This window comes from Hyaena hyaena, unplaced genomic scaffold, assembly GCF_003009895.1.
Source record: "Hyaena hyaena isolate Hyena2069 unplaced genomic scaffold, ASM300989v1 scaffold_664, whole genome shotgun sequence".
NCBI classification, from domain to species: domain Eukaryota; kingdom Metazoa; phylum Chordata; class Mammalia; order Carnivora; family Hyaenidae; genus Hyaena; species Hyaena hyaena.
In genome coordinates this window covers 421,664-493,752 of record NW_024081298.1, presented here as the reverse complement: position 1 = coordinate 493,752, position 72,089 = coordinate 421,664, and the positions used below count along the sequence as shown (strand labels likewise).

Genomic DNA, 72,089 nt, shown 5'->3' with positions numbered 1-72,089 from the left:
AGGGTGTGCAGAGGGGAGGGGCAGAGAGAGAGAGGGAGAGAGAGAGAGAGGGAGGGAGGGAGAGAGGTAAGGAGGTAGAGGATCTGAAGCAGGCTCTGCACTGATACCAGTGAGCCCAATGTACGGCCCAAACCCATGAACCCATTGGACATTGGAGCTGAAGTGGGATGCTTAACCGACTGAGCCACACAGGCACCCCAGACAAAGCCTTACTTTTACAAAGAAATAACTGATAAAGCACTGGAGTGCTATATACAGTATGGGCTATTCCTGTTGACTCTCCAGAGATGTAAGATTAAGACCTGACATTCTTCTGTAAGGCATTTTCAGTTATAATTTAGAGATCTAGACAGAATTGGCTAGTTGATAACTAGAGTCTCACTTCTTGCCCCATGCTTTCAATATATAGAAATAATGAAATGGGGAAAATTCATCCACTTGCTCTGTAGACTAGCCTACAAAGTATATTTATCTATAAAAGAATGAACACCGTATTCTTTGCAAAAGAATTCAAGCATTCTTTTGCAGAATACTTAATCCTTCCAGGGAAAGGATATAGTATATAACATTCCTGCTCAGAATTTTAATGAAAATCTTTATTATAATTTAGTGTACTATTGGCTTCCATTTTTGTAATTTTTTAAGAAAATGTCCGTTTCCACATATCCATTAAATATCTGATTCATTTTCTTGGCTCAAGGTAATGCCTTATACCTATATCACCAGCAAACCAGTGTCTGCACTGGACAAATATAAGACTAAGTGTGATCAAGCTATTAAGTATTTTTAATTCCCTTTTACTATTCTTTGGATATAGTGTATTTCTGAGGAGGCAGAGGCAGAGTACCTTGATATTATAGAGCTTCGTAGAGCAAGCATATGTACTTGGATTATACATCATAACTGGCAGAGATCCCGCTATACAGAACCTTGCAACAACATCTCAATTTTCTTGCTCTAGTGAATGTCATAATTAGCATGTGTACAGTGTGAGTTATGGAGAAGAGTAAAAAACCTTAAATCTTTATAGCATTTTGATTTTCTGTCTTCCTTCTTCATAATCAGTTCTTGATTAAGAGGGAGAATTAACACCCAGTAGGACGTCAGAATTTCTTGGCTTTAATGCTCTGCATATCTTTTCTTTGTCTCTAGGGCAGACAAGGACTGATTTATGGATTCTACCATTCTGAAACAGAACAAAGTATCTGAAATCTGAAATCTGAAACAATACCTACTGTTTTCTACAAGCCAATTACATCTTGTTTACATATGAAACATAAGGCAAACCTAGAAAGAAAACAAGTAAATTGATGTCATTTTTTCATATTGTGTTATTAGGTTTTACTTTAATCTTCCTTTTATAAGACAGTCATTCCCATGTCCTTGTCCTCTGGTATCTATTCTGTTAGCTACTGGCAATTTGTCATTTCCCTCCCAGCAAATTTCCTTAGGTGAAGATGATAGTGACTCCTAACCAAATAGAGCATTTTCCTCTTGGTATTTTTACACACTCTCTCTCTTTTTTATTTTTTTAAATGTTTCTTTTTTTTTTTTTTCCACACAAATCATCAGCATTTATTTCTTGGGTCCTAGGTGCCACTTATGTTGGTAGAAAGGGCAAAGAGTTGGTCAGTTTTGAGCACAAAACCCCTTCCCTAGAAATGGGTCCGGGAGGCTCCAGGAGGGGCCTTGGAGCTGCACAGATGGTCAGTTTAGCTTAGAGTGCCTCCCCCACCCTCCCAAAAAAAGTCAGCTCCCTTCTCTCTGCTGAAAAGAGGTTTAAAGTTTTTAAAAAGTTTAAAAGTGTTTAAAAAAAGGGTTATGAAGGTCTTGACTCCAAAGGTTGGGCTTGGAGGAGGCTGGGCAGAGCTGGGCTGTGGTTGCCGCCCAGACCACCTACGGAGGCTCATTCCTGGGGGTGCAGCTCACCCAGGTGCCCACTGAATAAATAATGCCCCGCAGCTACAGGGTTGTGTGAGAGTGCCCGGGCACGGTGAGGAGGTGCTGGGCGAGTGGAGGGTGCGGGGGGGCAGAGGAGGGGTAAGATTTTCCCAGGGCAGGGGCCACGGCGGCCTCCGGGGGTGCCGCTTCACTCTGGCTTGGCTTGCCTGGTACAGGGGCTCAGAGAAGAGGCTGCCAGGCCAATGCCGGGGGTCCCTGTCAAGGTGGGGACAGCAGGTCTCTCTTCCTCCCTTCATGGGCAAAGTCAGACTCAAGACGAGGTGGTCCCATCGCTGCTCTCGGGCGGCTTGCTGGCTTCCTTGTCTGGGGTGCCCGCCTCTGTCTGTCCTTCTGCCCCCTGGAGCGTCAGCGCGCCCATGTCTCCAGCCAGCTTCCTCACGCTCACAGCCTCCGAGTCCCCCTGGATGTCAGGGACCGCGTTCCGACCTCCGGTCCTGTCACAGGAGATGAAGTCCGAGTAGGAGGACTCGACCTCCATCACGCCTGTCGCATCGCTCTTCAGGCCTGTTTTAGTTTCTTTTTCCTACTTGCATCTCTTCAGATTTTCCACTGTTGACTAATCAGTGTGGAAATTCTGCAGTCCCGCCGCCTCGTTGAGCCCCGGCCCTAAATGTTTCTTTTTGAGAGAGAGAGAGAGAAAGAGAGCATGAGCAGGGGAGGGGCAGAAAGGAGGGGGACAGAGGATCCCAAGTGGGTTCCACGCTGTCAGCACAGAGCCCCACTTGGAGCTTGAGCCCACAAACCATGAGATAACAACCATGACCTGAGTCGAAGTCGGATGCTCCACTGACTGAGCCACCCAGGTGCCCCACAATCTCTCCCTTAAAAATAGTCTGGGGTGGGGGCACCTGGGTGGCTCAGTCGAATAAGCGTCTGACTTCAGCTCAGGTCATGATCTCATGGTTCCTGGGTTCAAGCCCTGCGTCGGGCTCTGTGCTGACAGCTGGCTCAGAGCCTGGAGCCTGCTTCAGATTCTGTGTCTCCCTCTCTCTCTGACTCTCACCTGCTCACACTGTGTCTCTCTATCTCTCTCAGAAATAAATAAAACATTAAAAAAAAAATAGTCTGGGGCGCCTGGGTGGCTCAGTCAGTTGAGTGTTGGACTTTGGCTCAGGTCATGATCCTATGGCTCCTGGGTTCATGCCCCTCATCAGGCTCTGTGCTGACAGCTCAGAGCCTCGAGCCTGCGTTGGATTCTTTATTTCACTTTCTCTCTGCCCCTCCCCTGCTTGCACTCTGTCTCTGTCTCTCAAAAATGAATAAATGTTTAAAAAATAGTTGTATTGACATATGTTTCATATTCCGAAAAATTCATCCATTTAAAGTGTACAGTTCAGAGGTTTTTAGTATATTCACAGAATTGTGCAACCATTACCACAATCTAATTTTAGAACATTTTCAATATCCCCCAAAGAACCCCTAGTACCCATTAGCGGTCATTCCCCATTTCTGCCTCTTCACCCTATCCCATCCCCAAGAAACCACTAATCTATTTTTTTGTCCCTACGGATTTACCTGTTCTGTACCTTTCACATAAATGGAATCATATTGTATGCATTTTTTAGTGACTGACTTCTCTACCTAGCATACTGTTTTCAAGCTTCATCCATATTGTAGCATGTATCAGTACTTCATTCCTTTTTATTGCCCAATAATATTTCATTATGTAAATATATTAAATTTTATTTATCCATCAATTAGTTGATGAACATGTGGGTTGCTTCCACTTTTTGGCCATTGTAAATACTACTACTGTGAACATCAGCATAAAACTTTTTGAATAGATATATGTTTTAATCTGTTTTTTTTTAAGGATGAGGAAAACCAGACTGAGTGCTAGAACCTAAGATTTCAGGTTTTTTAAAAAAATATTTTTATTTATTTCTAGGAGAGAGAGAGAGAGAGACAGCGTGAGCAGGGGAGGGTCAGAGAGAGAGGGAGATACAGACTCTGAAATAGGCTCCAGGCTCTGAGCTGGCAGTCAGCACAGAGCCCGACGCGGGGCTCNAGAGGGAGATACAGACTCTGAAATAGGCTCCAGGCTCTGAGCTGGCAGTCAGCACAGAGCCCGACGCGGGGCTCGAACCCACGAACCGCGAGATCATGACCTAAGCGAAAGTCGGACGCCCAACTGACTAAGCCACCCAGTCACCCCAAGATCTCAGTTTCTAATAAAGCACTCTTTCCACTCACTATGTGCCAGTAATTTTAGAAATACAAGTTATTTTATGAAACTCCAGTGTCACACCTTGCTTGCATTTCTGGGCTTGGTTTGCATCCAAAATGTAGAAACCTATTTTGGATTTTTTCTTAAAATATTTTAAACATCTTTATCTGCCCGTGTATCTCTTCATATTCCAAACAGCAGATAAACACTGATGCCATCCTTCTAGTGAGTCTCTGAGATCTCTTGCCTATAATAGAATTCTCTTAAATAACAAATAATTGGAAGGAATTATGGTGAAGAGTTCTCGTGGATGAGCCACCGCTGTCACGGGTCTTAGAATGCTGGAGAAGTAAATGCTGTGCAGACTGACGTGGCCGTGATACATCAGCATAGTGGAAACAGTGTTAAGTTACAAGCGAGTGTCTAAATGAGCTGTGCTCACAAGTGTGCTGCATGGCTTCAAGGACAGAAACCGCATACAGCCCGCGGGCAGCAGCCCCCCAGACAGCCAGCCCTCTGGAAGCCAAACCACAGTAGCCGGTGAAGAGTATTTTCACTTCTGCCCTTTGGAATCTGTTGGGAAACCTCCCCTGTTTCCTAGTTCTAGCCCTGCAGTCAGCTTCATATCAGCCTTTAGATTGCTCTTTTGCATAGACCCAGATGTTGGTTGATTGTTAGACCCATAGAATATGAGCATCAAAAGGCACCATAGAAATGACCTCCATCAACTCTCTCTTTCACTCATCAATATTTTGAAGGTGAGAAAAATTGGAGCTGCCAGGATTAAATAACCCATTATTCTGAGACTCCTAATCCCAATCCAGGCTTATCCTAACCGAAGAGAGTCCCCAAACCTGGGAACTGTGGCTGATTACATGACATGATATTTGTTCCTTGGTGGTCTGAACAATTTTATTTGTCTTTGGTTTAGACTCCTGAAGTAGGAATCTCAAATGTGGCTTAGGAACCCTGAATCTCTCTGTTCTTATTCCTGAGGGGTTTCATGTCCTAAACTACTAATTTCAGTACATTATCTCCATGGGTTTTATGTCTAATTCTCCCATGGGGCGGGGAGAAGTGCTTCTGGTTCCTTCCTTGGCTTGATCCTGTGTCATTTGCCTCCAAATGTTTTTTTCCCACCTGACTCAGGTGTGGGCAGTCAAGTCCTGTAAAGTGGATCCAGGGAATAGTAGGTAAATATCAATGGAAAGAACACAAATATTTGGCACAATTAGAGGAAAATTTGAGGAAAGCTCATATTTTCAGGAAGAACTCAAAGTGCCCACTTCTATAAAGCAATGCCCTTTCCTCATCCCTCCATCTATATCAGGAGCACAAAATAAGCACCTAGTAAATGCTTCAATGTATTTTCATATTATCTCCTCCCTTGCCAATATCATCACATTCATTGCTTTCTTGATTTCGTGACTGTATGATTTCTTTCTACGAACAATGCTCCTCTTTAAAACCAAATTCTTTTTCTCATTTTTTTAATGCAAATCTTGCTTTCATTTAAGACTCACCGCAAGTAACTGGCCCTTCTGCAAAAAGCTTTCTCTTCCAAGCACCTCTCGTTAATAACATTGTACACATTTCTATTCCTGAAACATTTCACACTTTTAAATCACAAGCTCTACTAAATATTGCTTAATTATCTCCAGACATTTTAAATATTGTATGCACTTGGTTTCTTCCAGGACAACGGACTGCCATGGGCAAAACCTATGCTTTTTATATCTATTAAATTTTCATGATAGTACTGGGCACACAAGCAGGAGTTAGTAAATGCCAAATACTTTCATTGAAATCTAATTCATAACTTGGACTTCAAGATTAATTGTAGTTACATCCACTTTATATGGGAGCACACGAATTTTCTTTATCAGTTACCCTGCAAGATGAAGATCAAGAAGAAAATACATGCAAGGCAGTATTGATTGGTGAGTGTTAGGCTCTGACCATGTGCCAGCTACAGTGTGGGGTACTGGGGATGCAAAGATGAATAAGGTATGGCCTTGATCTCAAGAAGTATATAGTCCCATAGGGAGATAAATATGTAAGCAGATAGATTCAATAATGAAAAATAGGAATATTCTAGGCACAGAACAGCATAAACCAAGATGTGGAGAAAAAGCTGAGCATAGTGTGTGTGTGTGTGTGTTTGTGTGTGTGTGTGTGTGTGTGTGTGTGTAAGATTGTTAGCAGCTTAGAGGAGAAAGTGGGCCAAATGGAGCCAATTGAAAGTTTAACAATAAACTGAAATAATATAGCAGTGCTGCCTAACAGAATTTTCAGCAATGGTGGAAATAGTCTCTATCTGTGCTGTCCAATATGGCAGCCACTAGCCACATGTGGCTATTGAGCATTGAAATGTGGTTGTGTGACTGAGGAACTATATTTTAATTTTAATTTAATTTTATTTTTTAAATGTTTTTTAAAATTTATTTCTGAGAGAGAGAGAGAGAGAGAGAGAGAGAGAGACAGCGTGAACAGGGGAGGGTCAGAGAGAAAGGGAGATACAGAATCCAAAACAGGCTCAGGCTCTGAGCTGGCTGTTAGCACAGAGCTCGACACGGGGCTTAAACCCACGAACCGTGAGATCATGACCTGAGCCGAAGTTGGACGCTCAGCCGACTGAGCCACCCAGGTGCCCCATCATTTTCTTTTTAATTAATTTAAATTTAAATAGTCACATGCAGCTAGTGGTTACTATATTGCACAGCCCAGGTCTAGATAGCCAAACTAGATGCAATGGAATTTCCTGGGTTATATGGAGAATTTTATCATTTATTCCATCCAGGAGATGATAAAGATGTGCTGTGGTGAATGGCTTTGACTTTTCACATTTCCTTTTGGAGCTTCAATTTCTTCATCAATAAATGACAGTAATGATGTACTTCTCATGGGCTTTGGGGAGGATTAAATGAAATATATGTGATAATGCTATATAATCTTAATATGTATGAAATGCTTTCTAAAGTATTTCAAGTTCTTAAACAGTGATTTTCATCGGGGGCATTTGGCAAATCTATGGATGCTTTTCCCTTTCAGATTGGTTAGGGAGCAATATGCTTACATTAATGGGCAGGGCCCAGGGAGGTGACATGTCCCATAATACATGGAATATTTGTGCAAAAACTAAAAATTTCAGGACGCCTGGGTGGCTCAGTCGGTTAAGTGTCTGACTTCGGCTCCGGGCATGATCTCACAGTTAGTGGGTTCGAGCCCCGCGTCAGGCTCTGTGCTTACAGCTAAGAGCCTGGAACTTGCTTTGGATTCTGTGTTTCCCTCTCTCTCTGATCCTCTACCGTGTACACTCTGTCTGTCTCTTAAAAATAAATAAACACTAATTTTTTTTAAAAAAGTAAAAATTTCAATTCTCCCAATAAACATTTATGTACATGAAAAATCTACTTATCATTGAGCCCATAATTCACTGTTTTGTATATAAACACAAAGCATTTTTATATGGTTTCAATAAAACCTGATTTATCTAAGAAGGTAACTTCCATTGCAAACTAAGGAAAGGGGCAGAGTTTGTTTCATTCAAGAGTTATTGGCTATTTCTGAAAATCAACACACAACTGTCATTGTCATGAATAATATTTGAAACTCTCTAATCCGCCTGTATTTGCAGTGATAAATTAGCATTTATTATGATGCTAGATATAGGTATGCCTGATTATTTCATTGTCTTCAGTGTAGATAGTCCCAGTGCATTTACATATAGTATTATATATTATATCCTTATAAATAATTTTCTTTTTATTTATCCTTTGTGTTATAGTTCAAGCTCTGTATTGATTTTGGGGGGAAATTATGTAGGTGGGTAGATTACATTACCTGTGAATATAATTTCAGAGTAGTAAAAAAGCCATTACCAAATATTTGTTATAAAAAGGTAACAGTAGTTTCAGTGGGGTTGAGAACCTTGTTTTAAACTAATGTGGTCCTCGTTCTCATTGTTTTCTGTAATCTCTTATGCTGTCAGAAGACTGCACGTTCTCCGACACAAATTGTAACATCCGATAGTATGCTAATGCTCTCCTTCCTAAGGAGGGGCAACACCTCCGCGCTGGCAGGGAGAAGTACTTAGATAGCTGACCTAGACAGCCTCGGAGGGGCACAGATATCTAATATTCTGTCCAAATGTGGACAGTGGATTTGTGCTTTTTAGGAGAAATTCTTTGACCATGCTAAACATTTAAACAAAGCCTTGCTAATAGTCCGGAGAAAACTGAAGTGCAAAAATGGGTATCATAAAACTAGATAAACTAATTTATACAACGTACTCATTGTCAGTTTGGGGTTCCTTACAGGATTTCCACCTTCCTAGATCAAGTTTTGCCTCCAGTGATAGTGTTTATTTTTAACCTCTACCTTAAAAGCACCTTGGAGAGCTCAAAATCCACACACCAAAACAAGGGACACTGAGATAAATATTTTCTCTTTGCTTTTTAAAAATTTTTAAAAAGTATTTATTTATTTTCGAGAGAAATAGTGTGAGAGGGAAAGGGCAGGAGAGAGGGAGACACAGAATCTAAAGACAGGCTCCAGGCTCTGAGCCTAACACGGGGCTTGAACTCACAAACCATGAGATCATGACCTGAGTCAAAGTCAGATGCTTAACTGACTGAGCCATGTAGGTGCCCCATCATTTTCTTTTTTCTAATCATCTAAGGCTTGCCTTCAAGTATTTCCTTCCTTCTTTCTTTCTTCCTTCCTGCTCTTCCGCTAATAATTAAGATCAGGAAGGTGCATTTCCTTTGAGGAAACTTCACCCGTATATACACAGGGATTTACAATCACTATAAGATCACCTCTACAAGACAATCCTAGGGAAGAAAATGCACTAGACCCAGTATCTCTTCAAAAGTGCCAGTTTTCAATAAAAAAATTAGCTTATCCAAGGTCACAGCTAGGAGGTAGTAGGGCATAAACCAGAACTTGATTTCGTTGCTGAATTCCAAGCTGGTAATAGTACATTTATTTTAATAGACAGTATCACTCCTGCTTGGTAGCTATACTGTACTGATGTAAAATGGCTTTAGTACCACTTCAACTTGCTCATTACTCCATGATACCCAAAGTACCCCCAAGTAACGGGAGATTTTCTTGATGACCAAGGGGATACCTACATCCTTGGCAACTTTGCAGCGTAATATGACCAGGATGATTGGTTTATTTTGAAGCCTACTTGGCCTTTGACTGGCTTTTTAAAGCTACAATATGTACTATCCGCGAACCCAATTTATGAACAGGAAACAAATATATGAAGCTAAAGTGTGTGTATACTAAAAGAAAAATTAAAGTTAAAAATTAAACACCTAAAACTGCTCTTAAAATAAAGTCTATTAAAAGTAACTAAAATCAAAATTATTTTGAAACATAAATATTTGTCTTCTGTGTAAACTACTGCCTAATATTTTCAGGAATTAAATTTTTATTTGGATAATTTTAAAAAAGAATCCAAGAAGCTCCCAAACCCATTTTAATACTTTTCTTATCTAAGAAATGTGAATTGTGTTTTTTTTCCGGATGGGACACGCCAAGATTCACTTTCTATTTGCTTATCAATTTACAATATTCAGACTGCTTTAATATGCATTTTAAATGTTTTTCATTTGTCAGAGAGGCAGTTTAATATGGTGGATTATTAAAAGCATAGATTTTAAACCCCATCTTCCCCAATCAGTAGCTCTGTAATCTTAAGTGAGTTGCTTAACTTTTCTGGACTTTAATTTTCATCATCTTTATAATGGGGACAGTTATGGTACCTAATTCAGAGATTCAGAGTTGCTACTAAATTTATACTGTAAAGTACTAAGAACAGTAAACACTCAGCGTTAGCTATTCTATTATTATTATTATTGTATCATAAAATTCTAAGAACTAATGGCAAAGTGTCTGAGGATCTGAAGGGGTTAATGGTGAATGGAGGAATCGGGGCAAAAACCTTTCACGGGAGCACATTGATTACCTTTGCTGGATCCAGGTCTTCTGACACATGTTCAGGGTCCTTCACTGTCCAGAAGACTAAGTCTGAGAGATTTCAACGCTGAGCTGACCTGCTTCAATAAGTGAATAAAGCAGGTTATTAAAATGTGTTTAAGGATACAGTATTATATACTCAATATGATCTCAACCATCAAAACAAAATAGAGCATAAGGCCTGGAGAAAAGACAGCAGGCACATATGCCAAATATCAGAAGCATTTGCCCCTGAAGGTATGATTACCAGTCACGCTTTGTGTTTTTATAATTGTCTCTACTTTCCACGTGTTCTGTATTGAGCATAGTATTGTTTTTGGTAAACCTAGAAGAAAAGTAAAAAACTAAAATAATTCCAATAGAAGAGAAATAAAAATAGTAGTTTGTTTTATCACCATTGTGGCAAATAATGGACCGTAAAGAAGGGTAGGCGAGGAAGAACGATTTAAAATCTAAATGTTCATTTTAGAGAGCTTTTGCTGTTTGAAAAAGCGAGAACTGCCAGACCCACGCTTCATTTTATGAATTTGACGTCCGATAAAAACTAAGTAAATGTTAATCAACGAACGCTGCTGAGAAACAAAGGCGGACCGCCTCATTGAGATAATAAATCCAGCGCTTACAACCCTGGAGGCTGGTCTTCCCCACACAGAACGAAACGCTAAGTTTCTCCACAAGAGGGCGGTAGCTGCTCAGGATTTCTTTACAAGGGACTTCAGAAGGACCCAGACATTTGTCAACCAAGCAGCCACGCAAATGAAAGAACTTTTTCTCAACCAAGAACCAGGAGCCGCACGTGTGTGACACACTCACGCACCCCCAAGTCAGAGGCAACAACTTTAAGCAGCACATAAAGCATTAATTCACAGACTCGTTTAAAGTTACCTAAATTACGTTCGGCGGACGTTACTTCTACAGGTGTACGTTTCTCGTGGCTGTTCACACTAGACACTGTTTAATCTGCTGGACCACCTGGACCAGCACTTTATTCCGCAAGGAACTTGCAGGCATCTACAGACACTCCTGCAAGCTCACGATTTCCAGCCCGACGCCGTTGTCCAGAATATACTCCTAAGCAAAGGGGTTCCCTGGAGGCAAAAGGGTCCCTGCAGAAAATGCTGGAGGGGAGTGTGTGTGTGTGTGTGTGTGTGTGTGTGTGTGTTGCTAAAGTTCAAGACCAGTTTTCTCTCCAGTAGGTCTTTGGTGTTTTCTTGCATGTACTCTCTCATTGCTGCATCTGGGATTTGATGTTGCAGGCATTTCTGGTCTCTAGTGTTCTCCATCTTCTGGGACATTTCAGAACCTCCCTTCTGAGAACACGTATCCTCCCAGGGAGCTGAGTGCATGTTCTGCGATGGGGCCTCCTGCTGCCCCTCGGAAGATGCCTGAGGGATGTCCTGGCTCGGGATTCGAGGTCTTTTCGGTAGCGGATTCCAGGGCCATCCCCGTCGCTTGCTTCCCTCCCACATTTGTATTGGCCTCGTTGGGAGAGCGCGGACGGAAGGGCCCTACAGCGCTCTCGGCCCCTTCCTACTCCAACGTTCCCCAAACCATTTTCTTAATTGCTGGTCAGCAGAGGCAGCCGAGGGTCCAGGCCCCCCTCACGGCGTTTGCAGGGGGCAAAGAGGACAGACGTGCCCTCCCTGGCCCGCTGCTCTCCTTCTCTGAGACCGACTCGGTGCCACCTTGTGAACATTCTTCTCTCTGTGTGTCTGTGCTTAGCCGCCGCTCGACCCCTCTTACAACACTAGCAGAAACCCAGCCAGCCCGGGGCTCAGCCCGGACAGGCCCCACTCGCTGGCCGCCGAAGTGGTCATTAAAGAAGTCATCTGGGCAGCTCAAGCAGACACATTTCAGAGAGGTGTTTGGCCTGAAACACACACGTAATTCCCTCCATACCCGCCACCCCTGCCCGTGTCCGCCGCCTTTTGCGAGTATAGAACAGGATCCTTAAGGCTACATTTGAGTATTCCGACTTGTGGCCTTAATATATTTGGGGAAGAAGAGTTACCACTCATTCTCGACTGCTGGACTTAAGAACATTTAGCTGAGATTTCATGTGCGTTCCTTCTGCGAATTACCCTGAATTTAGTGGCTGTTCCTTTAACTTAAAGCAGAAGTATCAAAATGCGCCAGGCGTTTCTGAGTCAAGGGTTGGGCCCAGGGTAGGATGGCCAAGCGGATCGCACCGGCCGCGTAGCTGTTGGAGCAGGCTAGCAACGGGAACTCGAAAACGGGTTCGTTTGATCCCCGGCTCAGGAAAGTCAAGCGAGGCTCGTCGCCTTCCCCTTCCCTACCGTTTCAACTCTTTTTGCAACCGCAGACTATGCCAACACTCTTTCATTTATTTTTCAATTAAAATGCAAATCGTTCGCTTTCAAACACAGCCCCCCGCTCCCCAAAATATATGTACTGTGCAGAGATGCGAGGGGGGCGACTACGTGTTACACGTTCGATTCCTAGCGTCTACTCCTAGCTGGACTCGGAAATGTCCGACTTTGCTAGGTCGTGGGCAGAAAGGCGTGCGGGTCTTGGGGGTTCCCCGGGGGAAAGGCCCTACTCTCTAGGGCGTTTGTAAGCTGCGTGGAAAACGGCCCGGAGCAGAAACTGGCCTCCCCGGGCAGCGTCGGGATCAGCCCTTCCAAGATTCAGCCCCGAAGGTGGGAATACTTCTGCAGCGGCAGGGCCACCTCTCCCCGTGAGTGACAGGAGCAGCCCACTCCCCTTGGAAGACGCCCCTCGCTCCCTCCACTCCCAGCTAGAGACAGACGGAGCAGATCGATGACAAACAGCACCCGCCTTCCTTCAGCGCAGCGCAGCGTGTGTCTGGAATACAAGCGGCCCCACGCGGGATTCAGGCACCCAGGGTTCACCCCCGGGGAGCGAGGTACACAGACCCCAGCATTTGTTTATTGTAACAGTGAAGATAAAATGCCGCTATTTTAACCTCAATGTGAATGATAAATAAAAGCAAATGGTGGAGACGCCTTGCACCCAGCTTTGCAACTATTTACCAAAGTCTGTTAAACCGGAGTTGGTTGGGTTGAGTTAAATTTCTCTCTCTCTCTCTCTCTCTCTCTGTGTGTGTGTGTGTGTGTGTGTGTGTGTGTGTGTTTTCTCTGTCTCTTTACCTCACCCCTCCCCATATCAGATACTACATGTAAAAAAGGAAAATATCCAATTCTTTCCCAGGTCACAATATTTACATGAAATAAAGGGGGGTCTCTTTTGGATATAGACATAATTGGAGATCACTAGCCTCCTCCTCCCCCCTCCATTCCTACCTAGTTCTTGAGAATGCGGTGTCCTGGGGGAATATGAGGAGATCGCTGGTGGCCCAGGAGTGAGGTGCAGGAAGGAGACTGCCTGCCACCGTCAATTGTGATCTCTCGAGACAAGAAAAAGTTTCGTTTGTAACGAAGCGAGAGGTGGAGGGGCCCCAGCAACTAGGCCACAGCGTGGGGCTCCCTGCTCCACCCGTGGTGTTCTTTTGGCCAAAACAGCAGGGCGCTGGGGTTTAGACCCACAGCCCGGTAGAACATCCTCGCAAGAAAATGCAGAGGGTCCCTGCAAGAACTCTCTTCTTGCCCGACTCAGCAAATCCATGTGGAGGATAGAATTCACCTTCTCGCAGGTCAGATTTTAAGGTCTGTGAAGTGATGGATTTAGCTCAGTCTCGAAGTTAATGAAGAAGGGTGGAGAGGAAAGAGGGGGATCAAATAAGACCAAAATTACTTTTATCTCAGAAAAGAATAATAAAAGTGGCAAAGGATAAACAAAAACATTTTTAAAAGACAACTCAAAAAAACAAAACAAAAGACCCAAAAAACAAAAAACTCAAGCTCAAGCCGCCACTCTTAAAAAAACAAAAGTGTTAGAAATGAAGGTTATCAAAATGGAATAAGCCTTCCTGGGTTTTGGTGCTTTCACCCATATGAGAGCTTTGGCACTCGTAGCCAAACTCCATCCATGGGACATGCCACTCAAATTTTATTCTTGAGCTATTTATTTCTATTTTCTAAGAATTAGGTTTGGACTTGATGATCTCATCCAGATTGCTCTAATGACCACCCCTAAATGATGTGTTGCTTCAACATCCTGAAATCTCGGAATATGCAAAGGTCTTCCTCCCTGGACACTTGTACAGCTCAACCCTGCCAGCAATTTCAAGATCATTTTACTAGGGGCCAGGGATGGAAGATAGAGAGGGAATAAAGGAAATCGCTCTCTAACTCCTAAATCTTAGACATCCCATCGCCACAGCCCAGAAGCTTGGACATCTCCATCTCTCAAAGCAACCCCTGGAGTTGAGGGCAAGGGGCTAGGGTTTCAGAGATGATTTCCAAAAACTTACAGTCCCCAGGGGGCACCTAGATACTTCGGTACATGGACCACAATTTTGGTGATTCTGCTTCCGTGTAAATTCAGAACAAATAACAATAATCAAAAGACGGAAAAGTTTAAAAAAAAAAAACGAAGTCACTCCTCTCAGGTCCAAACATCACATGAGAAACAAATACTCCTATTAAACTGATTCCGTTCTCTGTGTGTTGAGTAAACCTCTAAATTATAACATTGCGGAGGGACCTAGGAATGAAAAGAAAAGTAACCGAGAAAGAATAGAGAAGGAGAGAGGGAGGTGGCAAAAATGGGAGAGGACTATCCTTCGGCCTACTAGGGGATTAGGGACATCTATAGGCTTAAGGAGGGACAAATTAATTTACACAATTCTGGGAGAGCCCAGATGGCCTTTAATTAATCCCTTCAAAAGAAGGAGCTAGGCCAGGGCTGCGCCGGCTGCCCGCTCCATTAGCTCCATTTTACAAGGAACCAGACTGTTCGAGGTGAGGCGTCGCGAGCTCGTAGGGAAAAGGGGGGTGGGCAGGGTGACGCGGGCAGGCGAGGGGGGGGGGAGGCGAGGGAAGAATATGAACTGCTTTTCCATAAAAGGTCTGGGTTTTCATTATTCTCTTTAAAAAGTAATACCCTCTCCGTCTCCGCTCCCCCCGCCACTTTTCCATTTTATTTAACACAATTAATTGAGGCGTCCCCTGGCCCCAAGGCGGAACCGCACCACTCGCCAGGCCACGCCCCCTGGCCCCACCCACAGAGGGGACGGGGACCGGAGAAGGCGGGAACCAAGCGGGCGCGGCCCCACGACTCGCCCTCTTCAGCCAATCAGAGAGCGCGGCGCCCCGGAGTGGGCGCGCCCCAAAGGCGACCCGAGGCCCAGGGCTGCGCGCCATTGGAGACGGTGGTTACGCCCCTGGCCGCTCCTCGGCCCCGCCCCTCGCGGCCGCCTTCGTGTGACGTCCCTCAAAGTTCTCATTTTGGACCCCCTCTTCCCCCTCCTTTTTGTCCCCCAGCTGAAGAGGGCTAGGTAGTGATGCAAATGTTTTATTACCTTTGAGAGCTTCATCTGAACTGTCAGGCCCGAGGGAGAGAGGAGAGAGGAGGGAAGAGAGAGAGGGAGTGGAAGAGCCGGAGAGGGTCAGCTTGGTCAGAGGACGGGACTTAGAAGAACGAAGCCTGAAAAGCCGCGAAGAAATGCGAAAGAGGAGAGGCAAAGGCGGCGAGTGAGAAGACGAGAGGGTGCTGGGGGTGGGTGGGGCGGGGGTCGCCAGGCCCGTCTGCAGAAGTGGACAGACGCGCGGAGCCGTAACCGAGGCCGTCAGACTTTTCGCACTTAGTCTTTGCCTTTCTGGGGTTTGTTCCCCTCCCCCCTTTTCTTTCCAATATCGCAACTCTAGTGCCCGGTGGCCCAGAGGGGAAGGCGGGTTGGCGCGCCGAATCCGGGAGCGGCGGGGGTTGGTGGCACTGCCCTTTCTGGCGCACCGGCCCCGGGCAGAACCGGCGGAGGAAGCCCCGCGCAGAGGCGAGATCCTCCCGCGGGCTGGATGCGCTCTCTCCCGGGGCGCAGCGAGCGTCAAGTGCGAATCTGCTTCGCGGCGAAAGAGCAGAGCAGCCAAGGAAGATCGGAGGCGCGCGTCCGGAGGAACCTGGAGTCCTTTGAACCTCCCCAAAGAAAGCGAGCCAGTCCCCACACTCCAACATCAAAGCGGAGATTCGGTGACTCTTAACTTTGTTGCAAACTCTGGCGGCCGCCTGGGTTTTGTTTTGCTTATTTCTCTGGGGGAGAAGATGAGTAGTGCACGTTGAGAGGCAAGGAAAAGTGGGGAAGAGAAAAGAGACCAAGGCTGCATCCAGGACTCGAGGAGCGAAAGGACATCCAAACGCTCCCGGACGCCCCCTGATCTCGGCGAGCCACCGCCTCTTCAGTGGCGTGTTTGGACATTTCTGCTGCGCAGCTTCGAGAGCAACTCTCGGCGGCGGCGTTCGCGGCCCAGTTGGCAGGTCGCCTCCGGGAGCGCGGAGCGACTCCACGCTCGCGCCCTCGGCGCTTCTCGCTCTCCTGAGCCCCGCCGGGACGCCGGCCGGCGCCCTCGCTGTGTGGCCGCGGGCTCCGGCCTGGCCGTGGGATGTTAGCGGTGGGGGCGATGGAGGGCACCCGGCAGAGCGCGTTCCTGCTCAGCAGCCCGCCCCTGGCTGCCCTGCACAGCATGGCCGAAATGAAGACCCCGCTGTACCCCGCGGCGTACCCCCCGCTGCCCGCCGGGCCCCCCTCCTCCTCGTCGTCCTCGTCTTCCTCGTCGTCGCCCTCCCCGCCTTTGGGCGCCCACAACCCAGGCAGCCTGAAGCCCCCGACCGCGGGGGGGCTCTCGTCCCTGGGCAGCCCCCCACAGCAGCTCTCAGCCGCCACCCCACACGGCATCAACGACATCCTGAGCCGGCCCTCCATGCCCGTGGCCTCAGGGGCCGCCCTGCCCTCCGCCTCGCCCTCGGGTTCCTCCTCCTCCTCTTCCTCGTCCACCTCCGCTTCTTCCGCTTCGGCGGCTGCCGCGGCCGCCGCGGCTGCCGCGGCCGCCGCCTCGTCCCCCGCGGGGCTGCTGGCGGGCCTGCCCCGCTTCAGCAGCCTGAGTCCACCGCCGCCACCGCCCGGGCTCTACTTCAGCCCCAGCGCCGCGGCCGTGGCCGCCGTGGGTCGGTACCCCAAGCCGCTGGCGGAGCTGCCCGGCCGGACACCCATCTTTTGGCCAGGAGTTATGCAGAGCCCGCCCTGGAGGGACGCGCGCCTGGCCTGCACCCCGCGTGAGTACGATCGCCTGAGTCCAGCTGTGCGTGTTCTGCCGGCTCTCGGGTCAGGGCCCCTAGTGTGCATGCGGATCGGTGCACCCTCTTGGCTCCCCAGTAGTTTGGCAGCCCCAGAGTCGCACGATTTAGGCTGGGTCAGGGCATTCGTTGAGGGATTCTGGCTTTCCTGAGCTCGTGGGGTTGCATCAAGCGCCCCCCTCTCTCCAAGTGTTGGGCAGGCCTCGCGGAGCGGGTGTGCATGCGTCCGTGTTGCAAACGACGTGGTGCTGGGCGTGTGTGTCATCCGAGGCCCCGGCTACTCTGGAACAGCCTGACGGGAAACTCAAGCCGGGCCTGTGCTAAAGAGGTGGGAAGGGCAGGAGAGGCCACTGCGCCCCCGCCTGCACCCCTGCTTCTCAGGCTCCTGCCTGTCGGCCAGGGCCCCACTCCACCTTCGCCTGCCTAACTACCTTTGAGAATCTGCGGGGAACCACAGCGGCAAGCCCTCCAAAACCCTGAGCAGAGCGCATGTATTTGCTGTACGTCTCGGCCCCGGGTGTCCCCACCTAACCTCTTTGCCTTCGAGGAGCCCTCCCCGCCCCCCCCCCTTTCCAGTACACTCCGGCCGGGTGAGCCTATTGAAGACAGGCCCGCGGCAGGAGCAGGAGCCAGTGCCGTCCATGCGGGACACTCCCCTCCGCTGGGCCCTAGCTTCTCACCTGCCTCGGTCCCCCGGGTGGGGGGGGGTGAATGGGGGGGGGGACGGGTAGCAAAGGACTGGGACACCTTGGGCCTGAGCATATTGAGAGGTATCGTGGCCCTCAACATCCTAACACGAAAATGAACCAGAGGAAGAACGAAGTGGCGAGAGAAGGACTGGGGAATACTCACATTCCACCGAGCCCTTGCTTGAAACCTACTGAGTAGCTCGCAGTCTAATTATCTGGGTAGTTGGCCCCCGCCACGGAGGCTCCATGTCTTCCAGGCGGAGTTCGAGGCCCTGCCCAGGTCTTTTTCTTGCTCTGTTCTTTGCTCTTGACCGACTTCCCCAAGTTTCCATTAAGTCTCCAGACCTCTTTTGGTGTAGCTGAAGGGCGGTAACTAAGAGAAGTTGCGGGAGCCAGCGGAGGCTCCCTTGGGAAGCCTGGGGGCTGAGGGCGGCCCGGGAGGGCAAGGGTGTCGGGGAGACGCTATTGTATTCGTTTTGATGGCCAAGGAGGGACCGCCAACAAAGGCGGTACCCCCTCCCCCTCGGCCGCAGCCGCGTTAGTTAGACTTGGGGGCGATTTAGCTCTCTTGTGTGCAAAAAACAAGGCTCTCTTTGTTGTGCGGACACAGGTTAGGAAAGCGTTCAAGGAAAACAAAACAAAACAAAACTAGCCATCGTCATGCAAAGTCCCCGGGCCAAGCGAGCACCAAATGGAGTGGGAGGCGAGAGGGGCTTTTTCCCTGCATTCTCAATTTACTGGGACCTGGAGAATCGGGGCCGGCAAACTTCAGCAATGCGCTCCCTCGGTGTTTGACGTCGGTGTGCGGTAGAAGGTTATTTACTGCTGTTCCAAACACATCAGGCTTTTAAAAACAGGTGGGCGTAAGAAGGCAAAGAGATCCGCGCGGTGGGGTTGGAAGCGCCAGGCACTTCTGATCTCTGCCGCAGAATAAGCTTTCCCCCAAACATTGTTTTTTGAATTCGTTTCTTTCAGTGGAACCGCTTGTAACCGATTGTTTTTCCCCTTGCCTTGCTTATCTGTTCTTGCAGATCAAGGATCCATTTTGTTGGACAAAGACGGAAAGAGAAAACACACGAGACCCACGTTTTCGGGCCAGCAGATCTTCGCCTTGGAGAAGACTTTCGAACAAACGAAGTACTTGGCGGGGCCCGAGAGGGCTCGCTTGGCCTATTCGCTGGGGATGACGGAGAGTCAGGTCAAGGTGAGTGGACCTTGCAAACCTTTAGGGATGGCCTCCCAATCCCCAGCGCGCCCACACACTCGCGCACACACACGCACACACCTCTAGCAAACAGCGGTCGGGGGTGCGGATCCGAGGAGCCTGGGGAGAAGACGAAATGAGCGAAAGGGGTGGGAGTTGGGCTTACAAAGGCCCTGGGGTCTCTAGGCGAGCAAACTGTTGATGAACAAAAGGAATCAAGCCCCCGCCTTTGAAATTAGGTTAATCTAGATAGCAGCATGTGCTGGGGGAACTCGCCATTATTAGAGAATAAAAGCATTACCGAAATATCAGCCCTGAGAATACATCAGGCCAGTTAGATAGCTTCTATTTATTCTATTTGTAAGGATATTCAGGCTTTTGTTTGTCAATTCAGGCTCCTCTAGTTATGATTTACTACTGTATTAACTAGCAGGTTAAAAAAAAAATATCCACAGGATCCAGCCACTTCACAAGGATGATCTGCTTTTAGTTTAGCTGAAGACCATAACTTTGGAATAGCAATTTTCCAAACGAATTGACATTATGACTGTATTATGAAAGAATTCTAAGGTTATCAACAATAGTAAGATATATTGTTGTTTGTGACATTTTATAATTAAAATGTCACTTATCTTGTAATTGCATTATACAGTATATTTCCAGGGAATCAAATCTGAGAAATCTTTCCCTGAAAAATAAAAGGATGAGCCAGCTAGGTAAATTAAATCTAGTGGTTTCCTATATTTCCTGTATTCCCTTTTGTTTCTCTTCTTCAGTTTATTATAGTTGGGTTTTTTTGGGAGTGGGGAAGAGAGTGTCTGTTTTCATTAGTAATATTGTTGCTCCTTAGATTAAGTAGGAATAACTGTTAGCCACCTCTGCTGGTTAGAGTGTATTTCCCCCGGGGGCAAGCATCATAAAATGCATTTCAGGAGTGATTTTGTATGTGACCATTAGAATACCATCACAGTTAAAATTATTTTTGCAGTGGTGGGTACACAGCCTACCACAGTAAGCTGGAAGTCTTCATTTGTCACCGTAAATATGTCTGTGTGCCTGGAAGTGAATTATTATAGCTGTATAAGGAAAATAAAAATCGCTTTCTTCACAATTCTGATTTTCTAGATAAAATACATAACGGATGAGAAAATGGATGAGACGCATAAAGAGCAGATAATGTTTGGGAAATTGGTTGCTTATGGCTGATGCCTTAGGTTAAAATATGTATATCAAATATGGTGTCAAACATTGTGAATAGGCTTAAAATATTTGTTATGTACAATAAATGTCCTGGAGAGGAACAAATTAAAATAGTATTTGAAAGACTAGGCATGCTAACAGTGGGAAGTAAGGTAATTGGCAAAATTTCACTTTTAAGAAATAACTAATGAAAATTCTAGCTTGGTTTTATGAAAGATATTAAGTCAGAGACAGAGGCACACACAAACTTCTGTGATGATTTTGCCTAACCTATTCAGTATTATCATGCACTTATATGGGTTATTATTAGTGATTAGAGGTTTCGGTTTTAGCAAATCTTTTTTTCTTTTTTTTTTTAACTTTACGTGGTACATCACAAGTGTAAATGGGGAGGGGAGCGTTTACCTGCCATGTTTGTGTGGATTTAGGCTTGAGATACGTGAAAGAGACAAATATCCAAAAGTGAAAAGGGGAACAGATGTAATGAGGGTGAATGGTCTGCTTTCTCCCAGAAATCACACTAACCAGCCAGTACACTTCAGGTTGTTTGAAAGCCTTAATCTAAGAAAGTAAAGAGCAAATAAAATCACAGCCATGATAAGGCAAACTTAGGAAGGTGAGAAGTTTTCGCGCTCAGACCAGAAAGTAGGAAAGCGGACTCATTTTTAGGGAAACTCATTTTAAGTTTCCAAGTTTTTTCTCTTCTGAGAGAGAGCTCACTGACAACTTGAGTTCTCTCGTGTTACTATCGCTATGGCAACGGCAGGCCGCGGGTCGCGGCCTGATCCCCGGGGGAGCTGGGGCGGTGGAGACGGACTTTGGCGGCCCCAACGAGGGAGGTCTCTGAGGGAGGTGGGCGGCCGTCCGGGGCCCGCCGCAGGGGCCGCCAGGGGGTCGTGCGGGAAGCGGCGTGTGCCGGGAGCGGCCCGCCTTCGGTTCCTTTCGGCCCTGCCTCCCCTCTCCTCCCCTTTCTCGGCCCTCAGGTCTGGTTCCAGAACCGCCGGACCAAGTGGAGGAAGAAGCACGCGGCCGAGATGGCCACGGCCAAGAAGAAGCAGGATTCGGAGACCGAGCGGCTGAAGGGGGCCTCGGAGAACGAGGAGGAGGACGACGACTACAACAAGCCCCTGGACCCCAACTCGGACGACGAGAAGATCACGCAGCTGCTGAAGAAGCACAAGTCCGGCGGCGGCGGCGGCGGCCTCCTGCTGCACGCGTCCGAGACCGAGAGCGCGTCCTGAGCGCCCGCCGCCCCCCGCGCCTGCCCGGCCTCGGGCCGCCGCCCCGGGGCCCGCGCGCGCCCCGCCTGCCCGCCCCTCGCGGCCCCGAGGACGCGGCCCCGCCTGCCCGGGCCCTTTGCTATTTTCTGAGATGTACAGATCTATTTTTTTAACCTACGAGTTGAGGGGGGCCGGGGGGAGAGAGACACTCGCGGGCGGATGAGAAGGCAGAGAAGTCGCGAAATGCACTGCGTAGATAAGCACCCGAAACCCGCTGCCGAGCCCCCCTCCCCGCTCCGCTCGGGGCCCTAGACCCGAGCCCACGGCGGGAGCGGCCGCGGGGCCCCGCACCGCCCCCTCGCGCCCGAGCCCCCGGGGCGGCGGGGGGGGGGGGCGCTCAGAGGTGTTGTTCGAGGTTCCACACCCACCGCGGGGACCGCAGAGCCACGCGGGCGGCGGCCGCCCCCGATGGGCCCCCCACAAAGTGCTGTGCGACTAAAGCAACCTGTTGAAGGCTCTTTGTAAATAAATCGTGAGTCACACTGACTAGAAGTACTTTATTGTGAATATTTAAAATGTAAAATGCCTTTTTGAATTTGGTATAAAAAGACGCTTCCTTCACCCTTACCCCCTTTAAGAGCTACTCAAACCACACGTTTCCCTTTTATTTTGAACTCAATTTGAGAAGCGTAGAGAAGAATGTTCTCCCCGCCCCCCCACCTCCCCACCCCACCGCACCCCACCCCACCCCACCCCCATCTCCTCTCGCTCCTCTCCCGGGTTTGGATTTGTTCAATCTCACTTTTCCCTTTGTCCCTTCCTGCTCGCCCCTGACCACCCCCTGGCTCCGCGCCCCGCTCCCGCCTCCCGGACTTGACGCCGAAGACGTGGAACCAGGCAAGGCCTCAGACCTGTCTCTCCGTTCCTCTCTGAAATTGCACAGTCGTTTGTTGCTATTTATTAGTGATTTAAAGAAAGTATTGGGGAGGGAGGGGCTACAATAGCTTGTATTTAATTTAATTCCTTTCTGATAAAAATGCGTGTTAAAGTAGATGGTGGGGATTGTTACAACTGCTCTGGGTCAGAAACATAAAAGTCCACTTAGTTGCTGTAATTGAATTTGAAGTGTTTTGTATCATAAGAATACTATAGACTATGTATATTGTTTTCTTTTTTAAGCTAATAATGGTGATATATTAGCATCTTTAACCTTTATTAATTTATATAAGGAATTCGGTTTGTAAAGAGAAGAGAACCCCCTTTGCAAGACCAGTTAAATGTAATGCACTTTCTGTTTCAAAGGATAAATCAAATTAAAAAACAGTTTGAAGACGTCTGTTGCCTTGAATGGAAGGGTACAGATCATCTGATCTCACCACAGATCTCAAAAGTCAGGACCACAAAATTGTTATATTGGTTTCTTGGGTAAAATAGCTGCTATTTATTTATTTATTTATTTATGAGTGGGGTCACATCTCTCATTCTCTTGGATTAGGAAGATTAAAGAAATGCAGCCCCACTCGTATGGCTTCTTGAAGAGACTTGTCTAACAGGCTGCTTCTGATGTCTGTGTTGTCTAATTTTTTTCTGATCGCTTTTTCCTTCTGGAGTGAGTCCCTGGAGGGTTTTAGGAAGGGCCTCATTTCCATATATCCAAGATAGCTTCTTAGTGGAGCCCTGGCTGTCTTAACTGAGAGGAGGCAGGGAAGCTTGCTGGTGCAAGAGCACAGCTCTTTGATGCTAGCATTTACTCACCCCCTGTAGCTTGGGAGAATGTAGAATTTGGTGGAAAGACAGGAAACTTGATTTTGCTAAACTTTGCAATAAAGAAAGATGGATTTAAAGAAAGCTTCTTCTAACTTATGTGACAGTCTTTAGGTTATGGAATCAATGTCACAGCTTCTGTAGCTGAATTTTTGCAGGGATGGAAAAAAGGAATCCTAGGGAGAGGACTGTATCATTGTCTTGGGATCTTTTTGTTTTCAGAAACTGAGTTATAGCTCAGTGAAATCTAGCTATCCCCTTAGTGTTTCAGGTTAATGAGCTTGTGTTCAAGGAGAGAAAAATCAATAGAATTCAGTAGATTCTTCAGGCTAGCGTTAGGTAAAGAAAGTGTGGGTCTGTTTTGCTCCCTTGGGAAAAAAAAAACTGTGAAAACTGGGAATGAGATTGCCTGAAGGAAATTATTATAGAATATATTCTTAATGGCATGGTGTAATGGAAAGAAAGGATGCAAATCTGCCCTGTTTCTTTTCTCTAGTTTATCTGTGAAGTTCCCAAAAGGTTTTAAAGTTCCAAATTTCTGCATTCTTAGCAAGACTGAGGTGCGTAACCTATAGAGTCAGCTATTTCAAGAGAGATTTTGCTGTGCTGGGGTGATGTAATTTGAGTCTTAGCTATAAATAATAAGAATTTATTTTTTTCCTCCTCCCTCCTTCTTTCCACTTCCTTCCTTCCTCCTTCCTTCTTTCCTCTCTTCCTCCCTCTCTTTTTATGAAAGAACCTGGGGAGGGGGTGCTGTGGAAAGTCCATTATCGTAAAACTGCACTTTATTATTTGTAAACCTGCAACCAATGAAAGTGTCTTATCTACTTCGTTACTACTTTTTAACCTTTTCTGCTCTGAAAAGCCAGGCAACTTTTTACTTTTTCCTTCTTCCTAAGAAAACAGAAATTCATAAGATAATTAGAAATGCTATTCTTAAAATATAATGAGTAGTAGTAGTAGTAGTAGTAGTAGTAGTAGTAGTAATAGTATGGTAGTATCAATCATAGAAAACTTGGAACCAAGACTGAAGCTTTCTCTCAGGAAGCTAATAGGGTTACAGTATTTATTCCAAGTTAGAAATATGGAAAGACACCTTTTCCAATTCCCTTAGGAAGCATTCCCTCTAAGCTCTTCATGTGTACATTGAGAGTATCAAGAAGTGGAAGTTGGTGGCCTGGCCTCCATCCTACAGGCAAATATAGACAGGGCAGACAGGGTCTTCATGCTTGCACTAAAGTGCTCTGAGTTGTGTGGGTGGCAGCCAGAGTCAGGCTCTGGGACCATGCTGCACTGGTATTTGTTCCTTTTTTCCAGTTGACTGCAGCAGTGACTTGACATTTCCAGTTAATTTACTTCCACCTAGGATTCCAGCTGGCCACCGGTTGCAACTGGCCCCATAAAACTGGGAATAAGTGGGTGGGGGACAATTTACTTAGGTGTTCCTTTATACTGCTTGGTTTGATTTAGTTCTGTGTATGTGCAATAAGAATTTTTTTTAAGAGTTAGCATGGTGAGGAAGCTGAGGCAAGCAAGGCAGAGTCAGAATCATTTTCCATTTTGGCTCCAAATTTTTATGGAATTAACCAGCCATAAGCATCTGATTAAGGCCGCCAACCAGTCTTTACCTTTGATTTAAAAACAAAGTAACAGCAAGTGACCTGATGGATTACTTTTATTTTTTAAATTTTCTCACTTCTATTGAGATACAATTGACATATAACATTGTATCTATTTAAGATATAATGATTTGTGTATTATGCATATATTGTGAAATGATCACCATAAGTCTAATTAACATCTGTCACCTCACAGAGTTACAGTTTTCTGTGATGAAAACTTTGAAGATCTACTCTCTTAGCAACTTTAAAATATACAATATTGTTAACTGTAGTCACCATGCTGTACATTACTTCTCCAGATGTTTTCTGCCTTTGACCATCATCATCCATTCCCCACCCCCAGCCCTGTACAACCCCCCCTCCACCAGTCAATCTCTGCTTTTAAAAATTCAGCCAACAAAATGTCAACATGGAAACAAAATGAGAGAAACAGGGTGTGTGTGTGTGTGTGTGTGTGTGTGTGTGTGTGTGTGTGTGTTTCTTTTTCTAAAAAGAGACAGTCAATGAGATTGGGTGAAGGATATAGAATGGAAGGGAAGGACCCTATCCAGGTCTCTCAGATGTCACAGCAGGATTTGTAATTTGCGGCTTCTATAAGTTATTTTCCCAGTCCCCAAAGTCCAAGTTCAGTTCTCCATTGGTGCTTAATCTCTGTTTGGTTCACATTCAGATGATTCTGTAACTGAGAGTACTATGCCTTCTTTCCCAGAAACTGTTATATAGTAAGTGAGTGGCTTTCCAAGCTTGTGAGCACTTTAATCCACTTTTCCTTTCACTCCTTGAGAGAAGGAAGAGAGGGAGCTGAAAACCACTCATTCTTTTCTGGAAAGACATTCATTTCTTCACTGTTTCGTGTGCAGGCAGTTTGGACTGGAGGCCAGCTCTTCTTGGAAATAATGTACTAGGCAAGAGGGTCTGAGGGTGCATTTGAAACCTTTTGGAGCCTAATGTCATGTACATGAGTATGTTATTAGACCAGCATCAACTTGGCTAGATCTGCACTGTCTTGTCCTTTAAGTTGGCCATCAGTGGACACACACACACACACACACACACACACACACACACACACTGGAGAGGTAGAATTCTACTTAGGAACTCCTAGCACTGAATAGCTTAAAGAGATAGTGGCTCCTTTGTTAACCATTGACAATACGATCATGTAATAACAACGGAGGTAAGCAGTAGATCTCATCTATAAACTCTATTTTAACCTAATTTGAACAGCCTTCTCTGCACTAAATTTCCTTGCTCTTACCACACACACGGATACATATATGCCGAAATACTCTTCTCTTCTTCTCAGTATGATTTTTGTAAAAAGCTATTTCCTCAGTACACTTCCTTTCTTGACAGGAAAGTCTGTATTTTGTTCTGCAGTATTTACACTGCAAGCTTCAGAGAGAAATACAATATTCCTAACATAGTCTCTTTTCAGATCTGCAGAAAACAGACTGACATAACCCCTCCTCCCAGTTGATATAAAGTCTGACGAGGGAGGAGAGCAATGGTGTGAGGGGAAGACAAAGGGATGGTCTATTTTCCTGAATTTTGGCATTCAGCATTCCATATTTTGGTTTGGGGTTGCTCCACAAACAGGAAAGTTTATCTCAGAGCCTCAGTTCACTCTACAATCTTCTTCTCTGATCCAACAGATCATTCTTACCATAGATGAAATGTCTAGATATGCATCATTTGTTTTCTGGCCTTAACAAAACATTTTCATTGAATGCCACACTTGAAGACTTTAAAAAGTAGAGCATTGTGTCTCTGTGGTGTTTAATATCTACTGGAGCTTGGCCAGAATTCTGAAGCAGAAGCCCCTTCCAGAGCTTCTATTTTAGTATATTTTGAATACTAAGGGCTGGTTTGAATGAATATACATTCAAAGATGGGTCCTTTCTTCATTCTAGGGAAAGAGTTTGTACTATAGAATTAAAATGGGGGAGTATTATTTTCATAGCAGAGCCCTACTACTTCTCTAGTGTTATTGCCTAGGTCTATCTTGATAAAGCCAAAGGAAATGTTAAAATTTCATTATCCATATATTTGGTTATTATAAGGGAAACAAATATATCAATCTGAGAAAGAAAAGCAACACACCTATGTAATATAGTTTTATTTTTGGATGTATGAAAATTATGAAAAAAAAAACTATTAATCACCAGTAAATTGGTTGGGGCCAATCTGCTTGTATAGATCACAGAAAGGCAAGGTTGCTGAAAATGTTAACTTTATTGCCAGATGGTCTAACCACCTTCAAATAAGGGCATCCAAATTTCATGCCTTCAATCTGAGCCTTCTACATGGGGCCATAATTTATAGTAATTGCTTTAGTCATCATGGTAGCTTGGTTTGTGCTTGAGCCTCTGACTGAGCTCTTGAAAAGAGTTTTGTAAACCTTTCCCCACCCACCTTGGATTTTTCTTTTTTCGTCTCTGAGTTCCTTACCTTGTCTGTAAGGATTTGCCTAATTTTCTCCCAAATCCATATGGTCCCACATGAATGAGAGGGTCTGAGAAATGTTTTGTCTCCACCACACTCAGGAGATCACGTAGTGGTTGAGAGTAGGACTGTGAAGCCAGATTATCTGATCTGAATTGCAGTTCTATCACTGACAGGTTGTGTGATCTTGGTCAAATGACTCTACTTCTGTATGCCTCAGTTTTCTCATCTGTAAAATGGAGATAATTGTACTTAATCCATAGAATTGTTAGGAGAATTAAATGGATTAATGTACAAAAGTTCTTAGGATAGTGCCCAGCACATAGTAAGCTGTGGATTTTTTTAAAAGTAGGATTCATGCCCATTGAAGAGCCCAACATGGGGCTTAAAACTCAGGACCCCAAGATCAAGAGTCAGATGCTTGGAGCACCTGGGTGGCTCAGTGGGTTGAGCATCTGACTTCGGCTCAGGTCATGAACTTGTAGTTTGTGGGTTTGAGCCCACATCAGGCTCTGTGCTGACAGCTCAGAGCCTGGAGCCGGATTCAGATTCTGTGTTTCTCTCTCTCTCTGCCCCTCCCATGCTCATGCTGTCTCTCTCTGTAGCTCAATAATAAATAAATGTTAAAAAAGAAAAGAGACAGATGTTTAACTGACTGTGTCAACCAGGTACTCCAGTAAGCTGTGAAATCCTTAACCATTATCACTACCATCATCATCATCATGAAAAGCTAGTCTTCAGATGCTCCTAGCTTGGGCCCTGCTCTCTTGTGCAGGGTAACGATTTAACTAAGCAAAGGTTATTAAAAGTGAAAGTGGAAAGAAAAGTAAGCAAGGGATATATATATGACTTAAAAGTGGTGGTTTTCAAATATTTCTAAAAATTCTGTGATATTCCTTCCTTTTAAAGGAGCTAATCCTATTCTTCTTGAGTGTGACTGTATTTAGTGACTTTAATGAACAAAATGCAGAAGTGATGGCGTGTGATTGGGCCATAAAGGGGATTATGGCTCCCTCCTCTCTCTCTGTCTCTGTCTTTCCACCTCTGTCTCTCTCTCTCCCTCTCCCTCGCTTTCTGTCTCAGCACTCACTCTGGGCGATGTCAGCTGCCATATTGTAAGGACACTCAAGCAAGTGAATGGTGTAGTCCATTCGGCTAGGAACTGAGGCCTCTGCCAATAATCAGTCCTAGTCTGCAAGGAGTGTAAACAAACTCTAGAAACACACCCTCCAGGTCAGTGAAGCCTTCACATGATTGCAGACTTGGCCAACATCTTGGCTGCAAACTGATAATCCTGGAGGAAGAATCACTCATCTAAGCTCTCTAGGATTCCTTACCCACTGTGTGAAGTAATCAGTGTTTATTGTTGTAAGCCATTACATTCAAGGGTAATTTGTTAGGTAACATAGATATCTAATACAGTATTTAAGAGACCTATCTCCGTTGTCTGAATAAAGAGCAGTGTACTGACAGACACTTGAAGAGGGCATCTTTCATGATTATGTAGTCATTTGAAAATGCCACCAGAATAACCCCATGTGGTATGAAAGAAGCCTTGACTAACTTCATCAGCGTCAAAAAAACTTGAGCCCTATTGCTGGTTTCTATTTCTTGATGTAACCTGACCCCCCAAATGGATAAGCTTCCATTTCTTCATCTACAAAATCATCTTAATAGTACTTACTGCCTCACAAAGTTGTTGTGGAACTCAAACGCAAAAGGGCTTCATAAAGTATAAAGTAGCATATAAATGTAAGAGGTGATAGTTGTCCTATAATATAGATGTATTATTTGGTAAAACATGTCATACTGCTGTTCCCCATATGGGAATCTCAGACATGGGAAAAGCCTGAATCTGGCTTTGCAGGGCAAGGTTATTTCTCTCCCCGTGGAACATGGCCCAGACACACTTCCAGCTTTATGCAGACTAGTTGGATGCTGGGAAACCTAGGGGGAAATAGCTCAGGAAAAGAAAAAGAGGTGCAAAGGAGAGAAGGGATTCTGGATTTCAAGTTAGGACTGAGGGTTTGGAATTGCTGCTTTTCCCTTGAGAACTAGGGTCATGAATTTGTTTCCAAGAAAGGCCATGTGGCAAGAAGGCAGGAGAGAGAGTGAGTAATAGGTCCAAAAGCGGCTGTTCGTTACTTCGGATTAAGGAAGAGAGGCAGCAAGCCTCTAGAAAAGCAAAGGAAGCTTCGTCTCCCTTTCCCACCTCGCTCTGCCCCAAAGTCTGGAGACCTAATGATTCAGAAGAAAGCTCCTGTAGGCTTTGCTCTTTCCAGCGTGAGCTTGGACATGACTTGCCAACTGATGTTGATGGGCAGAAAGTTCCTCTTCCCTGTCTGAATACTTGACTCTTGTACACCCCTTCAAAGAGCAGCAGAGAAAAGCCATGCACTAAGCAATAAAAAACTGCAAATACAGTGGAAGACTTGGACTTCATTGGCTCTGGTGTAAGAAGCTGTCCTGGTGCTAGCCTAGGTATTCTGTTAAAAGCAATTACAGAGAAAAGGGACTGCAAAGACAGATATGAAATCAGCACATTGTCATTAACTTCCATACAACAGAGAGCAAGGCAGAGTGGATGACTCCAAGGGACCTTACTTTCAGCACCCTTAAGATGACTATGTCAGCCCGGGACCTATGTGCTAACTGGATGTCATGATGGCTTCCAGGTGGACAGTCTGTCTGCTTCCTTCCTTTCCTCCCACCCTCCTCCCTTCCCTCTCCCCTTTTCTTCTTCCTCTCCTTCTTCCCCCTCCTCCTCCCCTTCTCTCCTCCTTCTCCTTCTTTATGAATACAGTGCTGTGCCATTTTACTGAGGAGAAGGATGTGCTTCAGAGAGACATGAAAGACCAGAGTGGGTGACCTTGGAAGAGCTATAACCACCTCTTAGGAAACTGAAACCCAGAATAGTTGAACTGCAGGGGCACAGGCCTATACACTCCTTGCTTAGTGTTCCCTATATAGCCTGATACATAGAGGGTATTCAATGAACATTTCTTGAGTGTGTGCATGCTCCCGTGTGCACGCGCGTGCGCACACACACACAGTGAAGCCACTGGGAACTTTGCGTTCTCTTTAAGGTTTTTTTGGGGTTTTTTTCTCTTGAAGGTTTTAAAGAAAATGATAGACCTGCAATGCAACCCCTTGTCTTCTCCCAGCCTGGAAGCAGAGAGAAATGGTCTCCTCTTCTAGCTCTGAGTATATATGTAAATATCTGACAAATTTCTGTAAAAACAAGCATGAACAGCTTAAATAGCAAACGGGTGGGTTCACCGTAAAGATTTTCCTAGGGAAAAATGGAAGATCAAGTAAGGGTATTATAATATATTTATTTATCAGCTCACAACATAGTTTAAAATAAAATCTTCAGTATAATCATCATTTGTAGAAATGTATGTCACTCTCCAAGGCACATGGGTGTTAATAATGTGTACACAATAAATACGTAAGAGGAAGACTTACTGGCCATTTAAAATACTCTCTGCAGTTGGGATTCATGTCTCTTTCGATTCCACAGAGAGTCTGCAACACCAAACTCAGATTTCCAGCAATATTTTCTTTGAGACAAAAATTTAGGATGATCTACATTATCACAATGAGCTCCTACATATTTTAACTAGGTTCCCCCCTGCCAAGACTTGGAAGCATTTCTTCTGACCACCTCCATGTCTCTGTCATGCCCATCTCAGTACCTGAAAAATTCAGATGCACTGTGGAGACCCCTGGATCTTTATTTCTGTAAAATTTTTTTTATGTTTTATCTATTTCTGAGAGAGACAGAGCGAGCAGGGGAGGGTCAGAGTGAGGGAGACACAGAATCTGAAACGGGCTCCAGGGCCTGAGCTGTCAGCACAGAGCCCAACGCGTGGGGCTCGAACCGAGGAACCATGAGATCATGAGATCACCTGTCATGAGATCATGACCTGAGCCGAAGATGGAGGCTTAACCGATGGAGCCACCCAGGCGCCCCTGCATCTTTAGAGACTCTTTTGTGGTGAACTGATTCCTGGAGGCTGTGAGAGAGCTAAGAAGAGTGAAGCAGAACTTGCTGAAGTTAGGTGGTGGTGAGGGGGCTGGAGTCAACTTTCTCTTAACCTGTTGGCCAAGGTTACAATTAAGGCTGTTTTCTTTAGTTCACTCCCTTTCCCTTCCCCTAGAACAGGGAATTTAGGAGCTCCCGGTCTTCTGTTTACTCTTCGCAATTAGCCTCTGTATAGAAAGCCAACTGCCAATGACCACCTCTGTTTCCAAGGGGAAGGCTTAAAAAATTTTTTTTTTTTTCTAAGAGAGAGTCATGAACAAATTTAGGGCCCAAGGACTAGGATAAATGAGTAAGTCCAGACCTCAGGTTTTTTTGAATAAGGCTATAAAGCGAGCACTACCTGCCCCCTTCCGAGTTCCCTGTCCCCGCCCCCTCTCGGAAGGGGTTCGCATTCTTCCACTTGTAATGGCTTCATCCTGCAGCTCCTTTTCTTCAGTACTTTTTCTACGTAGCTGGATTACAGCAACAGCCCCCTCACTGTCCCCTAAGAGCCCGGGCAGCCCAGGAAAACCCTCTGTGTGGGGTCTTCGCTGCCTCGAAATCGGGGCGTCCTTTACTGGGGGCGGGGGGTGGCGGCATGATTCGCCGTCTCAGTTCCACAGCTGAAGTCTAGGCTCTCTTATTTTACCTGTGGACCGAGGACTTGTTTCCCTTTCCAGGAGCTGTCCCCCGGACCCCACCTCTCCCCTGTTACTGGCGCAAATGAGGCCCTCTTTAAACAGCTGGGTCTGTATACTGGCAGAGAACAAGGAAACTCCGTTTCCCCAGGGCGAAAAGGCCCACCTTTGGCGCCGAAACGCTTGCCCGACTGGGACAGCTGTTCCCGAGAGAAACGTTTGCAACGTGCTAAGCGGTCCCATCTGCAGACGGGGGCTGGAGTCGTCCCCCCAACGCCTGGCCTGGGCCTCCCACAACCTTCCGTCCAGGTGAGGGGAGAGGGGACGCCCCGCAGGGTCAAAAGGCCTGGACCTTCTCCACGGCCCTTCCGGTTGAAAAAGGACCTGGAAAGAAAAGATGCGGAGTTTGAGGGGTTGAGGCTCCCTTTGCATCACAGGAAGCGGTCAGGAGGAGACAGCTCAGAATTCGTCTTGATTAAGTGGGAAGACAGTTTTTAAAAACGGTGTTTGCCGGCATCATGCCATTTGCTCTCGAAGGGGCTACGCACGCGGGAATCCTATGCACAGGCTCAAGCTGGGTCTTCCCCCGTGTTTCTGATTTGCACACTCGGGGTTCCTGAGTCCACGACTGGAAAGGGAGACATGAAGGCAAGAGCGTGTCTGGAGGGTGAGGGTTACTGGTGGTACTCGCTACTTGGGTGAGGACGGGGCGCTGGCAATACCGCCCACTGAAGGGGGTTTGCTTCTCTAGTTTGCTTACTGACTCCTTTGAGCCCAGAGGGTGGTGCCTCTGAGGACACCAGCATCTCACATCCCACTTGCCCAGGACGTGCCAGGCGCTGCAGCTTCTGGATTCTTCCAGAAGATCCCCCTAGAATCAGAAAGGGCACCTGTGACCGCTGGCCTCCGCCATCCATCTGTCCCTTTACGCACCCCCTCTTTTTCTGTTCTCTCTTCTGCGGCCCTCCCACGGGGTGGATTGAGCTAAAATGCAGTCACTGGACACTGGGTCTCAGGGAGCTCATTTCCACTCAGTAGCAGACACTCCCCACCACGTTCTCTCTTTGGGGCATGACAAGGCCCAGGAAATTCGAGACAATTCGAAAGTGCAGGCACTGTGTTTCCCTTTCTGGTCCCGGTTCTGCCTTTGCAAATTTCTTTTTCTCCCTTTCTCCCTCCCTCCCTTCCTTCCTTCCTTCCTTCCTTCCTTCCTTCCTTCCTTCCTTCCTTCCTTCCTTCCTCCCTCCCTTCCTTCCCTCCCTTTCCGTCTTTCTTTCTTTCCTCCCTCCCTCTTCCTTCCTTCCTCCCCCCTCCCTCCTTCGTTTCTTTCCTTTCTTTCTTTTCTGATTCAAGACCCTGGTCACCACACCCGGCTTCAGTTCACTTGTAACTGGGACAGGGTCCCCCTGGACCCCTCAGCCTCGGACACCGGGCACACGCCTGCGGGTGCCTGTGGGCTCCACTTGCCCCCGCCAGGTGTGCGACCACTCCGGGACCCTCGCCCAGGACAGCTTCCCACCGAAGCCCCCTGGGGGAGCCCCTAAAAGCCCTTGGTACTGCCGTCTCCTGCCGAGGCACTTCATAGCGCGGCTTCACAGAGGAACAAAGCCGGGGTGTCCGGGGCAGAGCCAAGCGTAGGCCATCCCCTCTTTCTTCCCCACCTCGAATTTTAGCCCGAGCTTGCAGGCCAACGGCTGAGTCCTGGAAGCCCGCCGGCGAGGCCCACTGAGGCACAGGGCGCGCCCCCTGCAGGCCGGGCGGTTTGTTTCGGCGCTCGGGATCGTGGTCCAGGCTGCCTCCGCCGAGGCCGAGCGCGCCCCCTGCAGGCCAGGCGGGCCTCCGACCACCCCAGCGCCGTCTGCGCCCTCGCGGCTGCCCCCCTAGCGGAACGGCCGGCTCTTCCGGAGCTCGCGAGGCCGCGGAGCTGAAGTGAGCGGCGGCGCGGGTGCGCGGGCCCTCTTCCCCGAGCTCCTCCGCACCAGACGCCCGGCTCCCGCTTCCGCGCAGCATCCTGTTTTCCCTTGGCTGGCTTGTCGATGGAGCCACAGAGGCCACCACAGCGATGCCAGACCTCACCGTTTAAAAAGGGCCATCAAACGGTACATTTAGAGAAGTGTGTACGCGCGTTCGTGGATATATTTTCACACGTGCATCACACACACACACACACACACACACACACCTGATTCTTCCCCGGCCATTCTCCCCTCCTACCCGCCTCTACCTCCCCCTCTCACAGTTCCCACCAGGTAGGCTCTAGAACAGATACAGATTGCCTGCGCCGTCCACCAGCTGTCCCGAACATCCGTTACAAATCTCTGCGAGGGACGGAAACATCTGTTCGGGCAGAGGCTGGAAACCCTGGTGGCGGGTGCGGCGCTGCGGGGACGCCCCCCACCCCGGCGTGGCGCCAGGGGAAAGGGCCCCTGCCGCGCACCAGTGGTTTTCAGAATGGCAGGTGCTACTCGAAATGCGCGAGGCGGGCGTCCCGCGATCTCCACGCCCTACTTTACCCACCTTGGCCCTTTGTTCTCGCCCCACCTCCTGCGAGGATCGGGGTGCTCGTCCGCTGGCGGCGAAGGTTTGCACCCGCGCCCCTGTTCGGCGAGCGCGCGGTCCCCGTGCGGGGGGGAAGCGCGCGGCGCGGTGGCGGCGCCATGCCTGCGCGGAGCGAGGGCGCTGCCCGCTCCCGGCTCGCAACCCGCGAGCCAGCGCGTTTGGGCCGTCTCTCCAAAGCCAGGGCCGCCTTACCAAAAAGTTTTATGTTGTTTGCTTATATTTTCCCGGGCAGTACAGGCACCAGATGAAAAGAAAGTTAAACAGGAAGAAAGGACGCACGTGCAAGCAGGTATTTGAAGGTATTCTCTTGGGTACTTTATCTAAGGAGAGTCTGAGCTCTTGGGCTCGGAAAGACTCTCATAGGCCCATGTGCCCACAGACCCGGGAGGATCATTTCCTGAATCATCCACATCCCCCGACAGTTTCTCATTTGGTGGTTTTTCTCATCGCCTCCGCTCAGCAGCAGTTCGCCTTGCGGTTCCCGGGAGAGCCGCCACTTTTCCTGCCAGGTTCTAGTGGAGAGTAGCTCACCCTCTGTAACTTCCGAAATGAGGGCTCCTGGTGTCAAACGCTCATTAGTGACTATCCTGATGGCTAATGGGGGGGGGGTGAGGGGGTTAGTGGGGGACGGGGTGGCTTCATTTTTCTTTTTCATTTTCCCCGATTCTATTCACATTGAACGGTACGAATGGTTAATAATACATAGTTTGCGACCGTAACATGGGGACAGATTGGTCCCAATAAATGTCACAAGGCATAAGACGAAAAAGTACCCTGCAACTGTATGCGGCACTGTATTGCCCCCCGTTTTGGCTACGGATGCACTAAAATAACCTGTTAACACACACCAAAGTGCATCCCTATAATAACCTCCTCAATCATTTATTAAAAGTCGTGTCAAGCAGGCCCGTATAATTCATTTCTATGCAAATACATCAATGTCAGGCCATTAGTGTATTGCTCAGGTTTTTATTAAAGTGCATTCTTTTTAATTCAGCCCCGTAAAATACGAGCCCCATTGCTCAAGAATTATAGCAACTATTAGAGTAACATATGGGCAACATGCACTCAGAAAATAAAAACCAACAGATAAAGTGGCAGGGTCACATCGCAGGAGCAAACACTTAACAAAATGGCAGTGGGGTAATAGATTTTTCTCCCAGGGCTTTTGGCGCAAGGGTGTCATGGGCACCCACACCTCGGAAAAAGCAAGAGGCTCGAGGTCACTCTGCCCTGTGCCAACCCCAGAATCAGCCCCGGAGAGACAGGCTCGGAGTTAGGAGAGGGGAAGCTTCCAGAGCGCCTCCGTAGCTGGCCTCCATCTTTCGGCTCGAGGATTTCAACATTTACCAGAGAGAAATGTCAATGGAGAGGTTATGGTCGAAACCATTTTCTCCCTCTCCAAATCTCTCTCCCTTTCTCACTCTCCTTCTCTCTCTCGCTCTCCCCCTGTGGCCGTTAAGGCTACTTCCCAGTCCACACCAACGGCACTTGGAGCCCCACCTGACCTCAAGTACTTTCTGAGATGCTCTTTCCTCCGGGTCAGAAGATTGAGAAGGGCACACGAGGCCCAAGAAGGCCCGGGGACTTGCTGGCACATGTCCCTCTCGTGTGCAGAAGCCTGGGGCGGGGTGGGGGGAAACTTTCTATTGAAATCAACACCTCCTTTCAGCTTTCGATTCAGAAGAAGCGTAGGTGCCACCTGCCGGCTCCACCCCTTTCCGCATCCGCCACCCACCCCCACCCCCAGGCCTCGCGTTTTCCTGGTTAGGACGCTTTGCTATAAATTTTGCTAAACCAGAGAGAGCGCTAGAATAATCCTGGAGGGACTTTGCACGGTTACGTGCGGAAGGCAGAGCGGGGGCGGTAGTGCTGTCCGGCATCTCTTCAGCCAACGCCCAGGTTTGAGGTGGATAAAGGGAAGCGTCGGCGGCCACCGACTGTAACAGCGGCTAACAAATCCACTGGAGAAGTCAGCGGCATCAATTCGGTTTTTTATTTTTAATTGCCATTAGAACAATCAATTTCCAGAGGCCTAAAAATAAACCTCAAATCCGAAACACAACACCGCCCTCACAGAAAAATAGAGAGAAAAGGGGAAAAAACCTAAGAACAATCTCCCAGATTTAATGAGAGAGTCGCCCACATCCTCATCACCCCAGCATGGTAATTGAGCAGATCTATTAACTTGTTACACTAGATTTGTTTAAAGAGACTATTACACAGTCATTTAATCAATTTGTTACACTGGAGGTCCTGACTTATGAGACACTTGCCTTATGATTCCTTAATGACTGAATTAATTTGTTTTAATAAAACCAACATTGTGTACAAGTACATTTCTAGAAATGTAATTTTGGAGACAGAGCAGTCCAATGCTTCATCTGATTAGGTCCTTTCTATGGTTTATCAAAGTCTGTAGTTTCTGACATAGCTGCTTGTATGGAGTATTTTTCTTTTTTATAGCGCCATTAATTTAATATGGATCATTAGTTCTTTATACACATGCATGTTCTGACAAATGTACCCAATGAATAATGCAGCTAATGTGCTTAGGCCCAAATGCATCACATCATAAACAGAGACCTCTGCAAAAATAACAACAATGAAATAAAACACCACCTCTGGTCACTGTAGTCATCATCAGAGTAACATTTTGTTATACTTAAGTCTGGTTTTGCAGAGCCAGCCATGTTTGGCCCCAAGATTCTATCAACAGAGCCAACTAGGTCTAACTATGTAGTGAACACAAATAGATTTATGGTGAATTAAGGTTGTCTTGAGAGCAGATGCAGGACAAGAAAATCGGTTTTGCTCCTGATGGAAACTGACGTGTGTAGAATAAAATGTAAATAAACAGAAAGTCCCCAAGAAAAGGGACTTGATGTTATTGATTATGTAAAATAATTAGGACATTACAAATGATAATGCACTACAAATAGTTGGCATTTATGGCTAGATTTTTTTTGCAAGAAGAAACGATTTAGGTTCTGGAACACCACTTGAAAAATGGGGCATGATCTGAGGGGCAATAAAAAAATTAATAATGGAGGGATTGGAATGATCAGTTTGTAACCAATAACTGATATAAATGGTAACTGAATGAGCCTGCTGCAAACGTAAACATTTGAGCTTAGAGGAATACAAGGCGAATGATGGCCCTATATGATCACTGGAGGCATAAACTGCTTCTGCATAATGTTACTATGCACAGATGCCAGATATTGACTAAGTAGCTTAACAATTATTACAGGGAAGAGGGAGAAGCTGGATATATTTTCAATAAGGTGATGCTTTACAAATCCTTCTTAACAATGCTGGACAGGCGGGCATTTGAACTTGATTTCATTTTGAAAAAGACTCTAGACTACACACATATTAACAGTATATTTGAATGCTTTCATGTCTTCCTTTTTGGTGTCCTTTTGAAATGGAAATGGACATTAAGGTGATGAATGGAATTTGTAAGTAAAAAGATATGGCTACTTCAGCTGTATCAAGAGTAATTACGATAATTACATACAATGAAACTCAACTTAGACTTATACAAGTAGAAGGAAACCTGCTCTATGCTAGTGTGACCACCCCCCGCCCCTCAGGATTTCAATAAGAGGTACAAAAATCAAATGTAGTTGTATCTACTGGTTTTGGTTAAACAGTGTAGGTAATATTATTCATGGTTGGGATTTTCTTTTGAAACCAATATTCCCAATGTGATTCTGTTGATCAAAGAGGCTGTTTTTGAGTCATTCACCCTAAAGTTTGTTGATAACATGAGGATGCCACTAGAGTTTTGGTTTTTGAAGCGTAAACATTTGTAAACCAAGAAAGAGTTTTGGAAATCATATAGTTCTACAGTTCTGACATTTTCACAAGCTACATTTATCTTTTCCCTTTCATCATAGCTCAGTGATTTCTCTGCCCAAGACAGGAATGTTTATGATGATAAATCAGTGCTGTTTAATTAGATGCATCTTTACTTCGTTTTAATGTTAGCTGGGAATGTATTTCTTTAGTTTATAAAAATGAATAATTTAATCACTTCCTGGTATAAATAAGTAGCAAGAGACCAAAAATCAATATTGGATCCTTTTTGGATTTTTAAAAATTTATTCTGAATTCCTTATGTAATACCTTACTTGCTTTGGTAAATGAATTTTATGCATTTTTTTCCTATTTGTAGGCAAGTAATGCAAAACATATTTGCTATTTATTACAAAGTAAATGAATATGACCTTTTGCCCATTTCACAAGATGCTATTTCTGACCATCCCAAAACCTGGTTTAAAGTCAACAACATGAAGCATTTGAGGTCACAAGACTAGCTCAAGGTCATTTTAATACTGGCAAAAGGTTAATTAGATCACTGCATTAAAACAGGAATAGACTTTTACTCAACTTCATCTAAATAAGCATAGACATGCTGCCTTACCTTTTAAGGTTTCCTTAGAGATTCTAGCTCATTTCTTAGAATGGTAAAAATAACTTTCTGTAAATCTGATTTTTAAGTTTCCCTTTCTGAAATTTTAGCAGTATTTGTTATTTATTGGGTGCTCACTACATACTAGAAACTAAGTAACATACAGTACACGCCTTCACATACTTTACATCATCTCATATAATCCTATCAATAACCATATGAAGTAGGTATTATTATTATGATCCCCATTTTACAGTTGAGGGTACTGAGCCTCAGAGAAGAGATTACTTACTTGACCAAGACTAACAGAGGTATTAGTTTGGATTCAAACTTAGGCTCTAATCAGTTAAGCTGCTTTATGCTGCCTTCATGGACATATTACACATAATTTAAAACACTTTAATTTGTTAACTCTTTCTCATCATTTTAGACTCTTTCTGATCTTAATTTGCAACTGTAGTCTTTCATATAGTTTAACAGGATAAAAGGAGAAGAAGGCCTAACAAATGTAGATAGCTACTTGGTTCTCAGATAAGTTTTTGTAGTTAACTCACACAAGACTTTAATAAGCAAGGCTGAGCTAGGATGATATTGAGTAGGATGATATCAGTGTCACTTAATTAAAACTGTCTCATAGTGTGTGTGACAGTTAAGACTGCCAAATGTAAATGGCCTGCCTGATCTCTGCAGTTAGGAAGTTCTTTGTGGCAACTAAGTGAGATGTAAGAGTAGATCACAGGATGCTCATTACAGCCATGGTAAAGTAATTTGCTTGGGATTCTCTCTGCCCTTTCCTTTCTGTCTCTCTCTCTCAAAAATAAATAAACATAAAATAAACTTTAAAAGTTGGTAGCTGTTATTATTGATACTATTACTATGACTATCACTGTTATTATATTTTCTCTACCTTTATTGAGATATAACTGACACATAACATGTGTAAGGCATACAGTGTGATGATTTCATACACTTATAATAAGAATATTAATTAGCACATCCTCCACCTCACATAATTGCCATTTTTGTTGTTGCTATGGTAAGAACTTTTAATATTTACTTTCTTAGCAACTTTTTTTAATAAACATTTTTTAATGTTTATTTTTGAGAGAGAGAGAGACAGAGCACAAATGGGGGAGGGGCAGAGAGAGAGAGGGAGACAAAGAATCCAAAACAGGCTCCAGGCTCCGAGCTGTCAGCACAGATCCTGATGTGGGTCTCAGACTCATGAACCATGAGATCATTACATGAGCCAAGTCTGACACTTAACCAGCTGAGCCACCCAGGCGCCCCTCCCTTAGCAACTTTTAAGTATACAACACAGAATTGTTAACTGTAGTCATCATGCTGTACATTAGATTCCCAGAACTTATTCATCCTATAACTGAAAGTTTGTGCATTTAATGAACAATCTCCCTATTTCCCCCACCATGCAGGCCTTGACAACCACCAATCTATTCTTTGTTTCTGTGAGTTTGGTTTTTTTTAGATTCTACATATAAGTGAGACCATATAATAGTTGTCTTCCTCTGTCTAAATTATTTCACTTAGCATAATGCTTTCCAGGTCCATAAACGTTATTGCAAATGGTGGAATTTCCTTCTTTTTATGGCTGAGTGATGTTCTATTATATATACATATATATTTCACATTTATATATTCATAAATACATATTTATAGATATAAAATATCATATATGTATTATATATATAAATAACATTTTCTTTATCCATTCATTTATTGATGGACACTTAAGTTGTTTCCATGTTTTGGCTATTGTGAATAATGCTGCAGTGAACATGGGGGTGCAGTTATCTCTTTGAGATCTTGTTTTAATTTCCTTTGGATGTATACCTAGAAGTGAAATTGCTGGATCGTATAGTAGCTCTATTTTTAATATTTTGAGATACCTCCATACTGTTTTCCATGGTGGCTATACCAATTTGCATCCCTACCAACAGTGCAGAAGTGTTCCTTTTTCTCCACATCTTCACCAACACTTGTTATCTCTTGCCTTTTTGATTTTAGCTGTTCTAACAGGTATAAAGTGATATCTTATTGTGGTTTTGATTTGTATTTCCCTGATGATTAGTGATGTTGAGCACCTTTTCATACTTGTTGGCTATCTGTATGTCTTCTTTGGAAAAATGTCTGTTCAGATCCACTGCCCATTTTTTAATTGAATTATTTGTATTTTTGCTATTGAGTTGTATGAGTTTTCTGTTATTATTAATATGGCCAGGTAAGAACAGCAGTAGTCATAATGATCCTAATCAACTTTGACTCTTGGGAGTGACTTCTGAATTCTGAAGCGCCTTCCTGAGTCCAGTGCATTGGCTGACATTTTATTTTTGGTACTCCATAGAAGCAAGTCAATTGGAAGATGGGTCTCCCTCCTACCCACCATTTTATAGGATAGCAATAAACATGGCTGTATCTCATTAAATTTAATGAGTCTTCATAAAATAACCATTACGTTCTGAAGGTAATGAAAGAATAGCTTTGATAGCTAGTAAATAAACTACCAAAGGCAGTTTCATCACATTCTAGGGCTGCGCAGGGTACAGGCAACATTGGAAAGGGGCTGTGGCATTTTTGCGGTAAGACCAAGCCCGGGTGTGCTTGGCTTCACTGTATGAAAGCCCACGGGGCAATCTTCATTTTACCCAGAGTGTTTCTAGCTATGCTCGGGTTGTGAGATGTGATTAAATTGATTGGTTTAAAAATCTGCTAAAGGATTTTATGTATATCATGTCACTGATATTGAATTTGAATACTATTGTAGTAGGTTAGACTAAATAATTTATCTTATAAACATAGAGGGAGAGCAGATTGAATAGAGTATGCAAATTTATGTAAATAACCCTACAAATTCAGACTCTTCTGATCCAAGAGCCCTGGTACTTTATAAACAGGACTGTAACACTGTAAATCAGGAGTTATTAACCTGTGGTCCATGGCTCAGTAGGGTCCTGAATTTATATGCAAAATTGCATGCCTGTGTGTTTTTCTAGAGGGAGGATCCAGAACTTTCATTATATTCTCAAAGGGGTTCAGCACCCAGAGTCTAAGAACCATAACTAAGTATAAATATTCCAGATGGTTCTACTAAATCAAATCACATTTATACTCTTTGCTTTTCAGGTAGTGTTACTTAATTAGAATAAATATCTGCTACTTATTTATGGTCCAGCTAGAACTAAAAGTTCTTGACTTTTTAAAGAAATCCTTTAGTTTCCTTTGTAGACATGTACATTTAAAAAATCCTAGTGTTTCATATACCTGCATTTTTCTACATTGTTTTCCACTCCACAACAGTCTTTCACCTTAAGTAGTTTCATAGTTTTAATTTTCAATCTTTATTTCTTAAAGTCATTTTTAATATCAAGCCACTGAAGGTTTTGGTAAAATGAAATCAGTCTGAAAAGAGACTAAATAGAAACAAAGAAAAAATCAATCTCTATATAAATGATCCTTTTTGATGCTACGTGTGTTTTTTCTTTCTAATGTTGTTTTATCCACATTATAAGCTTCCTAGAGTAATCTAATCATTACTCAAATATTTCAGATTGATAAATGTAGCAGAAACACTTATGTCCCTGGGGTATCCCTGTGAAATAAAGCACATATAAAATAGTCCTACCATTGTGCAAAATGAGATCCAAGGAAATGTGGAGATGTGTTTAGGACCATAGAAGCCAGGTTTGCAAAAGTAGAGTCAGAATTTCAGAGTTGAAAGAGCTCTTTGACATTACTGAGTCATTATTCTTTAACAAGTTAGAAGAATTTGAGCTAGAACTCCAGTCTGCTAAATCCCAATCTCGAACTTATTTATGACACTGTGTCACCAAAAGCAATTAGGTGTCTGTTTGGGGTCAAAGTAAGCACAGAACTCCCAATACATGCCAACTCAAAGATAATTTCCAATTTGACTGTTTTTCCTTCCCTCTTATGAGTGTGTGTGTGTTTGTGCACGTGTGTACATACATATACACATACACAAATATAAGTATGTAAAAGCCCATATGTGTACAGTGCTATTTATATACAGTTAGAATGAATTATTTCAATTTCTTGGATCCCAACAGACTTCTTAAAAGCAAAATCTTTTTTTTAATAGCACATAATTGCCCTCAAAATGAAGACATTCTGGGCCAGGGATACTCTGAAAGTGTCATTGGAGTTAGTCACAATTTTTTTTATTGTTTTGAAAAGAATAAACTGAGTGGATAGATCAGAGGGACAGAGGATCTATATAAATAGCCTTATAACTTCATCACTTTGGCATATTTAACATCATAAATAGTGGATGCCTAGCCTTATATTGATGGACAGATGGTATTACTTGAGATAACGTTTATGAAAGTATACTACATGTCTCTTAAACATCGGTCGTTACTAACCTAAAAAAATATTTTTCTCTCTTGATTAAACAAATGTAAAAGAAACCCTAGTATCTTTTCTTTTATAAAGTGCCTGTGAAACATGGTGAGAAAATCCACAACATCCCCTCAGTTTATGGAACCAGCAACATCCTCCTCATCTCTTAAGGATCAGAGAGGAGTCCAAATCCTGGAGTCTGTGGATTTTTATTCTCCATTTCTTCTCTTGCTTTTTGTGGTTCCTAATGAGAACATCTACTAGGAAGTTGAAGGCCAAGCATAATTTCTGATACATGAAGGGGTCAGCTCAGCTGAACAATCCTATTAGGCATTCTCAGTGCCATGTGGAGAAAATGCTCAGATGCCTCTTTTTGGCTTGGGTGATGAATGAAGCTGTGGAAGACTTTTCATTTAATCTTTAATCTTTTTGTCTCTCTATAGTTCCCTACCTGTTGAATAGGTCACTACTTAAAACAATGCATTCATAAACTGTTAAATAGGCTTGAAGTGTGGGACAGTTTTAGAGTGCTAGGATATAGCTTGACTATTACATTAGTAATTGGAATATAAAGGTAAGAATAGATTTTTCCTAGTCCTTCTGTCCTTAGAACCATAATCAATGATAAAAAGGTGCTAAATACTTGTAAAGAGGTAATTTCTGCCTTGCCAATAAAAAATTTCCTCCCAGTATTCCTATTTTTTATCTCTTTCCTATTTTTGGAAGAAGGCATAGATATTTGACCCATTCACAAATATAGGCTGACACTAACACCAGGAGCCACAAACATGGAAAGCAGTGAATGACCTTAATAGTAAACTGTTGTGTGTGTGTGTGTGTGTGCTGCAAACTATCACTTACCTATAAAATACTTATCATTATTTTATTGTAGTGTGGTTATAATTTTTGTTGCATTATAAATATCATAGATTCAATTTTTTTTCTACTACCACAGCAGTTTCTGAAGACATGTAAACCCATAGTGTTATTACTCTCTAATCTAGTTGAGGTGATGAAATAGTGCCAAAACTCTCATTGCAATTTCATTAGCATATTCATGAGTCGCACTTTTGCAGTGTTGCAGAAACAACACAAATTGGTTTGTGGATTGTGAACTCCCCCTTCTTCTCTTCTCCAGAAGCACAGACTGTGGATTAGCAAATCAAGTTGGCCCACAAACTTCTGAGCACTGAATTGCCTAAGTTTTCTGCTCTGCCCTTTATTTCCATATTTTATTATTTTTCTGTTATTGAATGCCATATGAATGGACATACCGCCCAGTAGAAGAACAAACACTGGGGAAATGGAAGTTCTGGAAAAGCTAGACTAAAGTGCCCTGTTAGAAGAAAACTTTATTTTTCAAAAATTGTTCTTGATGTTTGTTTCCTTTCTTTTTTCTTGTGAATGTAGGTTAAGAGAGCACTGACTGAAACTGGCTTGCAGTCTATCAACACAGTTTTCTTCCCTCCTCGGCACACAGATAGACCATGTTTTTCAGCTCCCTTCCACCCCGCCCCTTGTATTTAGATTTGACCATAGTACTGAGTTCAGGTCAATCAAACATGGGTAGAAGTGACTCATATCACTTGTAGGCCTGATCCAGAAACACTTTCTCTGTGGTGTTCCACCCTCCCTCTTGCTTCAGCTACTGGCTAGATGTCTATTCTTTGGGCAACACTGACAGCTAATAGTTGAAGATGACAACCTTGATCAGTTTGGGTCCCTGAATGACTGCATGGAGTTCCTGCTGTCTCTTCCTCCTTGAACCTGATGTTTCTGAGAAAGAAAAATCCATTGAGATTTCAGATTTTAAATGTTAATCAGTTAGCATTATACTGACTGATTCGCTGGTATCTTTATTTATTCAGATTTTGTGCTGTTTTAGAAATTCAGTGCTGTTATTTAAATTTTTATTTGACATGAGAAATGGAACTTTGAGGATTAAAACATGGCTCATTTCAACTGTTTGCTGTATTTTCTTGCTGTGGTTATGTCTTTGGCTTCTTTGTGACCCATTTTTACTAATTACATGCCCTAAAGGGACATTATACAATTAACTAAACCCATTTCTTCAATCTCTCATAGTAAATTAAGCGTTGAGGGAAATATTTGTGAATATGTTCAATAGATCGAATGCTGAAGCCCACCTATTAGTTAACTAGAAAACTAAAAAAGTCAGTTTATGTCAGCATCCAATATATTTTAAAAGTTAAACAGTAGGAATATTGATAATTTAAAAAATGTATGTAGCATTTTTGGCTTTTCAAAAACACTTCCACATTATAATGTATAGAATAATGTATGTTTCCTTGGTTCTTTGAAAGATTTGGGTAAGAAATTTTTCTGAAGATGAAGCATGCATTTTTAAATTAAAAATCTCTATCATAGTAATAACAATCACACACTGCTAACACATTGAAGAATGCATCTCATTCTTAACCTTACTAGGCAGCTAGGGAAAGTTACTCAAGGTGACTAGCTCTTCTTTGATAATGCTTATGTTACATTTGATTTATATCTTGTGCTGTTGTCCTTTCAAAAATGCAAAGCCATCTAGGCTTTGCGTGGGTAGTTAAAGATGGGGATACCAAGGCACAATGAGAAATTTATTATTGAAACCACAGAAGGAGATAATCATGGTAGTGGTTGGTACTGACAAAAGACAACTATTTCTGGACTTTTTCTAGCTTATTTGAGAAGGTTATGTAGAAATATGAATGAAGTTTAAATACATTTTAAAGGGGCACTTGGGTGGCTCAGTTGGTTAAGCATCTGACTTCAGCTTAGGTCACGATCTCACAGTTCGTGGGTTCAAGCCCCTCGTTGGGCTCTGTGCTGACAGCTAGCTCAGAGCCTGGAGCCTGTTTTAGATCTTGTGTCTCCCTTTCTCTCTGACCCTCCCCTATTCATGCTATCTCTCTCTCTCTAAAAAATAAATAAAACATTAAAAATCAGTTTAAATTCTCTTTGATATCTCTCACCCCAGCCCAGAGTCCATTATATTTAGAATTGAGAGGGTTTTTTGAACAGGTGACAGGCAATGTATGAGGTAGCCCAATCATGTTTATATACTTTTGAATTATAAACATGCTTTATTCAATTTTTTTCACAGGAAGATTGCTATGGACAATTATTCTGTCTTCATGGTCAGACAATATGACAACAATTCCTATTGTTCACATGATATAATGCAACATAACTGATTTAATTAAAGCCTGTTTTCTTGGACTGCAGTCTCTCTATATTGGAGGGATTGCTTTTTCCATGGGAAAAAACTATCAGTGGATAACACAATTTAAGAGACAACTGCAGAATACATTCCCTTTGCTTTTTATCAGGCTTCAATCCATTGCTCAATTTAAGTATGGAAATACTGCTTGTCAAATACTTCTTGACACATGAATTTTACCACAAAATATCAGTGCACCTACTGCTTGGATTTCTAACTCATTTATTGTACAATATACAGCTAATTCAATCTACTGCTGCTAACATGGTCTGTGCAGTTATACTTGGCTACAGCACAATGGTTTTCTTTAAACTGGAAGGTTTTCTGAGGTTTTATTTTCTTTCCTTGGGCAGAAAAACATAGACGAGACCTCGCTTACTTGATAAAAATGATGGTGTTGAGTCCATCGTGTGAGAGAGTGGTGTTTGCAGAACCAAGGGGCTCCTGTTGCCCTGGGGACCATGAAGACAGAGTCTTTTGAACTTAAAGCAAAGAACCTAGGGAAGCATGGTACAAGAACCCAGAGATGATTCATAGGAAATATCTGTAAAACTCTTGCAGAAAGATGTCATAAAGGAGAAGAAATTATTTAATTGATCTGTGGCATTATTGGTAAGCTGAGTTAAAGTAGAGGAGAAACAAGTGGTTAGAATTTGCATTGAAAAAAGATAAAAAAGTACAGGGAAAGGGTCAGTTTCTCTTCCTCTTTTCATTAGTTTTAATTTTAAGGATGCTGTGTGTTTATTGTGAGAGACAGAGACTTATTTCCACTCCCCAGGGATAATCACTGTGAAGTGATTAGTGTGTAGCCTGTCAGACCCTCTTCTTGCATATTTAAACACATTAATTAAAACACAAAGGATCATCCTAGACATATGTTCTATCACCTGCTTTTAAAACATTCACCAATATATTATGACAGTCTATTCTTGTCCATACAATACAGTGTATGTGGAAGGCAGAATTCTTTTTTTAAAAGTTTGTTTACTTATTTTGAGACAAAGAAAGTGAGAGAGAGAGAGAAAGAGAGAGATTGAGAGAGAGAAAATCCCAAGCAGGCTCCATACTATCAGCACAGAGCCCAACATGGGGCTCAAGCTCACAAACCATGACCTGAGCTGAAAGATCATGACCTGAGCCAAAATCAAGAGTCTGATGCTTAACTGACTGATCTACCCAGGTGTCCCTGTGGTAGGCAGAATTCTAAGAAGAACTTAACAATGACACTTGTCCCTCCCATTTAAGGATACGTGGAAACTCTGATTATAATGAGCTATCACTCCCTTGATTAGATTACATTCTATACCAAAAGGGAGATAATCTGGGTTTTCCTTTAAAAGTAGAGTTTGTCTCCAGCAGATGAGCAGTAGATGTCAGAGAGACTTGTGGGGGAGCAGAGGGGAAGTCACAGTGAGGAGGATCTTGCTGCTGGCTGTGAGAGCCTCTGCTGATGAGATACTGTGAACTGCTTATGAAGGGACCACATGGGAAGGAATGTAGGCAGCCTCCAAGAATTGAGAGCAACAGGATGACGGCCAGCAAGGACATGAAAACGTTCGTTCTGCAATCATAAAGAATCGAAAGCTGCTACAACCCAAACGGGCTTGGAAGACTTCCCTCCTGGAGCCTTCTCAGTGAGACCCGGAGCAGAGGAGCCAACTATGCAGAGCCAGTCTTCTGTCTTACAGAAACATGAGGGCACAAATGGGTGTTGTTTGTGATTATTTGTTACACAGCAACGGAAAACTGATACAGTATACGTGACTACTTTTAGGCCCTCAGATTCCTCATCTATACTGACTTCAGAGAGATAAAAGACCAGAAAAAATGAACTTCAGAATTATAGAAATGTGATATTCATTCAATTATTATTATTATTTTTTTAAACTGTTTTATTTATTTCTAGGAGAGAGAGAGACAGTGCGAGCAGGGGAGGGTCAGAGAGAGAGGGAGATACAGAATCTGAAACAGGCTCCAGGCTCTGAGCTGGCAGTCAGCACAGAGCCCGACGCGGGGCTTGAACCCACGGACCGCGAGATCATGACCTAAGTGAAAGTCGGACGCTTAACCGACTAAGCCACCCAGGCGCCCCTCATTCAATTATTTTTAATGACCATTATTATGTTCTGATTATGATCTAAGTGCTGGGATCCATCTGTGAATAAAACAGACAAAAATATAGGCAGTCAATATCTTCAGAAGGATGCACGGGCATTGTTAGTGTAGCAAGAACCCATATGGGTTTATCAGTTTATATAATACAAAGCATTTTTTCATACATGTTCTTATTCTGCTTCTTCCTGGAGTTTTTACTGGATGAAGCCAATATTATTATTGTCTCTTTACAAGTATGCAAACCGATGCTCTTGTCTTCGAAATGAAGGGACTCCATAAACTCTACTAGCTATTAATGGAATAGCTGGGGCTCTTTGCTCTCTATATTACAAGGATCTATTGTTAATAAAAACTAATATTTTCAGGAGTGTTTGCAATGTGCCTGGTATTATATTGAGTGCTTTATGTGGATTCTCTGATTTAATCACAACAGCCACTCTGTGAGGCTAACACAATATCTATCCTCATTTTACAGGTGCGGAAATTGAGAGCAATGAAAGCTTAAGAACTTTCCCATGTGGAGGCTAAGATCCAAACCCCGGCAGGCTGACTCCATGATCCATATTCTTCATCACTAAGCTAACTGCCTGTCCAAGCTGACATTACTGTGTTGGCCCTCCATGAAGACAGCACACTAATGTTCTGCTCCATATCACTGTAGGGCTTATGTATGTCCTAGTTTCTGTGCCTTTTTGAATTTTTGCTAATGTCTCTTATTTTCTTGTAGGTTATTTTTTCAGCTCACAAAATATAGAGTCATAGGTGAATAGAAAATTATAGTTTATATTATGGTTTTCATTAAGAATGTGTGACATAAGGAACACTGTCATAGGGTCAAGCATCGTTCATCTCTAACAATGCCATCAAAAAAGTTTAGAAGGTTAGATTTATACCTCACCATAACTCTGTTCTCTCAGCAGCCTACTCTGAATTGTTAATCCCATGAATGTACACTTCTCTCAGACAGATTATAAATCTTGGGGAGGAGATCCATGTTTTAAACATTTCTGTTATATCTAGTATTGTTCTGGACACAATAACAGGTACATCTTCACTAAATTAAATCTCAACTTATCTCAAATTGCATTGAAATTACACACACACACACACACACACACATACACACACATTTTCCCCAACCTGTCTCATTTCTTGAAAGTAAGAATTTCCATGTGAGCTATCTTCCTTCCTTTGCTCTATAAAAACCTCTTTCCAATTTCAATTGGTACTCTGGTGTTCTAGGGTTTGATTAATGAGTTCATGTTTAAGCTGTCCATTCCATTTAAAACGATAATAACTTTGATTTTTTTCCCTTTACCCTTTGTCACTAAAACTAAACAGTCTTGCTTTAGAAAAGTTTAACCTCAAAGAATATGGCCTCAGCCACCCCACTCATTATTATCGAAATAGTCTGCCTCCAAGGCTTGCTTTTTTGTGCTGTGGGGACTACAATTTTGTGCATAACTTATAATTTTGTACGAAAGTAAGATACTATTGCTAATTTTATTTACTCTGCCGCTTGGGTTGATGTTTAATATTTTTATACCCTTGACTGCAGCAGAATCCTGGAAAAGCTCACAATGACTTGGAGGTCCGTTAACTGGAGAGTGACATTCCACCTAGTACCTTTTATGTATATTTGGAAATTTTCTTAACATACTATTGTGATAATATTTTATATTTGTTTAAAAACTACATTAAATTTTATATATAAATGCTATTTGAAAGTGTTTTTTTTTCCCTAGAAGAGGTAATAGCTCTTTTAGAGAACAATTTCCATTGTAAGCTGATATTTTTGGAAATACAAATCAGATTTTGCCTTTGGTTGCAATTTTATAGACTTTGACTGAATGATAGAATCGCAGCAGTAATCCAATTCAAATTCCTCCTTTAAGAGATGAAATAGGCCTAGAAAGGACAAGCGACAGGATCCAGGTGGGCCAGCTTCTCGAGCTGGGTGAAAATTGAAAGTTGGGTAAGGAAACTTAAATCCACTGAATTAAAGAAGAGACAATTGGGTTAAATATAGGAACTTGTTTGTACTGCTCTGACTTTTTAAATTTTTGTTTCTTTTCCTTATAAGGTAAACTAAGAGGCAAAAGACCATCATTTTAATTATCTTTAAAAGTCAAGTGTAATAACTTGTTTTTTTTAAGTGAAAACAATGAAAATCAAAGAAAAAGTCACAAACATTTGTTATCAGTGTAGATGAAGGTATGGAGCCCATGAACTTGGTTCTGGAAAGGCCCCGATTCCCAGGTAATGACCTGAAATTAGAAAGGAACTGTCTTCTCAGTTCATGCACAAAACCAGGTATTTGACTACAGTTAAGAAATAATGTGTAAGTGCTAAACTGTATTTAGATATTCAATTTATCTAAATTTGCAGCATTATATACAGCTTTCAAAATACTCTTAATACTGTTATATTAATATTTTGATAAACAAGTTACTTTTATATTTAAAGGAGACCAAAAAAATGTGATAATGATTCTTTGGTTACCCAGTAGTTGAAAGCTTTATTTTCATGCATCTCTTCTAGATCGCTTCTCTTTTAGATCAGGTTTACTGTAAATGCAAACAGAATATTTAAGAAAAATAAGCAGTCTGTTGAATGTTGAGTTGCTACACTTAAACATGTGAAGTGATGATAGCAAATCTTCACCCTAGAGAAGATTATCTTCCACTCTCACACTTTTGATTTGTGCACTGATGATATCTTTCTAAAGTTTCTATACTTTCTACAGTTATTTACTTTACTGTTTTACAATATATAATGCCTCAACAACTTGTAAGAGCTTTTCTCCATGAACATTTTTCTAACTGTTCCACTAAAAGCATACTCACTTATTCCCCACCCAATTTTTCCTTTTTCTTTTGTTAGTTTTTTATCCTTCCCCATTAGTCTCAAAATGACTGAATTTTAATAACAATTTTCATGGGAATGTTATAAAAACCTTTTGAAAATTTAATATCATGATAACTCTTATGAACATTCCTTCCCCACAGAAGGCATTAGCTTCTTGTTATAGATGTCTTGTGATCATTTACATGGTGATCTCAACCTCTGTTGAACCTTCTCTATAGTGCTCTATAGAGTTGCTACATATTGTTTTTGCTCCTAATTATTAATGTTGCCTGAAATGTTTGATTTTAGGAGTGGAAGAAGAGCAATAGAGTATAGTGGTGGCCAGGAGGTTAAATCTCAATGTTTTTAGAATATTTTTAAGTTTTGAATTAATTTCCAAATTCTATATGTTGGGCGATTTCATATGAAATATTTACTTTTTTAAAACTGTATTTATTTTTGAGAGGCAGAGACAGAGATTGAGCAGTGGAGGGGCAGAAAGAGATGGAGACACAGAATCCAAACCAGGCTCCAGGCTCTGAGCTGTCAGGACAGAGCCTGAGGCAGAGCCGGAACCCAAGAACTGCTGAGAGATCATGACCTGAGTCAGAGTTGGATGCTTTAACTGACTGAGCCAGCCAGGTGCCCCTAAAATATTTACATTTCTAAGATTTCTGTCTTCTGTTAAGTAATTAAAAGAGGTGAAAACACTTGCTTTGCATCCCACATGTTAGTGATCTGTTGGAACTGTTGAGATGGGCCTCAGTTTGCCTCAAGTCCCCCTGCTTGTCCCTTCAACCTTCTAGATTACCTGCCTGATCTAGGTGGAAACAAATATCAGAGGCCTAAATCCATATTAAATAATTCTGAAATTCCCATCTCCCTATTTATGTATACCTTTAAACATCAATTTTAGTTCTTTCAGTCCCTGTTATCCAATCAAATGGATACAGAAAGCTAATCAGTAACTAAGAAAGGTGCTTAGAGTTTACTTTTTGAACCTCTAGGTAAGGAGAGCCAATAACTTCCTTCTGTAATCAAGAGAAGATACTGTTATAAAAATTGCCTTGACTTGCTTTTTGCACTCATGATTGTGGTAGGAAAACCATGTTAGATCCATTGTGAGAAGCTTAGAAAGTTCTTTCCCTTTAAATGCTTCTTTCCTTTATGCACATATTTATCTAAAGATGTATAAAGAATATTAAACATTTTGGAAAAGAAATGTCAATTAATGAAAGGAACTATTTATTCAAATTTAATAGAGTAAAAACTTTTATACATGTGCTCTGGCCATGATAGGACTTGCCATGGTATAGAACTTGTCTTCTCACCATAAACAACTAAAAACCTGGACAAAATAAACAAATATTTTCAGATATTGCAGGATTGAGACAACAGGCAGTCCAGGACTGTGATCCCTGAAAGAACAGAAAACTATGAGCTCTGTGAATGCTTCAGTCTCTAGAGGCAATATTTAAATGGTGGCAGAGAGAGGAGGAACTCAGGCATGGCACATTACACTTACTGATTTGAAGAGATAGAGATTGGGGGGCTAAAATAGCTTGAATTATTAAAGAGTACCATAGAAGAAAAAACTATGCAGAGCAAGAGAGGGTCATGAACCTGCATAGGCAGCCCTCAATGTCTTTGAATGAATATCTATCATTCACTGTATTTATGAAGCCAGGAAAAAAATATGTATCATAAGAGGGCTATAAGATAAAAAAAAGTTAATAGCTCACATAGGGCAGAGAGATGAGCAAATTCCATCTAGCCAGATTAGAGAGATCTGATTGAACACTTGGGACAATTATCAGAAACCTCAGAAGGGTTATACCTCAATAACAAGGTTAAATTAGTCTGAGAGTAAAGTTCCTAAACTTACCCGAACAAAGTTTAAACAAAAAAAATCTTATAAATTTTAATGTTTTATTTATTTCTGAGAGAGAGAGAGAGAGAGAGAGAGAGAGAGAACGTGAGCAGGGGAGGGTCAGAGAGAGAGGGAGATACAGAATCTGAAACAGGCTCCAGGCTCTGGAGATCATGACCTGAGCCGAAGTCGGACACTTAACCGACTGAGCCACCCAGGTGCCCCTGAACAAAAAAATCTTAAAAGGATTAAACTGTAGTTTACCTGATTATTAAGACAAATTTCAAAAACAAAATCATCTAGCACTTAACATGTAATATCCACAATGTCCAGCATCAAAATTACTAGATATGTGAAAAAAGCATATGTACAACCATAACCATGACTAGAAGACCAGTCAGTAGAACAAAGCCAGAAATGACAGAGGTAATGGAATTAGCAGACAATGACTTCAACATAGCTAGTATAAATATCTCAAAGATTTAATAGAAACATGAACACAATGAAAACAGAAGTGGAAGATATTAAAAAAGAAAATGGAAGGGGGCACCTGGGTGGCTCAGTCATTTAAGCATCTGACTCTTGATTTCAGCTCAGGTCATGATCTCAAGATTCAGATCAAACCACACATCGGGCTCTGTGCTGACAGCATAGAGCCCACTTAGGATTCTTTCTCTCTTCTGTTCTCTCTGCCCCTCCTCTCCTCATGTGTGCACACACATGCATATACTTTCTCAAATAAATAAATATTAAAAATGCTACCAAAATGAAACTTTTGGTCATTAAAAATATACAGTTGACTCTTGAACAACAAGGTTTTGAATTGCAAGAATCCATTTATATGTGTATTTTTTCAATAAATACAATAGCGTAGTGAAAATGTGTTTTCTGTTATGATTTTGTTAATAGACTTTTTTTCCCTAGTCATTTTATTGTAAGAATACAGTATATAATACATATAACATGCAAAATATGTGTTACTCGGCTTTCTGTTCCCGGTAAGGCTTCTGGTCAACAGTAGGCTATTAGGAGCTAAATTTTTTGGGAGTTAAAAATTATATACGAATTTTCAACTGTGTAGGAGGTTGGTACTCTTCAACCCCTTGCATTGTTCAATGCTTAACTATAGACTTAAAATTTAAAAAATTGCAAGATAGATTTAATAAGAGTTTAGGTGCTGCGTATGAAAAAGTAATGACCTTGAAAAACCTAGAAATAGAAAACAAAGAAGTTGAAAGATAGAGAGAAGAAAATATGAAAAACAATACTGAATAGAGCTTCAGTGAGCTATGGAACAATATTAAGAAAATCTAACGTGGGGGAGCCTGGGTGGCTCAGTCGGTTAAGCGTCCAACTTCGGCTCAGGTCATGATCTCTAGAGCCTAGAGCCTGTTTCAGATTCTGTGTCTCCCTCTCTCTCTGACTCTCCCCTACTCATACTCTCTCTGTCTCTCTCTCAGAAATAAATAAAACATTAAAAAAAAAGATACCTAACATGAATGTAATTCTAGTCCAAGAAGAGAATTGAGGAGAAGAAAATTTTGAAGAAATAATGATAATCAATTTCAAAATTTGAGAAAATGTACAGACCCACAGATATAACATGGTCAACAATTGGCAAGTAAAATAAACTTTAAGGAAATAATTAAAGATCAAGTCATATCATAATTAAAATAGTGAAAACCAGTGTCAAAAAGCAAACTTTAAGAGACATTAGAGAAATAGATCACATTATGTATAGTGAAATAAAGATTTAAAAGGCCACAAATATACACCATAACCCAGTGGGATTAATTCCAGGTATGCAAGACTTATTGAACATTCAAAAACAAATTAATGTAATCCATTACATCAAAAGACTAAAAGAGAAGAACAGCACTATCACATCAATGGATACAGAAAAACCATCTGGCAAAATACAACACCGATTCATGGTAAAAATTCTGAGCAAACTAAGAATAGAAGGGAAGTTCCTTAACTTGATAATATCTACAAAAAGTCTATATCTTACAGCATACTTAATGAGAAACTAGAAGTTTTCCTACTAGGATCAGGCACAAAGAAAGGATGTTCCCTCCCATGACTCCTTTTTAACATCATACTGGAATTTCTAGCTAATTCAATAAGATAAAAAAAAAAAAGAAAATAAAAGATACACAGATTGAGACGGAAGAAATAACATTGTCTTCATATATGACATGACTGTGTAGAAAATCTGAAAGAACTGACAAAAAGACTAGAATAAGTGGTTATAGCAAGGTTGCAGAATATAAGGTTAATATGCAAAAATCAATTGCTTTCCTATATGCTAGCAATGAACAAGTGGAATTTGAAGTTAAAAGCATAGTGTCATTTGCGTCAGCACCCAAAGAATGATATACTTAGGTATAAATCTAACAAAACATGTATAAGACTTACATGTGGAAAATTGTTAAACTCTGATAAACAAGATCAAAGAACTAAATAAATGGAGATACTTTCATATTCATGGATAATAAGACTCAATATGTGGTGGTATCAGTTTTACCCAACTTGAGCTATAGATGTGATGCAAATCCAATCAGAATCCCAGCAAATAACTTTGTGGATATTGACAGACTAATCTAACATTTGTATGGAGGGGCAAAAGACCCAGATAGCCAACACAGTAGTGAAGAAGAAGAAAGTCAAAGGACTGACATTACCTGACTTCAAAGCTTACTAGAGCTCTCCCAGCTATGGGGGTGGCAAACTACTGCCATGGGCCAACATAATTCTGGGGTAGAGGAAGGATGCTGGCTTAGTGTTTCATGCCCACGTGAAGCATGGCAAGTGTGCTGCATGTCTGCTTGCCATGGACTTGGCAGTGCAGTTGGGCTTCATCAAGGGCATCGAGAAGGACATCCTCCATGACCAGGGTGGAAGTGCACCCCTTGCCGAGGTAGTCTTCTGGGATCTGTACTGGTTTAAGAAGTGGAGGGAACTGTTCATCACCCCCAATGGCATCCACACTGGCCAGTTTGTGTACTGTGTCAAGAAGGTCCAGCTCAACATAGGCATGTGCTCCTAGTGGATACTATGCCCAAGTGTGTGTTTGGAGGAGAAGCCTGGTGACTGGAGCAAGTTGGCCCAAGCCTCTGGGAACTATGCCACTTTATCTCCCACCACCCTGAGACAAAAGAAGACACAAGTGAAGCTGTCCTCATGCTCAAAGAAGGTCATTTCTTCAGCCAACAGAACTATGTTGGTGTGGTGGCTGGAGGTGGCCACATCGACAAGCTCATTCTGAAGGCTGGCTCTGCCTACCACAAGTATAAGGCAAGGAAGTTGCTAACCATACATACTGGGTGTGGCTGTGAATCCTGTGGGAACATCCTTTCAGAGGTAGCAACCATCAGCACATCACAAACCCTCTAATATCTGTAGAGATACCTCTGCTGGTTGCAAAGTAGTTCTTATTGTTGCCTACCAGACCTGGGGTCTCTGGGGGAACCAAGACTGTAGGGGAAAAAGAACTAGGGTTGAGGAGCTCAATAAAATCTGTCCTTCTGCCACTAAAACAAACAACCCCTACTTACTAGAAAGCCACAGGAAAAAGGACAGTATGATATTATGAAAGAATAAACAAATAGATCAATAGAACAGAATACAAAGCTTAGAAACAGACTCACATAAACATAGTCAACTGGTCTTTGACAAAAGAGCAAAGGCTATACAATGGAGCAAAGACAGTCTTCTTTTTTTTAAACATTTATTTATTTTTGAGAGAGTGCAAGTGGGAGAGGGGCAGAGGAAAGGGGACAGAGGATCCAAAGCAGGCTCTGCACTGATAGCAGTGAGCCCAATGTGGGGCTTGAACTCTTGAACCCAAGAGATAATGACCTGAGTTGAACTGACTGAGCCACCCACGTGACCTGCAAAGAGTCTTCTCAACAAATGGTGCTGGAACAACTGGGCACCCACATGAAAAAAAAAAAAGAATCTAGACACAGACCTTACACATTTCACAAAAATTAACTCAAAATGGATGATAGGCCTAAATGTAAAATGCACAACTATAAAACTTCTAGATGATAACATTGGAAAAAACCTAGATAACTTTGGGTAAGGTGATGACTTTTTGGATATACCATCAAAGGTACAATCCATCAGAGAAACAAATGGTCAGCTGGGCTTCATTAAACTTAAAAATTTCTGCTCTGTGAAAGACAATGTCAAGAGAATGAGAAGATAAGTCAGGGATGTGGAGAAAATACTTGCAAAGAATACATCTGATAAAAGACCATTATCAAAAATATACAAAGAACTCTTAAAACTCAATAATAAGAAAACAACTTGACTAAAAACTGAGGTAAAGAACTTAACAGACACTCTCTAAAGAAGATATACAGATGGTAAATAAGCATATGAAAAGATGCCCCACATCATATATGTCATCAGTGAAATGCAAGATAAAACAGCAATGACATGCCACTACACATCTATTGGAATGGCCAAAACCCAGAACATTTACAACACCAAATGCTAACAGATGTGTGTAGCAACAAGAGCTCTTCATTCATTGCTGGTGGGAATGCAAAATGGTACAGCTACTTTGGAGAACAGTTTGACAATTTGTTACATTAAACACATTCTTAACATAAGACCAGCAATTGTGCTTTTTTGGTATTTGTCCAAAGGACTGAAAATTTATGTCCACACAAAAACCCATGTATGATGTTTATAGCAGTTCATTCATTATTGCCAAAATATGGAGGCAACCAAGATGTCTTTTAGTTGGTGAATGTATAAATGAATTATGGTATAGCTAGACAATGGAATATTATTCACTGCCAAAACAAATGAGCTATGAAGCCATGAAAAGACATAGAGGAAACATAAGTGCATGTTATTAAGTGAAAGACGTCAATCTCAAAAGGCTACATACTGTATGGTTGCAATTATATGTCATTCTGGAAAATACAAAACTATGGAGACAGGAGAAAAATGAGTGGTTTCCAGGAGTTGGGGTGAATCGGTAGGAATAGGAATTTTTAGGGCAATGAAAACATTCTGTCAAATACTACATAATAATGGATACATGTCATTGTAAATTTATCTAAATTTATAGAATGTACAACACCACCAGTGAACTGCAGTAAAAATTATGGACTCTGGGTAATTAGGATGTGTCAATGTAGGTTCATCAAATGTAACAAGTATACCTCTCTGTTGAGAAGAGGTTCAGAACAAAAGAAGCTGTGCAAGTGTGGAGGCAGAAGACATATGGGAAATCTTTGTACCTTCCTCTTGCCTTTGCTATGAACCTAAAACTCCTCTTAAAAAATTCATTAAAAAAGAAAAAGGAAAACAGATTTCTGGTTAGCAACAGTGCAAGCCAGGGGGCAAAGTGATATCTTTACAGTGCTGCTGTCAATCTAGAATTATATATCTAGAAAAACTATCAACTGTAAAAGCAAAAGTTCTCTTCTTTCAGACAAACTGTGAGAGAATTGGTCACCAGCAGATCTTCTGACAAGATATATAAAAAAAGTTCTTCGGGTTCAAGGAAAATAATAACATAAAAATTTGGATCTACAGAAAGTAATGAAACAAGTGATAAATGTGTAGGTAAGTATTAACAATTATTTTCCTGTTTAAATCTTAAAAAAACTATTTAAAACATAATTAACTTTAAAAATCTCCAACTGTGACTGGAAATATCTATTTTTACCTTTATTCTCTCACTTTTTCATGTATTTTGCAGCTTTGTTTTGATGTGCATTTATGATTTTTATGTCATTCTGATGAGCTAATAACTTTATCATTATTAAATGATGCTTAAGACTGTATTAACTGTTAGACTAACTGCCAAGGGTCATGAGGGAACTTTTGGGAGTCATGGAAAAATGTCATAGATCTAGATTATGGGCATAATTAAATGAGTGTATATATTTGTCAAAATTTCTCAACATATATACTTAAATTATAGCTCAATAAATATGATTTAAAAACTTCTCTACAGTTTCTAAAAATATAAGACAAAATAGTGTTATACCCAGATCACAGTATCCTCAACGACCAGAGACCACCGGGGAGACCAAGTCACGCATGCAAAGACAAAGGGCTTTATTACGGGCTCGAGCTCGGGCTCCCAGACCTCACCAACGCAGTGGATCCGTGCTGAGAGCCCCGAGCAAAGGCAGAGTAGGGTTTTTATGGGGTTTGTGACGGGGGAGTTAGAGAAGTTGTGGCAGGGGAACGGTGATCCAATCATAATTATTCAACATTATTGACAGAGGGTTTAACCATACACATTGTCTAGAGTATTCGTTACTTTTGGCGGGATCCAATTACAATGTTTAGAGTACCTTTAAATTCAACCGATCACAGAGCGAGCCTAGGGTCTTGTTTGGCGACTAACGGGTCAACTTTAACATTAGGTAACAGGGTCCTATCTATAGTTTCTATCTATAGGCCTCTCCCTCAGTAATGTGGAGGGTGGTCGCTGGCCTTTCTTGATTGGGTGTTGCAAGGGTGGTTTCTCCTGCCTTAGGTAATGTGTAACAGCCTGATAGTTTCAGGGAAGCTGAAACTCGGGCCTAGTTTAGAGAGGAAACTTAAAGCCTGTCATGGAGTCAGTTTGGTTTAGTTGTTTAGACTTGTGTCCTTACAATAGAACATGGTAGGTATTAGAAGAGTAGAGGTAAAAAAAGATCATTCTAGAGGTTGTGGGAAGCTCTTGGTTGAATTGCATTCAGGATGGAGAAGATGATAATAATCATATCTGGGCTATGAGCAAAGGTCTGGAGGCAAGAAAGTGTTTGCAGATATGACATTCGAGTGTAAGGAAGTGAAGAAGCTAAGGAAGGAGGTTTCTATAGATGAGGTTCAGGAACACAGTGTTAAGATATGAGGTGACTTGCTAACATGCGCCTCTACCACTTCTTCAGCTTAGGAGAAAAGAGAGGAAGAAATGGAAGGGGAAGAGACGATAAACTGGAGAGTTCATGTGAAGAAGTCTTCAGCTTCTGTGTAAATTAAGTCATTTGTTACAACCCAGGAGACAAGAATGGGTCCAGAATTCTTAGAGTATACATGTGTGATAATTGTGATTTAAAATAATAAATAATGTATTTGGTCTTCTACTGTTTCTGGCACAGAGCTCCTAAAACCTTTGGAATTTCCTGAGTATTGAGAGTGATAAGTTGTCTTTTGTTTTGTTAATGTCATGACTTTTGGAAAGCACCTAAGAATGGGAGTTTGTTGCCAGTGGGGAAAACCTTGTGATTAGAGGGTTGGAACTTAATTCGTACACCCCCAAACTTCTTGGGGGGAGAGAGGGCCTGGAGGTTGAATAAATAAACAATGGCCACTCAGTTCACCAGTCATACCTATGTAAATGAAGCCTCTATTAATGCTTGAAAGAGGGGAGTTTGAAGAGCTTCCGGGTTGATGAACACGAGGAAGTGCTAGGAGAGTTGCATGCTTGCAAAAAGGGCTTAGAAACTCAGTGCGCTCACCTATACCTTGCCCTATGCATCCCTTCCATCAGGCTGTTCCCGGGTCATATCCTTTTGTAACAGACTGGTGATCTAACAAGCAAAATGGTTCCCTGAGTTCTGTGAGATGCTTTAGCAAATTAATCAAACCCAAGGAAGAGGTCATGGGAACCTTTGATTTATAGCCATTTGCTCAGAAACACTGGTAACAACTTGGATTTGAAACTGGCAGCTAAAGTTTGAAGGGGGAGCTGCCTTGCAAGACCCAGCTCTTACCCTGTGGAATCTGATGCTATCTCTAGATAGGTAGTGTCAGAACTGAGTTAAATTGTAGGACACCTAGCTGATGTCTGAGAATTGCTTGTTGATGTGGCACTCTCCCTCCCCCATTTTGGAATTGGTACCAGAATCTATTTAACATGGTTCAGAACAGATGTGTTAGGAGTTAATAAGAGATCACTTTTTATATTATACCCCAACTTGTTTCACAGTATACTAAAGTTATGGGTGTACTGGGAAAAAAATGGTTCCTTAGGCAAATATTTTGAGAAACTGTGCATATGTAATCCCTATCTGGAAATCCCCACTACACCCCTGGCTCTACTAAATTCTGCAGAAAAGAGCTTAACTTCATTTACACCAGTGGTTTTCAAGCTTAAATAACCATGGAATTCACCACCCACACCAAATACTCATGAACATATTCTCAAAGGATCTCACAGAAGCCACTTTGCAGAACCTGCACTTAAAAAATTGTTGAATTGTATGGAGGTCCTAACAAAAGTTAGGTTAGGTGGGTATATGATAGATTCTGTAAGTGGCATTTCCTTATATTCCTGTCAATACTCTGCCATCCACGAATCAAAGGTGAGGAACCCTGGGGTGGCTTAGTGTAAGCAATTCTCAAAGTGGGAATGGTCGACTGTAAAATGACAGTGTCACTACCTCTTAGTGTCCATGGGATTGAAACTGGGTAGAGAGACAAAAGAAGCTGGATAGTAATGGGAAGCAGGAAAACAGGGAGGCTGGTGGCTTTTGTGAAGATGGGGAGCAGGTTTAAAAGAAAGGAAGGAGTGGGAAAAGTAGAAGGACATGGAGAGAGAGGGAATTTTGAGAGTTTGAGATCAGAAAGCAATGACATCCTGAGACCCATTCTTCAGATTCCACTGGGAGTTTTAAAAATATGGAAGTTATTTATTTTAATACACTATCAAAAATCATTTCTAAAAAAAAAATCATTTCTGTTGTCATTTTTATAGAGATGACTGGAAGTTTGCTGCAGAGACAGATCAGGCAGTTTTCAGTGTGTGTTCGTTTTTGCAGTATCTTTAGCAAAGACCAAATGACATCTAGTCTGAGAAGGCTGACAGCCAACCTTAAATTATTTTGCAATGTAGGATCTGTGTATCTATAGACTGAGGACAATTGCTCATTACTCATATTGATTTATATCAGGCAGTGCAGTGAACATACAATTAATAGTTGACTTCATTGGCAGCCAGCTGTTAGTGCCATAATTTACTATGAGAATGGTTTGGTCCGAGGATGAACAAGAATTATACTGGGAACTGTATTTTTTAGCATTTTAAAGGTCACACTCAACTCTTATTAATTTAGTCAGAGGTTTAGGTTGATTAAAAAAAAAGATTTTTGCTGATGCAGTTTCTCTCACATGCTAATGTGAGGCTGAGCTTAGGAAAAGTCTCTTTTATTCTTTGATTTAAAGTTTCCTTCGATTTTAATGGCTAATGAAAACCAGATTTGGACTAGGTGCAAAATATCCGAAGATACTCATGTAGAAGCTTTCAGGGTCTCAGATTTTCTGAAGTCGGAACATAGCAGTCATTTGACAGCAATAAATATTTTTGCTTCTTGGAAGAAACACTTAAAGCTACATCAAAGAGATGATCATAACACAGGTATAGCTAGAGTTAAAAATCACAAGCAGAGATTTTCCATGACCATCTTAGGATTTAAAACAAAAATCATATTTATTGTATGCCTACTATGTGCCAAGTTGCCAAGCCAAGCGCCCCACCTATATGATACCTTTCAATTTCTAAAACAGTTCTGTCAAGTGTTCTTATTACTACTTTTGGATTAGATGGAAAGAGACTGAAGCTCACGGAAGGCAAAATCATAACACTGATGAATGGAAGAACATGCAACAGAATCTAGGTGACCTCTGGTATCCCTGCTTTCAAGTACTACACTAGGCTGATCTTCTGAATGCAGAAGGAGGTCTGAGGAAGTAGGCATTTGGTATTTACCAAATATGGTCTCTGTCTACTCTAAGACCTAAAAATAGCTCAGAGGATAAAATCTCTGGAGGCAGATGACCTGGGTTCAAACCCCAGTTTTACTATTTCTTGGCTTGTTGTTTAACCTCTGTGAAGCTTAGTTTCCCCGGTTGTAAAATAGGCATTATAAAAATAATGTCTGTCTTATGAATTTATTTTTTTAAAGATTAAATGAGGTAACACATGGAAAGTTCTTAGCAATCTGCCCAGCACACAGCACATTCGTAATACAGTTAGCCTATGATTTGCTATTACTTTTGTGAATGCACACAAATGACATATATAAGAAAAAGTGCCAGAGAAACAGTCCCACAATACATATTCTAGGCTGGGATTGGATAGGGCATTTAATGACAGCTCACTCAATCTACCATTTTTGGGGGGTTTATTATTGTATAAAAGTACTATATGACTCCTACTGGGACAATCTGAGCATTTAAATGATCATAATGACTTCTTATCCCTCAAATAACACAGATATTCATAAGACCACACATATAAACAAATAGGAAAAAGGAAAAACTTCATTAGAGTAGAATGCCGAAATGATACATATAAAAAAATGATGGAGTCAGAAAAATTACCATTTGGTAAATGTCATGGTAATATTGATTCCTGCAAGAATCATCAATAAATGTTAGAAGGTACTTGGTAAAAGTTTGATGAAGAAGAGGGTATTTATGTAGTCTCATAGTCTCTTTCTACAAAATACTTATTAACTGCAAAGGGAAAGTAGCAACTTTATAGTGGAGAAAACAAGTGATGAAGGTAATGTCACAGTAGTGGAGCAGATGAACATCATATGCTTCTTAAACATGATGTGCCTGGGTGGCTCAGTCAGTTAAGCATCCGAATTCGGCTCAAGTCATGATCTCATGGTTCGTGGGTTCGAGCCCCGTGACAGGCTCTGTGCTGACTGCCAGCTCAGAGTCTGAAGCCTGTTTCAGATTCTGTGTCTCCCTCTCTCTCTGACCCTCCCCTGCTCAAGCTGTCTCTCTCTCTCTCTCAGTAATAAATAAAACATTAAAATTTTTTTTAAAAACATGATGTGCTAAAGTTGACACAATACCACTTTCATGTTAATACTGCCAAATAATATAGCTTTAATTGAATCACGAGGAATTCTCAGGTAAAACCAAATCAAGAGACCTTCAAAATAGTTTGCCAATTTCATTAAAAATGGTCAAGGTAGGGACACCTAGGTGGCTCAGTTGGTTGAGCATCCAACTCTTGATTTTGGCTCAGGTCGTGATCCCAGGGCTGTGGGATTGAGCTCCGTGCTAAATACAGAACCTGCTTGGGATTCTCTCTCTCTCTCTCTCTCTCAAAAGTAAATAAATAAAATTTTTTTAAATGGTCAGAGTGGGGCACCTAGGTGGCTCAGTTGGTTAAGTGTTGGCCTCTTGATTTTGACTCAGGTCATGATCTCACAGTTTGTGAGTTTGAGACCCGCATCGGGCTATTTTCTAACAGCATGGGGTCTGCTTGGGATTCTCTCTCTCCCTCTCTCTCTCTCTGCCCCTCCTCTGCTCACTCTTTCTCTCTTTGTCTCTCAAAAATAAATAAATAAACATAAAAAATTAAAGATATTAAAAAACGGTCAACGTAATGAAAAAAAATAGACTAAAGAGGTGTTCCAGATTAAATGAGACTAAAGGGACATGGAAGCGAAATGCAATGTATGATACTTAATCGGTGATTTTTTTTTCCTATAAAGAACATAACTGGGATAGTTGGTAAAATAGGAACAACTTATCCAGATTAGATAGTATCATGGAATCAATATTATTTTCTGGGTTTTGATAATTGGTTATTGTAGAGAATATCTTTGTTCTTTAGAAATACATATGGAAGTGGAAGTGGTTATTTGAAAGGGAGAATAAGTTATATTTAAGACATGTTGTGTCTAAGTTACAAAGTTCCATAGGAATTGTGTAAATAGATCTTGATCTTAGGAGGAAGTTCCAACACAGAATTTGAAGTCATTGGATATAGGTGGTATTTGAAACCACATTAATGGATGAGATTTCCTGGATAGCAAGAATAGTGTGTAAAGAAAATAAAATTGGGAATTTCATTGTCCCAAGATGTTGCTAACTAGATAATTCTGTGCTTCTGTCCTTTCTTTTCTCCATTTTACACTCTGAGGATTATTTAGCAGGAGAAACAGGTTGTGGGACTGGAGGAAGTCCAGCGTCAAACTACAGTTGTGTTTCTTTTTTTTTTTTTTTAATATTTTTATTTATTTCTAGGAGAGAGAGAGAGAGACAGCGTGAGCAGGGGAGGGTCAGAGAGAGAGGGAGATACAGACTCTGAAATAGGCTCCAGGCTCCAAGCTGGCAGTCAGCACAGAGCCCGACGCGGGGCTCGAACCCACTAACCGCGAGATCATGACCTAAGCGAAAGTCGGACGCCCAACCGACTAAGCCACCCAGGCGCCCCACTACAGTTGTGTTTCTGCTCTGATTTTGGTTTTAGAAACAGTAGTAGTCACTGTGAAAATAACCAGAATGGTATGCCGTTTCTTGTTTTCAGATTGGAGGCTGCCACGATCAGGTAAGAAAAGATCAGAGCTTTTAAAATTTTACCGCATTTAGAAGAGACAAGCTATTTTTATTGAGTAGGTGGAAAAATCACACGAGAAAACAGAATGATCCATACTGTGGTATAAAAATCGCTGTAACCAAGAGCTTGACAACAGTCTGGCTCAGCAAGAACAGAATGGGGCCAAGACAAATACCACCATCCCCTTGCCTTCTCTTCCAAGTGGAGGAGGAATCAGGGAAGGAAGGTGAATATGTGCGGAAAGGAAAATTCTGTTTTTATTCATCCAGAAATAGTTATGATACCAGGCAACAGTAAGATATTTAAACCTTCATTAGTTTAAAATTCCAAATCCCTTCATTGTTCAACTTAGACTGCCTTTCCATTACACTGCCCCTCAGGCAATTTTGATACTTGGCTAAAGGGGAGTTGAATTGGGAAATCATTTAGTTTGAATTTAATGGGACACATGTTGAGTTTCAGAGTAACTTCCATGTATAGTTAGGTTATTCCCAGCAGTCCCAGAATAGGAAAGGATTCCAGGGATACTCCTACAGCCTATTACATGGATATACTTTGTGATGGGAAGGTACAAGGCCAGAGATCATATCTCAGTTTGAACACATCCTATAGCTCCTGCCTCTGGAAATATATGAGTAATGGGGGAGAAAGAAGAGTTAAAATGTGCAGAACCAGAAGCCAGTCCATGGAAATTCTTCCAATCATCAGTTATGTAAAAAGTCTAAGAGAGGAATTTGGTTCGCATCAATGCCTAATAAAAGTGGAAGTTCTTTCTTGTCAGAACTATATTCAATAATAAAGTGCTTACAATTATAAACCCACTGTGATGTATATTTTTTCTTTTTGATGGGAATCTTGAAAAATAGTTTTTCTCAGAATTCTTGTGTTACACAGATATAAACTGTAGCAGAACTACAGTCAGCAGGTACCTATGTGTGTGAAGTAGCATGTTTTATGCACCCCCATTGATTGGATCATGTCTTAGCATATGTCACGCATCTTGTTCTGACAAAGTCTTTTGGTTCCAGTTAAATGGCACACAAAATAGCCACCAGTAAAATAGCTTGATGCTTTTAAAATATTGTCTCAATAAAAATATACGGTTTTCAAAAAAAAAGAGGTCCAGCAGCTTTTATTAGTGTGATTCTTAGATATTTTATACTTTGGGTTACTGTGTATGTGTTGGTTTGTAAACTGATCCCATACACAGAAGGAAAGAGGCAGACCACTCCAGTTTGGTACATGGCCGGTTTAACGTGCAAGGGAACTTACTTAAGAGGCTTGATTTGGGTGGCAACAAAAGGGACAGATCTCTGCACCCACCAGCCAGAATCTTTAATGTTTACACAGAGGCCTGAACCAGGGGTTCGGTCACGTACACCATAAGGATGGTCTGAGCGACACATAGCTGTCTCGAGGCTGCGTCCTTGGAAATAACCCACACTGGTGCGAACGGTGGGCAAAACATACATTCCAAGGACAGGGGATGCGGTGAGGAGACGGGCTATCCAGGTTCGGTTTGAGGGTCACCTAGTGGTATATCATCTCCACGAACTCCTCTAACAGTAGGCTTTTTTTCCATTATAAAGTAGTCTCCCCTTGCACGTGGTTTCGGTTTCGCTTTGGGCAGTTTCAGATAGGCGGCGGTCAACCCCCGCGGGAAGCCGATGATTCTGACGAATCATCAGATAGCCAATAGCAGCCTAACTCTGCGTCAGGAATCGAGTCATTTCCCCGCCCCCCCTTCATTTCTTCACGTAGGCGTTTTATCTTCTCACGTCAGCAGCGGCAGAAGGGTGAGTGCGAGATATTTTGAGACAGCACATTCACCTAACTTTTATTATAGTATATTATAATTATTCTATTTTGTTTTACTATTATTTTTTAAATCTTTTTTGAAGTTTATTTCATTTATTTTGAGAGGCAGAGACAGCGTGAGCGGGGGAGGGGTGGAGAGAGAGGGGGCAGAGTCCCAAGCAGGCTCTGCACTGTCATCACAGAGCCCTATGATGGTTCAAACTCAGGACACCCCGAGATCATGACCTCAGCTGAAAGAAACCAAGGGTGGGACGCTTAACCAACTGAGCTACTTATTCTACCTTATTACTTGTTGTTAATCTCTGTGACTAATTTATCAATTAAACGCTCTCATAGGCACCTCCGTGCAGGAAAAAACATAGTGTACGTTCAGGTTCAGTACTGTCTGCGGTTTCAGGCATCCACTGGGGATCTTGGAGCACATACCCTGTGGATGAGGGGGACTACCGTATTTACCAGCTGTTTATTGTTAGTACACAGGCAATACTAATTTTTAAAAAATATCTAACACTTTGTTGAACTCTCATACTGATGTATCATTCTTTTCAATTGATTTTCTTAGGTTTTGTAAGTATTCACACTATTGTTATTTGTAAATAGTAGTACTTTTGTTTCTCATCCCTGACTTGGAAACGATTTACAACATTTAGTTCTCTTTCACACACAACTCATTTATTGGTGGTGACAAAGGATAGATTTATATGGCTAAGTGAAAGATAATGAACATTTAAAACTGATTTTAGCCTAATTTGTAAATTTCACTTCTAAAATCTTTTATAACAAATAATCAATTACTTAATTTGTCTTCCACCTTATTTCTTTTTCTCAGCCTAGGATAGGTTTAGGGTTTTTTTTTTTTTTTTTTTTTTTTTTTTTTTTTTTTTTTTTTAGTTTTATTTTTGTTCAATTTTTTATGGAGACAATCAGCAGTGCAATGACACTGTGCTCTAATCTCATAGCTCATGTATTTTCTTTGTTTTTGGGGTTATTCATGAATATGTCTCCCCTNGGGTTTTTTTTTTTTTTTTTTTTTTTTTAGAGTTTTGGATGGAAGAGATAGAGTTGTGATCAAATTTATATGGAGACAATCAGCAGTGCAATGACACTGTGCTCTAATCTCATAGCTCATGTATTTTCTTTGTTTTTGGGGTTATTCATGAATATGTCTCCCCTTTCTTACTAGACTGTGAGATTTTCAAAGACTGAGACACATCATGTTTATCTCATAGTTCCTGCTGTGTCCAGCAAAGTGTTTTGCACAAATAATGGGTTTATTAAATGGGGTTTGTTTTCTTACAACTGCCACCATTCACCATGTTTTTCCTTCCTTGTCCCTTGCCATCTTGGGTAGATTGCATGGCTTTTTAAAAGGTATTTTTAGGGGTGCCTGGGTGGCTCAGTCGGTTAAGCGTCTGACTTTGGCTCAGGTCATGATCTCACAGTTTGTGGGTTTGAGCCCTGCGTCGGGCTTTGTGCTGACAGCCAGCTCAGAGCCTAGAGCCTGTTTCAGATTCTGTGTCTCCCTCTCTCTCTGATCCTCCCCTGCTCACACACACACTCTCTCTGTGTAAATAAATAAATGAAATAGTAAAGAAAAGTGTTTTTAATTTTTAGTTTAATTCATTTTAAACATATTGTTCAATTATAACACTGATCATTTCACATCTAATCCAGAACTTGCCCATTTCCTCTTTCAGGGCTGGCTTGTGGCATAGACACCTGAGTGAGGAAGGGAGACTTGCATATTATTTCACTGTTCATTCTGGCCCTTCCACTCCATTTTTAATCCTGGTGCTGCTACTGCCGCTTTTAGGGTTGGAACGGGAGAAGGAAAGAAAGATAAAAAGGAACACCAGGCATGGGTAACGGTCTGGTGGTAGAATTTTGTCATGTGTTTGAAGTCCCTGGCACCCACATGCTGGGTCTCTCCAGGAGTGCGTATATGGGCTCTTTGGAAGGCTTCTGTGGGTATCTACCCATTTCTCTGATGGGAACAACAAGTACTTCCAGGCATACTTCTTGTGACCTTCCCTTCAATTCCTGTTCCCTAGTTCAACTCTTGCAGGAGCGCCTTCTGGGATCTGCTCACCCCAAGAGGCCATGCATAAACCCAACTTCCTTTGATGGCATCCACTTGGCTTATAAGAAACATAACATCATTTGCCATGTAAAACCCTAGGAGCATAGTTTGCCCAATTCCTGCATCTTTTTTTTTTTCTTGCCATAGTCGGCATGTGTTGATTACTTTCTCACTTCCAAATTCACCAGGTAAGAAGTGGATACCAGTGTCTAAATTTGCAATTCCTTAAACATGCTGATTTCTCATTAGAACTTTCTCAGTGAACTTTCTCTTACTTACAATGCTGAGGCTAAAAATTTTGTACCTGGTAAACCTCTCTTTGAGTGAGAGTAGGCTGTTCCGGTGATAGGGGTTGATAGTACTGGTTGATAGAAGCCCTTTAGTGGGGCTGCCCTTGGTATGATGACATCCTCTTTTGAGACTGTGAGGGTACTTATTGCCTATTGTTTTTAACTTTGGGGTGCCAGGTAAAATTTCATGACTATAGAGATTAATCTATTTAATGTTCTCTTATACACACTATTTACTCAATCAATATTTGTTAATAGTCGATTGTGAGTCAATTATTAGTTGATTGTAGACAAATTATGGTAGCATCTAAATTAGAACTAAAGTTATGCTTTGGAATTTGATTTTTTGAGTAATAAGTCCGTGTCTTTTGTATTGCTCATTTTTATTAGAACAGAAAACCTTAAGTGACTCCTTAAGAGACTTCAGTTCCATATTGAGGATATTAAAAGGTAGACTGAGGCATATTAATTTTTTTTTAAGTTTATTTAAGTATACATCAATTTGAATTGGGCGGTACCAAACCAAAAGTGCTTAGGAGCACTCCACTAAGGAAGTAGGCTAGGCAAAGCAAAGCAATTACTTCATTGGCTATAACATAGCTTAAGTGGTTACCTTATTTGGGAAAGACTGGTTGGCTGTTTGTGACTGGTTGTTCTTAGGTTTCATTTTCTTGAATTGGAGTGTGTTGACTCTGGCTTAAGTTTTGGTTTGCTTATGTAGACTACCAAAGCATCAGAGCCACCTTGGTCTGATGGCCTCTGGTTTAATTACATTAACAAAAGTCTGTACGTGTGAAAACAAGCAGAGAATAAAGCTCCACCAAGAGTCTCATGGTTTGCACAAGCTAGATGAATTGCTACACCTTAATCCCTCCACAAAGTTTGATTCAAGTGCTTAAAGACTTTAAATCTTTATCCATCTTAGACTGGTGACAGTTCTAAAAAAAGAAGTTAAGGGGCACCTTGGTGGCTCAATTGGTTGAGCTTCACAATCTTGATTTTGGCTCAGGTCATGATTTCATGGTTCGTGAGTTTAAGCCCCACATCGAGCTCTGCCCTGACAGCACAGAGCATGCTTGGAGTTCTCTCTCCCTCTCTCTCTGTCTCTCCCCTGCTTGTGCATGCATGCATGCATGCATGCACTTTCTCTCTCTCTCCCTCTCTCTCTCTTAAAATAAACTTAAAAAATAGTTAAAACTACAACTATCATAGTGACTAATGTTAAAGTGAACTTATTTGGTGAGTCTACTTTTTATTAACTTTATAAAAGCATGGGAAATATCTCAATTTGCAATTCCTTTCTAAAAGACAGGGTAGTGCACCATTTATTACAGAAATGTAATTTGCAGTGTTTAGAATAATAGAGATTTGCCATAATTTAAATCTTCCTCAAACAATCCTTTATTTTATCCTAATATGAACAATCCATTTGTCAAAAATTGTAAGGAAAATGCAGATGATCTTGAAAAGTTGTTAGCAACGAATCCAATGAAATGTTAGACAGAATAGTCCTGGAAGGAAATATTTAGATTTATCTCGGTAATATTCCTCAAATCATATTAAGTTGTCACGGGCTGTATGGGTTTTGCTGCTCCTTGGGGCCTTCAGGCAAGACACTATATATATTTTTGTGTTTAAGACTATTGTTTTTTAAAGTAGCTCAAAATTCAGTTATTTTCTCTATGAGAATTTTGCCCATGGATAACTCCCAACAGTCATTTAGGCCAACAGAACTCCAAATATAATAGAAAATAAAAATATTAGGAATCAAGTCTAATCCTTAAGGTGGTTTGGCTCTTCAGGCCCTTTATTCAACAAATTAAAGAAATATGTTTATTGAGTGCTTAAAAATATTAGTATTTTTAGAAATACTAATAGTATTTATAGAAATTTTTATCAATTTCTGGGACAAAATATGGATATCATCTTGATTCCCTCCCAGAATTATCATATTTTATCATTTGGGACGAAGCCTTTTTCAACCTTACATGCTGATTTTCCAGAAGTATCCACTTGTCACCCAAAGTTTCCATTGGCCTGATGCTCTCCCTAGTTCCTTG

At 42.2% G+C, this 72,089-nt stretch overlaps 2 protein-coding genes and 1 pseudogene across 3 annotated transcripts; 2 read left to right on the top strand and 1 right to left on the bottom strand.

The window, feature by feature from the left end:
- Positions 1-1,559: 1,559 nt before the first annotated feature.
- On the bottom strand, positions 1,560-2,562 carry LOC120220078 (cAMP-dependent protein kinase inhibitor gamma-like). The gene has a single exon (XM_039217081.1). The coding sequence runs from the start codon at positions 2,438-2,440 to the stop codon at positions 2,213-2,215; it is 228 nt and encodes a 75-aa protein (XP_039073012.1). The 5' UTR covers positions 2,441-2,562; the 3' UTR covers positions 1,560-2,212.
- A 14,037-nt stretch (positions 2,563-16,599) lies between these two features.
- On the top strand, positions 16,600-21,631 carry NKX6-1 (NK6 homeobox 1). Of its 2 annotated transcripts, XM_039217085.1 has the most exons (5): positions 16,618-16,736; positions 16,812-16,912; positions 17,042-17,269; positions 19,011-19,183; positions 21,367-21,631. In XM_039217085.1, exons 1-5 carry the CDS (start codon positions 16,618-16,620, stop codon positions 21,622-21,624), a joined length of 879 nt encoding a protein of 292 aa, XP_039073016.1. In that variant the 3' UTR covers positions 21,625-21,631. The 2 variants fall into 2 exon arrangements, with proteins under 2 accessions (XP_039073015.1, XP_039073016.1); XM_039217084.1 differs by having other exon boundaries at positions 16,600-17,269.
- A 13,394-nt stretch (positions 21,632-35,025) lies between these two features.
- LOC120220077 lies at positions 35,026-57,076 on the top strand (annotated as a pseudogene).
- The last annotated feature ends 15,013 nt before the right edge of the window (positions 57,077-72,089 follow it).

Excerpts from the sequence above, each read along its gene's own strand:
- NKX6-1 (XM_039217084.1), top strand. The coding sequence starts at position 16,600 with ATGTTAGCGGTGGGGGCGATGGAGGGCACCCGGCAGAGCGCGTTCCTG. Across the intron at positions 17,270-19,010 it reads GCGCCTGGCCTGCACCCCGC|ATCAAGGATCCATTTTGTTG; the intron begins GTGAGTACGATC and ends CTGTTCTTGCAG. Across the intron at positions 19,184-21,366 it reads TGACGGAGAGTCAGGTCAAG|GTCTGGTTCCAGAACCGCCG; the intron begins GTGAGTGGACCT and ends CTCGGCCCTCAG.
- LOC120220078 (XM_039217081.1), bottom strand. The coding sequence starts at position 2,440 with ATGGAGGTCGAGTCCTCCTACTCGGACTTCATCTCCTGTGACAGGACC.